Here is a 72,089-nt window from a genome sequence, read left to right as displayed (position 1 = left end):
ATTCAAGTATGACCTCTTTTGAAAATCCCACAAATGTGAAAAGGGTTCACTGGTCCCTGTTATAATGATATGTTTCTCCTATCAAGAGCCACCTGTAAGATTCCCACTACTATAAGATCCTGGGTCAAAAAATTGGTGTCCAGCATCGGAAGTGTGTTATGTTCCCTGTGTCATGTCTGGACTTTAATGTTAAAGTGTTTCCTGTGTCATGTTTGTAGTTTTCCCCTTGGTGTGTCTTGTTAGCTCAATTCATGCTACTCATATTCTCCTCTTTAGATTACCCTTTTACAGCACAACCTTACTGTAGCTCCAGCCTCTGAAGTCTTCCCCGCTGCTGAAGAACACCTGGAGCAGGAAGTCCTCCAGCCTCAGGATGTCAACACTCCAGTTGGTTCCACTAAAGATGACAATACAGAAGATTTGGACAAGCGTACATTCACTACCATAATCCAAAACATAAAGCACACATCCTTACATTCCCAGTTGTTAAGGATGTTTTTATTTGGTGTTACCAAACTGGTCAGTATGTACAAATTTTTATTTCATAAACAAAGCGATGTACATTATTTAGATTTAGAAGTGCCCCTAAATGAAGAAACTGTTTGCAATATTTTATAAACATCATTTATTTTATATATTAATGGTATTCCCCCTTTTGATCAGACATCTCTACAGCAAATTGTAGAGATTTTTTTATGTGAATTCACGAGTTCACCCTTACATATAATCTGATTAAGCAAATAGTAAGCATATGTTGGCACGCTGTCCTGGGGGAGGTCTCTGAGCCTGGAATATAGCCCAAACCCAGAGAACTCCCCCTGTCCCTTGTTTGGGATTAGAATAGACTAAGAGTGAGGAGTTGGGGTGGAGGAGGGATGCCAGAAAGGCTGTGTATATACATAGTGCTAGTTAGGATGATTAGCTAAATGGGTTACACCTGTGCCAAACCCGTCTGCAGCCGGAGGTAGAAGGAAGGGAGTGGGAAGGATAGGAGGTTGGAAAGCCATGCCAATGGGCTATGCTGCATGTGGCGCGGTAGCTGAAGTCGCCACAGTGATTGGTTGAGAAGAGGAGGGAGGCAGTGCAGTGTGGAGAGCGGCCGAGTCTGGGGCATAGCCCCTGCTGCGTCTTGACGCTCAAGGGGAGCCGTAACTTGATCTGGAAGAAGACGACCTTAGAGAGACATGTTAACTTTTAGTCTTGCGGGATTTAGTGACCTTTTTGGAGTTGGGTGAATTAGTATTTTCCAGAGAGATGTAAAGGTCATAAAGTTGAGCTTTGCTCATTTTCAAGAAAACTTACCTTCAGAGTTTGACTCGGTGGTGAAACCAGGCCGAGGAGGAAGCGCCTTTGAGCTGGTGGCTTGAGAAGAAGGTGCCTTTGAGCTGGTGGCTTGCGGTGGAGCATCCAGTTCGTTAGCTGCGTCCCAATTCATGGGCTACGTCCTTTGAAGGCTTCATTTGAAAGCCGATTGTATCACAGCAGTGCGACGAAGGCTGTCCAAATTCAAAGACTGCGTCCTACAAAGGCTGCATTTGAAGGCGGATTGCATCACGGCAGTGCGACAAAGACCATCCTAAATCAGGATGCATTCTCCGAAGACTGCATTTGAAGGCCGATTGCGTCACCGCAGAGTGACGAAGGCTGCCGCAATTTGAACGCGACTTCAAATGTGCCCTCCGTTTCTCCGGCAAATGATGGATACATCCTTCGAAGGATCCTTCGCAGCCTATCCTATCCCAGAATTCATAGCACACCGGTGGCGACGGGACTTTTATTCAAACAAAATAGTGGGTAATGGTTCTGTGGAGGCCAACGAATACACTTAGAAATTTAAGTATTGTGTTTTAATTTACTCAAATAGCTAGTTAAACAAATGTTAAAGGTTCAGGGTCTTAAAAATGTGATTCTGATTCAAAAGTTCTTGTATTTTTTAAATTGAGGGCTGAATTTGATAATTCCCACAAAAAGTCAGCCATTGTGGATCGGAGGTAAGGCATTACCCATCTGTAATACATAATGCCCACAACAAAAAGACAAGTAGGCCTATAAGGCTACTTTATAATCAGACAAGTCTTTCAATTGTATTTTTTTTTTTTTTTAATTTTTTTTTTATTATTTATTTATTTATTTATTTTGTTGCAAGACATGTCCACAAATGTTTTAGGCAAACTTGATGATCCAGGAATGTGATTTCTGTGCATTGATTTAGTTGAAACTTGTAAATAAAAGACAATATGTATAGTTCTGGCAATTGTTAATTTTTGCAAAGCAAGTTATAATTTGTAAATGACAAAAATTCCTCTATACAATATATATATATATTTTTTTGCCACTGAATAACATTTGCAAATGGAAATAAATTGTTCTATACTAAAAGTACTTTTTACAACTAATTACAAAATAGCAAATTCAACATCAGAAAAACATCAAAAATTTAATTAGCAATACATAAAACAGATTGGAAAATCAAAAAAAAATTGTATGTACACTTTCATTGAGCTGAGCAGTGAGACCCTGGTGGTGCTGCTGGACCTGGACGGGCTGCCATAGAGAGCCTGGTATGGCCTCTGGCAGCGGGACATCATCTGGGATAGTCTCCAGAGTGTTTGAGTGCATATTTCCACTGTCCAGCAGTGGAGGTTCAGGTTTATCCTGCAGTAGAGGGGTCTGATCTGATTTAAGGAAATGAGTAAGGGACTGATTGTATAGAGCTGACAAAGTAATCGGTGGAAGAAATATGAGTTACTTTAGTAAAGTACTTTCAGTAACTACTATTAGCACATTGGGGAAAAAATGCATGCATTTAAAACCTTAAGTAAAAGTGTTATCCTTCATACTGTAATGTACTTAAGGTATGAAGAGTAAAAGTAGCCTATGTTTACTGCAGGAAAAACTTCATATATGATGGTCTTGCATTATGTATGTTGCATTTTACTTCTGAATATGTTCAAGGTTGTTACATTTAAAATACTTTATATAGGTCTACTGTTGGGCAGTTTAATGTACAACACTGCATGTTTTTGTATAGTGTTGTGTTTTTGTATTGTAGCTGTCCTGTGGAGAAAAAGAAAAAAACCTGGCCTACTTCTCATTTGTATGTGAATACTTAAAGAATGTATTGTGTTACACTCCACAACTTTATTTTGCAGATGAAACAAACAAAGTTTATTGCTAGAATATTAACAAACATTTGCTACAACTGCACACCATATCAAGGCTGCTTCCAAAGCACTCAAACCAGTCTAGCCTACTGAGGACTCTTCTTGTTGCCTAGCAACTGCGACAGCTGCCGTAAACGAGTTAGTAAGTGAACTTTTTATATTCAGCTGCATAAAACAAAACAGGGTTGAAAACCTGTTTAAATATGTTCACCATGGTCCATTTATGTACATAATAATAACCAATAATACAATAAGCAACATAAAATTACATTTTGTTAAGATATAAGTCATTTAATCGCTTTGTGTTTTTTATGTTTTCATTTCATTACAATATTCAAGTCGAAATCCAAAACTTACATTTAAAGTGTAATTCGGTAATTAACAGTCAAAAACTAACAATTCGGGCTCCAGTTATTTTCATTTTCATTAACAAAAAACATCTATGGCAGTTTTCGCACTGCTGATACGCGACAGGAGCTGCAATCGGGAATTCCTGCAAAGGCTAGACTGGGAGCATCCTTCGAAGGACCCGTCCTCCGAAGGATGCAGTTTTTGAATTGGGACACAACTCTTCTCTTTTTTTGGCAGTTGAATGAAGCTGGGTGCTGGAAAACTGTCACAGAATAGAGGTAAGCATGCTACTGTATGTATATGTATTGTGCTAGGTGATGATTAGCTAAAGGGGTTATACCTGTGCCAAATTGGCTGATTATCTGATCCTCCCGAAACTTGTTAATAAAACATCATTTAAATTTTTTTATTTTTATTATTAATTTTTTTTATTCCTTGAAAAAAAGCTTGCAGAAAATACAGTTTTGTTAGAATCATCATCCTCTTAATCCAGAACAGGGTAAAACAGGTATATTACGCTTTTTTTTCCTTCTTCTTCTTCAACTTAAAGTCGGCATGAAACGGAAGTAGTGATTGTCTTTTTTTTCTCTAATGTGACATCTATCCGATTGAATTTGAAATGAGAGGGCGGGACTTGATTTCATCCTTTGGGAATTGATTGGATCATTGGAAATTGGGGCGTACGTTGATAACAAAATTGAGGCAGATCTGAATGCCAGTTTGCAGTTAGTTGTGAGGGGATTTCTCTCCACTGGATTAAAATGAAAAAAATGAATAAAAAATAAATAATAATGAAGTGCACGGTTAATGGTTGACTTTAAAATTAAAACGTTTGGTATTAAATCATAATGGAATGTTTGCTGAAACAAGTTGGATGTGGTACAGCCCTACCTAAAGTACATAATTTTTCTACCAGCCACCACTGATTCTCATTATAAAAAAAAAAAACTTTTTTTTTTTCAAAAACTAAAAAAGGGAAAACTAACAGTATACCTAAAAGTTTACTCATAGTAAAATTATATAGTTGTAATTCAAGAGAAAAGCGCAGATAAACTAAGTAAACTAGCTGCATACTCACAGTTTACTAATGTTATACTTCAAATGTGTTTTATAAGCGAAACCATGGAACTTAAATTTAGTCCAAAGAAGTACTGAAATAGACACTTGTAAGTATATTACTGCATTGATTTTAAGCATTACAAGCAGAAACTTAAATCTGCTAATCCTGTAGTCAGGACTGTGAAGAGATGGACCAGTGAAACAGAGCAGGATTTACAGGCTTGTTTTGACCTCACCGATTGGAGTGTTTTTGAAGCTGCTACCACCGATCTGGACGAAATCACAGAGACTGTGACATCCTATATTAGTTTTTGTGAGGATATATGCATTCCTACCAGGACTTATTTAACATTCAACAATGATAAGCCATGGTTTACAGCAAAACTCAGACATCTTCGTCAGACCAAAGAGGATGCCTACAGAAATGGGGACAGAGTTTTGTACAACCAGGCCAGGAACAAACTAAACAAAGAGATTAGAGCGGCTAAACCAGCTGGCTCCCATCTTTTCACAGATCCTCAGCAGATCTCTGGAGTTGTGTGAAGTGTCTTCCTGCTTCAAACGCTCCACCATCATCCCCGTTCCAAAGAAACCCAAGATTAAAGGACTTAACGACTACAGACCTGTGGCTCTAACATCTGTCGTCATGAAGTCGTTTGAAAAACTGGTTCTGGTTTATCTGAAGGACATCACTGGACCCTTACTGGACCCCCTGCAGTTTGCTTACCGAGCAAACAGATCCGTGGATGATGCAGTCAACATGGGATTCCACTTCATCCTGCAACATCTGGACAAAACAGGGACTTATGTGAGGATCCTGTTTGTGGACTTCAGTTCGGCTTTCAACACCATCATCCCAACAGTCCTCCAGACCAAACTGACCCAGCTCTCGGTTCCTAGCTCTATCTGTCAGTGGATCACCAGCTTTCTGACAGATAGGCAACAGCTAGTGAGACTGGGGAAATTCATGTCAAACAGCCACTCCACCAACACGGGTGCCCCTCAGGGATGTGTTCTCTCTCCACTGCTCGTCTCGCTGTACACCAACGACTGCACCTCTAAAGACCTCTCTGTCAAGCTCCTAAAGTTTGCAGATGACACTACAGTCATCAGCCTCATCCAGGACGGTGACGAGTCTGCTTACAGACAAGAGGTTGAGCAGCTGGCTGTCTGGTGCAGTCTTAACAATCTGGAGCTAAACATGCTCAAAACAGTGGAGATGATAGTGCACTTCAGGAGAAACCCCACTGCTTTCCCCCCACTCACCATCAGCACTGTGGCTGCAGTGGCGTCATTCAGATTCCTGGGAACCACCATCTCTCAGGACCTGAAGTGGGACAATCACATTGACTCCATTATGAAAAAGGCCCAACAAAGGTTGTACTTCCTTCGCCAGCTGAGGAAGTTTAACCTGCCACAGGAGCTGCTGAAACAGTTCTACTCAGCCTTCAATACTCAGTATTCACTTCAATAACTGTCTGGTTTGGTTCAGCTACAAAATCAGACATCAGAAGACTACAGAGAACAGTTCGGACTGCTGAAAGGATTATTGGTACTCCTCTGCCCACCCTTCAAAACTGTATACATCCAGACTGAGGAAAAGGGCTCAGAAAATCACTCTGGATCCCTCACATCCAAATTACCCCATCTTTGAACTTTTGCCATCTGGCTAGGGCTTCAGAGCCCCAAATACCAGGACAGCCAGGCACAAGAACAGTTTCTTCCCCCAGGCAATCTACCTCATGAACAGTTCCCCACTTATGCAATAAAAATGTGAAATATCCTTATATTTATTTGTTACCCCTTCATCCTAGTACATCCCTGCATCTTACTCAATCCTATTCCATTATCATTTATAGCACAATTGTTTATACACTTATTTATCTGCAAAGGGTTTTTTTACTTATTTTTTTATTTTCTTATTTTTTTGACTGTGTGTTGTTGTCTCTGTGTACTGGAAGCTTATGTAACTAAAACAAATTCCTTGTATGCGCAAGCATACTTGGCAATAAAGCTCTTTCTGATTCTGATATACTTACTACATAAAATTTACTTGGAAAATGTACTTATAAATTAAAAAAATACATTACATTAATTACATACTTTACATACACTTAATATGTTACTTAATAAAACATTACTTAAATTTACGTAATAAAAGAACCTTGAAGTATACTTCTGAATCCTCAAAATTATATTAATAAGGTAACTTTCTAAATTGGTGACTTGCCATTTGTTGACAACAGCAATCTAATATTTAAAGTAAATGTCAATGTAATGGATATTTAGGTCAACTTGAATACAAATTTTACCTATTCACATGCACGGGAGAGTCTGGACTACAAATGCATATAAACGTGCCAAGGTTGTTGTTTAGTATCCTTTGGAAATTCTAGCATTGGTGTCAGTTCTAATATTGTACATTCTCCATATTGGCAGATGTTTTGCAGTCATTACTTGGAGGACAATGGTGATGTTGACGAGGAAATTCCACCTAATTTGTAGGGTGCATTCATCCCATTCACTGCTCTGTTTCATGGTATGTTAAAAAAATGCTGAAAATCTTGGCTGAGCTGGAATGAATCACTGTATAGGCAGCTGAGAATTAGTTAAGGTTTTTTTTCCCTCATCTCTATTCCAGTCCAAGATAAGCTCCCCAGATCCTAGTCTTATTTATAGAGTAAATATCTTATTTTATTAGAGTAAAAGCTGTGTAACATATCAAATCAGACGGCCTGCTGCCAACACCTTAAGATCCACAATGAAGTATTCTAGGCTTTACCTCTGGGTAGGTTTCTTTTAGACTAATGTGAGTGAACTCCTTTAACCTACAACAATGACAAACCATGGTTCACTGCAAAACTCAGACAGCTCTATCAGGCCAAATAAGATGCTTGCAGGAATGGGGAAAAATTCTTGTATAAACAGGCCAAATACACACTGGAAAAGAAGATCAGAATTGGAAAGAGGAATTATTCTGGAAAGCTAAGGAACCAGTTCTCTTCCAGTGACCCTGCTTCAGTGTGGAAAGGTCTGAAAGACATCACCAATTACAAGACACCATCCCCCAGCCCTGTGAAGAATTAACAATTTGCAGATAATCTGAACGAGTTTTATTGCAGGTTTGAAAGAACACCATTCACACCTCCTGCAACCCCCCTCTCCCCCACACCTGCACTTCAGATCAGTGAAGCTGATGTGCGTCAGGTCTTCAGAGAGAACAAGAGAAGAAAGGTTCAGGTTCCTGGGCACCACAATCTCTTAGGACCTGAAGTGGGACAATCACATTGAGTCCATTGTTAAAAAGGCCCAGCAGATGTTGTACCTCCTTCGCCAGCTGAAGAAGTTCAACCTGCCACAGGAGCTGCTGAAATAGTTCTACTCCGCCATCATTGAATCCGTCCTCTGCACTTCAATAACTGTCTGGTTCAGCTCAGCCACCAAATCTGAACTCAGAAGAGTTCAGAGGATAGTCAGGACTGCTGAGCGAATCACTGGTACAACCCTCCCTACCCTCCAAGAACTGTACTCATCCAGAGTAAGCAAAAGGGCTGGCAAAATCACTCTGGACCCCTCACATCCAGCACACTCCCTCTTTGAACTGTTGCCATCTGGTCGGCGCTACAGAACACTGAGCACCAGAATGGCCAGGCACAGAAACAGTTTGTCCCTCAGGCACTCCATCTCATGAACATTTAACAATAAATGTGGAACACACAATACTCTTATACATTATTTATTTAACACGCATACTTATTTACATTTCAAATTTGCACATATCATTCCTGTACCTTCATAATTGTCTATATTATATATTGTTTTTGCTATTTTGTACATTGTCTATTTTGTATATTTGTATATTATTCTTTTTATTATACAGTATGCCCTGTCTTGTCACTATCATTCTGTTGCACTGTGGAGCTTCTGTCACTAAAACAAATTCCTTGTATGTGTAAACATACCTGGCAATAAAGCTCATTCTGGTTCTTCATTCTGATTCTGAAAAGATTATGGTGAAAGAGATTTCTCAATATATTCTTGTTGGGTTGAGAGATAAGGAGTGTGAACACATAAAAAGAAAGTTTAAAGTAGTGTCCTTATGTGAAGAATCATACATATTTGTGTTCGTGTATGTGTGAGTCTCCAGGTAATGAGGTCTCTCGGTCTTATCAGGACTGAGGGAGAGCAGCTAGGTCATGCTGTAAAAGATCAGGTAGAGTGGACCTATAGTACATATGCCCGGCTCATACTTTACCTACTTTCCCCTATATGATCCACTCAACCAGGAGACCAGGCAGATGGGGCTTCCCACAACCTGTGCTTACCGCTCTGAGAGTTTTATTTAAAAAGAGACAGAGAGAAAATAATCAAATAGCTGCAGAGATGAAAAGATAAAAAAAAGAGAATAGAATATTTTACAGTAATAGAGAAAAACTAGTTTTGATGGTTTTGTATGTAAGGTGCCATGTGTATGTCTATGAATTTCTCAAGGCCTTGGCCTTTGGTTATGAATTCAGATTCTTTGAAACATTATGAAAGTACAGATTCTTTGGATTTGTATAGTGTACTTTCAGATAACATTACCTAAAATAAGATACATCAGTTTAAATCTAAAATCTTAATGGTGTTAAAAATAATCCCTGTGCACTGTTCAGAAATGAATTGAGAATGCTTTTTTTAAATTCCAGTTTAGCTCCTGAATTTGAATTTAATTTAAATTGTGGTGGAACTAGAAGTAATATTTATATATAAGTTTCATTTAAAGAAGTCAAATTAGAAAGAAATAATTAAAATACAGAGAAATTAATATTACCCCAGCATGTGTAATTTTTAATAAACAACAGTCATCTTTGAATGGCAGTCTTGTTTATAAGAATAAAGAATTGTATTATTATTAATAGGCCTTATAGAAAGATAGTCAGATTTATAAATCATTGTGGAAAAACACTTCATTTCCTACAATGAGCAAAATTATTAATTCAACACTTTTGTTTTTGCGCCCATTTTTCATGAGCTGAACTCAAAGATCTAAGACTTATTCTATGTACACAAAAAGCCTATTTCTCTCAAATATTGTTCACAAATCTGTCTAAATCTGTGTTGGTGAGCACTTCTCCTTTGCCGAGATAATCCATCCACCTCACAGGTGTGGCATATCAAGATGCTGATTAGACAGCATGATTATTGCACAGGTGTGCCTTAGGCTGGGCACAATAAAAGGCCACTCTAAAATGTGCAGTTTTACTGTATTGGGGGGTCTGGGGGGTCCGAAAACCAGTCAGTATCTGGTGTGATCACAATTTGGCTCACGCAGTGCAACACATCTCCTTTGCATAGAGTTGATCAGGTTCTTGATTGTGGCCTGTGAAATGTTGGTCCACTCCTCTTGAATGGAGTGAATGAAGTTGCTGGATATTGGCAGGAACTGGAACACACTGTCGTATACTCCGATCCAGAGCATCCCAAACACGTCCGGTGAGTATGCTGGCCATGCAAGAACTGGAATGTTTTCAGCTTCCAGGAATTGTGTACAGATCCTTGCAACATGGGGTCGTGCATTATCATGCTGCATCATGAGGTGATGGTCATGGATGAATGGCACAACAATGGGCCTCAGGATCTTGTCACGGTATCTCTGTGCATTCAAAATGCCATCAATAAAATGCACCTGTGTTCGTTGTCCATAACATATGCCTGCCCATACCTTAACCCCACCGCCACCATAGGCCACTCAATCCACAACGTTGACATCAGCAAATCGCTCGCCTACACGAAGCCATACACGCTGTCTGCCATCTGCCCTGTACTGTGAAAACCAGGATTCATCCATGAAGAGAACACCTCTCCAAAGTGCCAGACGCCATCAAATGTGAGCATATACCCACTCAAGTCAGTTACAACGACGAACTTCAGTCAGGTCGAGACCCAGATGAGGACAACGAGCATCCAGATGAGCTTCCCTAAAATTGTTTCTGACAGTTTGTACAGAAATTCTTTGGTTATGCAAACAGATTGTTGCAGCAGCTATCCGGGTGGCTGGTCTCAGACGATCTTGGAGGTGAAAATGCTGGATGTAGAGGTCCTGGGCTGGTGTGGTTACACGTGGTCTGCGGTTGTGAGGCCGGTTGGATATACTGCCAAATTCTCTGAAACGCCTTTGGAAACAGCTTATGGTAGAGAAATGAACATTCAATTCATGGGCAACAGCTCTGGTGGACATTCCTGCAGTCAGCCCCTACTTCTTATCAGTCTGATTCAAATGCACTTCAGCTTCCTATGAGATGTGATGAATTCAGTATCATCTCATGAACTGAAAGGGAGCCGGTTCTTAAAGCAATAGTTCACCCAAAAATGAAAATTCTGTTATTAATTACTCACCCTCATGACGTTTTAAACCCCGTAAGACCTTTACTCATCTTTGGAAGACAAAAAAAATATATATTTTTGATGAAATCTGAGCGCTTTCTGACCCTACATAGACAGCAATGCAACTGACATGTTCAAGGCCCTGAAAGATAGTAAGGACAAAAATAGTCCATGTGACATCAGTGGTTTAACCTTAGTTAAATGAAGCTACAAGAATACTTTTTGAGCACAAAGAAAACAAAAACACAGACTTTATTCAACAATTTCTTCTCTTCTGTGTCAGAATTTAATGTGTGTTAATGACAGTAAAGCAACGCATGCATGTGGTGCTTCTATTTTATCGATTTCCTTACTACTATATATAGGCCTTGAACATGTCAGTTGTGTTGCTGTCTATGCAAGGTCAGATAGCTCTTGGATTTCATCAAAAATATCCTTGTTCTGAAGATGAACGAAGGTCTTACAGGTTTGGAATGACACGAGGGTGAGTAATTAATGACAGAATTTTCATTTTTGGGTGAACTATAGCTTTAAAAGTTTCTTACCTTCAGTGAACACATTATGTGTCTACTGATGTGCAAGGGTGATGTGTGTCATTTCACCGCCACTAGCATCACCAAATGAAATAGAAAAAAACGCTGAAACCTTTATACTCTTCCCCTCCCTTTAAGTGTTTTCAGTATGAGCTGAGCTCAGGTTGCAAAAGCGTTTCTGATGGCAGCAGAACAGCAGTAACATCAGTAAATGAGCCACTCAGTGCAGCAACAGATGAGAGTAGTGTGATCGGTAACAGGTTAGACCATCATAGCCAGTTCATTGCAAATACTTTACAGCTATTAACAGGAAAATGTTCGCCAATCTCAGAATTGGGTTTCCTCAGCCTCTTTCCTCAATCTATATTGCTTTCTCACGATCTCATCTTTCCCTGCCCTCTCCATCACTTCCTCCACTCACAGTCAGAATCCACTCTATTTTTCTTCATCTATATCTCACACAGGGTTATCCACCTTCTTCACTGCAACATTCAATCTTCAGAGCATCCAAAAAAAAAAAAAAAAATGACATCGCTGCGGAAACCTAAAAGCCTCATTGAGAGAACAGAGAGCTATGATGTTTTCTTCATGTTCCTGCGTTGACCTCCCTCTGGGGACTGCAGGCTGCTTGTGTTAAATGATGTGTTTGCAGGCCTGCTTGGCCTCTTTTAAAGCTCATACTTCTCTCTCTTTCTGTAAATGCATATAAGAGCCAGTGTAACCTGTCATGTCACTAATAGTCCGTTTTTTTTGTTTGTTTGTTTGTTTTTTTTACCAGGGTACGAGCCTCAGTGAAATACTTCTGTGCCCTAGAAAAATCTTACTGATAAACTATTATCTGACAACAGAGGTTACCATATACCAATCTGAGAATCATTTTGTCTGATAATATTTTAGCAATCATGTTGCTTGCTTTTCTACCTGCTGTTCAGAACTAATGATGCCAGATTCATAAATAAATTACTCTCTTCATCAAATCTGATTAACTGGGTCACAAAAAGGTCTGAATTTGTTTGTAATTCAGTTTGATACATTATGACAGTTCACTCACGCATTTCATTGCTTGCAGCAATCTCGCACACCGAAAACGAGGCAACTGAGATATTTTATATAACAGAAAACAAAAAGAGTGCTGGATAAGGTAGATATCTATCTACAATCTATTGCAGGAAACAGAATTCATTGTAGAAATTTTAAATCCAATGTAGAAATGTCCCTTTAATAGTCACTTAATATCACATTTATCATAGATAAGACTAAGTGTTTTATTGATTAGTTTACTGTCATGAACATTATCCAGTATTTTTAATGAGGTCCAGTTTGGTTCCAAATGCTTGCGGTCACACTGGAATGTGGGATTTAAATTTAATTGTAAACCTGGAAATTACAGGATTGTAAAAATGTAATACAGATAGATATTACATCTAAATAATTGTCATTTTGTGTCAAATTATTGTGAAAAAAAAAGTATATTAATTTGTGAACAGTAATCGACCATGTGAACTTTGTACAATAAAAATTACAAGATGCTTTCAAGATACTTTGTTCATCCAAGATGAATTCTTAAAAAGCCCATTTTGTGCCAATAATGATTTTTCAATTCAGAGTATTTAGTACTTCTTTGAATCAATGAGTATGCAGCTCAGCTTAAGAAAACCTCTCATGTTTGAATGTCAGTGGAGAATGAAACTAGCCTCCTCTATTTTACTGGACAAATAGGATTACTCCTCACAAAGACATTGTACATGTAGTGTATTCATTCGCTATCCACTTCGTTCATGCAGTTGAAATGCGGTCCATATGGCTCTAAGTAGAGACGTAAACTTGTACTGCCTCTTTTTAAACTTTCATTTCACTTTTTGGAGTTGTTTAGTGAAATGAATGACGTGAATTGTTCAGTGCTGTGATATGAATATGTGTCTTCTGATGGTGTGTGTGTGTAGTACGAGTGCTGTGCTGGTCTGCACTGATAGTTCCACTCTACTGCTTTCAGCTCTTGCAGACCAAAGCTGTAGCGCTGCTGTTGTGCAGAGATCCACTACAGAAGAGCTCAGGCAACATAATGCAGTTATCACAGCCACTCTGAAAGCAAAGGAAAAACAAATCGGTCTCCAGGTACGAATCTGTCTTCCTCACTGTTCCTGCTCTGCGCTGTTGCTTGAAGACTTTGATCTCCTTGTGGGGATCGTTCGATATCTGTTTTCATGATTTTTCATGATGTTTCTGAAGTACTTGTAAAGCATTAATGCGTGCTTTGTTGTTTCTTTATTTATTTTACAGGGTTAGATTGTAATCTTTATAAATCCTTAATCTGTATGGCAACTGTTGTGTGTATGCGTGGCAAATGACAGACATTTGTAATATACTGTATGAAACTTTTTCTGAACGTTCATAGAAAAATCCAAGTACCTTCTATATATTCATAAATCCCAGGATTTGTTTATTGTTTCCTAGAACTTGGTTACTGTTGCTTGCACAGATAAGATTATGTTCCCTACAAATGAAATGATTTCTCTGAACAGTGCAATTTACAGTAAAATGTGATTTTTAAGTAGTCAAACTTGATTAGATTTTATTTTTAGGTGGGTTTGAATGAAGTGTGACATTCTTATTTATAGAAATTAAATTATGTGGTATTGTGATTAAAGCCTTGTATTTATAATGCCTTATAAAAGTAGTTTTAATGCATTAATTATGCCTTTAATGCACTTATAATGCACTGTACAATTTCATGAATAATTGTAACCACAGTTAATGCATTATAACACTTAATTCATTGTTACACTATGCAATTTAAATTTAGTTATAATTATTTACGACAAGATATAATGTATTACAGCGCACATTGTGAATAATTATAATGAATTATACCATCTAATAATCCTTTGTAATGCATTATACGTAAAGGCTTTAAGTAAAGTGTTACTGAAAAGTCAATCTTAAGGCCTGTTCACACCAAGGACAATATCTATAAAGATAACGATAAAGATATAGTTCTAAAAATCGTTCTTAATATTAAAGAATAGCAGAGTCCACACTGCAGCTATAACAATAAAGGCACAGAGAAACAATATTGTTGGAATTACTATCAGAATGATGTTTTCCCGCTAATGTACAATAAAAACATGGACACCCAATCAGAATCAATCCTGCTATAATGAGCTTGAGAATTTATAGTAGTAGACAAGCATGTGCTTAGAATAAACAGACGATATTGTCCACTATACAGGTATCTTTATAGCTATCATTTTTGGTGTGAACAGGCCTTAAGGCAAGTTACAGTAGTTCACTCTGGTGCCATCATGTTTTCTAAGTAGGTAACACATGCTCCTAACTGGATAGGGATTTTTTTTTTTTTCAAAATTATGTTTTATTAATATATTTAAAATCATCAATTAAATTTTAGAATAAAGAAACAGACATTTCCTCTGCTAAAAAGACAATTGGCTAATTTAGCTTAATGGTAAGACTTACTGTGTGTTATGATTTCTCTCATTCATTTTCTATTAAGTGGTACATCTCCTCCCCTTATGTAAAAGAGTTAAAGATTGTCTAATAATATTGGTGATGTCAAAAGTTGCTATGTAGGTTAAAGGCTATGCTCAGAAAAGGGTCAATTGTATGGGGTTGGGGACAGGGTGGCATTAAAAAGGCAATACACTATCTCCAAAATCATGTGCTGTTTTCCATGTGCTGCATATGGCTATGTGTCTCTGACCACATCTTTTTGCATGTATTATTTAGCATATTAAAAATGTCTCAGCTGTATGGCCTGACAGATTTTTCTCTGTAGTGGTTTATTAGATGTCAGAATGGAGACTGGGGCTGGATATGGGGATACAACTGCAGGAACAGACATCAAAATAACCTGCACAGAGGACTTATTCACTGTAGATAACATCTGCTACAAAAACCTCAAACTGTCCTGATTTTTTTAGTTGTGATGCAATTTATCCATTTGACCTGAAGCAATTAGATTCAATAAGTCCAGGTAATAGGATGGTTTGTTTTGCCTTCTGCAATAACCATCTTAGGGCAACACAGCGGTTTTCAATTCCAGTCCTCGCGCCCCCCAGCTCTGCATATTTTTCATGTTTCTCTTTGGTAACACACCTGATTCAGATAATCAGCTCGTTAGAAGTGAGCTCCGTGCACGAACTGTGTTTCACTGACATGGTCCTTACATAGTGTTCACTGCTCCCTACTCCCTGAGTAGGGTGAAATCTGTTGAAGTTTACCTCACTTTGGAACATTCATTCACGGATTTTTGCTGCGCAATGTCTTCACACACAGACAAGTGTGACATCATATATCTCTGTAAATAAATACAATTTAAATTCATGTCTTGCATACTTCAATGCACTTTGAATGGAACATATACATTCGCTTTGAATTGGAATCATGGCGGAATATCCTGCGATGTCCACTTTGCAGGGCACTTACATTCTAATAAAACAAACGTCTGAAGCCATAAGAGAAACATACAAAATGTGCAGAGCAGGGGGGCCCAAGGACTGGAATTGAGAACCGCTGGGTCAACATGAACTTCATTGCTGCTCCAGGCTGGTTTATCCTGGTTTGGTGCTGGTTTAGTTGGTTGGCCAGCAATAAGGATGGGGATTGTAAGGAATTGAACAATTTCAGTCCCTTAACGGTTCCATTAACATTTTTTTTATTAGCCTAATTATAAAGAAAAAATATTTTATAGTGGTCGACCGATATATTGGCCGATAAGTTTTTCTGTTTGGCCGATGCTTCGAGCTGGGACTTTTATTTTGATGGCGGTTAGAGCGGCAGCGCCTGAGCACACAGTGCTCACATTCTCCTCCTTGTTCGCCGTTGTCGTTGACAGTTCTGTCCAATACGGATAGAAGTGTGTCTAATAATCCGATTTAAACAAAAGAACTGTTAAACAAAGGAATTAAAATGTATACAAAAAGTAGTATAACGATTGCTTTATATTATTAGTAATAGGAAGGCAAACATTATAATACTTTATCGTTTGCCGTCAGCATTCAGCAAATATGCATTTACATAATTTAAACAAATCTCTGAATGGCTAATGAAAATTTAATTTCACAAACTTTGCAAACTTAGTCATATCGAGTTGTGAGATCTTGTGAAGTGTGCATGTGACCTGCATGATCGCGTGTTCTCTGCGTGACTTTCAGTCCATGCAAATTGAATTCTTTAAACATTAAATTCGTGATTTCAAATTATGCTGCACTTTATGCATTTGCCCACTGTCATATTAATGTCATTTTCACTGTGTGCTGTATGTAAAATGAGTGTTACCTTGGCTTTATTTGAAAAAATATGATTTCCAATGCACACAAACTTCCCAGAATACTGAGTGTTCTGTTGGTTACAGTTTACTTCCTTTTTAATTATATTTTTATTAAATATTTATTTATTTATTTGTGGAAAGTACTTTGTCATCTAAAGTTTATTTTACAAATGTATTTTTTTAATCCATTTTCAAATGTTTTCAAATTTCTTAAATATTAATTAAAATAAATACAATTATATCGGCTTTATATCCGCCATCGGTCACCCTGCTTTCCAAGATATCGGCATCGTCCGTCAAAAAAACAATATCGGTCGACCACTAATATTTTAATAATGCAATGTCATCAAATACCTTTAGTATTTTTTAATAAATAAATAAATAATATATATATATATATATATATATATATATATATATATATATATATAAATATATAATCACAAACTTGACTTGATTTCTGCTCCTAGCTTCGCTACTGATCGGACGCTCTTGCTTACTGCTCCAAGCTTTGCTCCCTGTTTATGTACTTTTCTCAGATTTTATGTACTTTTTCTAAGATTTTAACTTCAGCAGATCAGCACAGTGCTGAAACAACACATTTTTGGCACAGACACTAAACTTTTAAACACTAAAAGCTTTTCAGGACTGGAATAATACTACAAAAAAGAAGACTCTTTGCCTCCCACTGCCAGCAGCTTACATTCTGGAGACACGAAAACACAGCTGCCTACATTCAAACAGACAAGAAAGAAAATGCCTCTTGTGGAATCTACTTGCTGCATGAACTGCCACAGACTTCTACAAAGGATTGCGGTTCTTGAAACAAAGTTACATGCTGGACTTCCAAAACAGGTGGAACACGGACCAAGCAGATTGTCAACATGGACCCCCTCAGCATACAGCTGGTGAGTCCTGTGAATCTAGTGAATCCCAACAGGAGCGAGACCCAAAGCCACTCAAGACATCAGATTGTCACGAGTATCTCATATTGCTGCAGTAGTATCCTCTACCCCAGATACGGCTATGACAAGGCTTGCAAACACTGGTATTCTACCACCCCCTGTACACCTTGAGAACAGATTTGAAGCATTAATGAATGTGGGTGAGGAATCCCCAAGTGTGACTGAACATAGATCGTATCAGCCAGCACCTAACATCGCTACTAACAGGCACTCAAGTTCGAGCAGACAGCGGCATTCAATTCAGAGCACAGCCGAGCCCAGGATTCTGAGAGTGGGTGACTCTATTATCAGAAACATCAATAGCAGGACTACAACTACATGCTGCTTTCCTCAAGCAACCATCTCTGATATGAACAAGGAACTTTGGAACATTCTAATGAAGCACAAGACTGCAAATCGAATCATCATCCATGTGCGGAAGATTGATATTCAGAAAGACCAGTCAGAACTTCTTAAGAAGGATTTTAGTGAACTCTTTGAAACACTTCGAAGACTTGAAGTTCAGTCGTTCATCAGTGGACCACTCCCAGCAACAGGAACTAACATTTTTTCATGGCTTCTTGGGCTGAATACATGGCTACAAAGAACCTGAAGCATAAAAGGAGTCAACTTCATCAACTTCAATCTTTTCTGGTGCCATAGACAACTATTTAAACTGGCTGGCCTCCACCCAAACAAACTTGGTGCAAGAGTGCTAAAGGACAATATCTATTTCTCCCTCCTTCATCCTTCAGTAGTGTGTGCCAATCCACTCAGCCTGAATGGCACACACACACCTGGACAAAGTTAAGTGATGACAGGACTTCATATCAGTTTCCGAGTCATGTGGCTGACACATCCCACAAGGACACTGATAACCCCACGCAGCCACAACAAGCACTGCTCATGGACAACATCCCAGCTGAGCCCTGCCCACAGAGCTCATCACAGACAGACTGTGACGTATCAGAACAGCTCCAAGAATCAGCACCCAAGGACAACTTTCTGGAAAACAGCCAGGACAACATATCACAGCCACCAGAAACACCAGAGCCAGAGCCCATCTCACCAGACACATTATCTCTCTCTCCAGCATTAATAAGGAAGCTCAAGTTACTCAGCACCATCTTCCTTATCCTCCACTTCTAAGCTTCTCACAGAAAACGGAGGAACTGGTATATGCTGGGACCAAAATCTCCCACTCTTTTGCTGCAAGGCCAAAGATACAGTATCAACTAAAAAATGGCAGGCTCCCCAACCACCAAAGCCTGTGAGCCCAGCTCATCCTCCTCCTCCTGTGAGAGCACCAGGGCCAAAACCTGCTGCTCTAGGTGAACCAAAAACAACTGATAACAGCTCTTAGTGATATGTGTCATGTCCCCACTATGATAGCAGCAACATTCACAAATGTTTACAGAACAAGCTGGAACCCAGTGTGCCTGTAGCTTTCTCTATTTCTGTTTTATCACAAGATCTAAGAGTCTAAGGCCTTCTCAAGCCATACGGCTGACCCATCTCATCTGCGGCCTGTTATGCATCAAACTAAGATTGCTGTAAAGACACAAAGTAGTGCCATCAAGTTAGCATTTTTAAGCATTTGCTCACTAAAAAAAATAAATCATTTCTGATCAATGACTTAATAACCACAAACAACCTGGATTTTATGTTTCTAAATGAAACATGGCTAGAAGACAGCTACAGTGCAACAGTCCTCATTGAAACTGCCCCTCATAACTTTTACGTCATTTGGACAGTACTTGTCTTTTGAATATCTAGGTATTGTGCTGAAAGGTGCTCCACGCACTCTGTTTATAATTATTTACAGGCCTTCAAAATACTCTCCAGCCTTTGTTGAAGAGTTCACAGAACTGTTATCAATGATTTCCTCAGGGTTTGTCTGTTTTGCTATTGCAGGGGATTTTAATATTCACATAGATAATTCAGAAATCAAAACTACAAAAGAAATTGTAACTGTTTTAAACCCTTTTGACCTGATTCAGCATATGCATGGACCCACACACCATTGTGGACACACTATAGATTTACTTATCAGCAGAGGTCTAAAAATTTCATCCATTTGATAACTTCTGTATTTTCTTTGATATATTGATCTCTGCTACCACTGAATCTAGATCTGTCTCTGTCAGAAAGAGATGCATTAACGAGAACAGTAGTTTGCTATTTATGGAGGCTATATCTTTAACACCAAGCATTTCTGCAGACTCTGTGCTTCTCCTTGATTCCTTTAACTTAAAAGTTAAGAATGTTATTGATGATATTGCTCCTGTAAAATTCGGTAAGAAGATTGGCAGACAAAAATCACCTTGGAGAAAATCAACAGCAGTTCAGAGTATGAAAAAACAATGCAGAAAAGCTGAGCGGATGTGGCGGAAGACGAAACTTGAAATTCACTATAGCATCAATAAAGACAGCCTTCATGCTTTCGATGTGAAACTAGCCACAGCTAGACAGACCATCTTCTCAAACCTTATAAACAGTAACTTAAATGGCACTCGCATTCTTTTTGCTACTGTTAAAAGTCTGACAAACCCCCCAAGTCAGATTCCCAGTGATATGCTCTCCAACAGCAAATGCAATGAGTTTGCTTCTTTCTTTTCTGAGAAGATCAATAATATCAGAATGGCAATTAGCACTGCCTTAAGTTATGCAGATGATAGACAGATTTGACCGCAATTTCAAAAAGAAGTTACTATGTCTGTTTTTGAAGCAATTGACTGCTATCTTGACACAATTCCCACGTCTTTTTTTCAAAAGTGTGCTTAACTGTTTAGAAGCAGATCTCTTAGAAGTGGTGAACACCTCACTTCTTTCTGGGACTTTTCCAAAATCCCTGAAAACTGCAGTTGTTAAGACCCTTCTGACAAAGAGCAATCTTGATAACACCATATTGAGCAACTATAGACCAATATCAAATCTTCCTTTTATAGGTAAGATTACTGAAAAGGTAGTTTTTTAATCAGCTAAACAATTACTTAAACTACTAGATCTTAGTGCTGCGTTTCACACTGTCAATCATAACATATTTCCAGAGAGACTGAAAAACTGGGTCGAGCTTTCTGGCATGGTACTCAAATGGTTCAGGTCATACTTAGAAGGGAGAGGTTATCATGCGAGTATAGGAGAGCATAAGTCTAAGTGAACGTCAGTGACATGCGGAATCCAACAAGGCTCAATTCTTGCACCACTCTTGTTTAGCCTGTACATATATGCTCCCACAAAGTCAAATAATGAGAAAGAACCAAATTGCTTATCACAGCTATGCTAATGATACCCAGATTTACCTAGCCTTATCGCCAAACGACTACAGCCGCATTGACTCCCTCTGTCAATGCATTGATAAAATGGTAACACTTTATAATAACTGCACACTATTAATCATTAATTAAGCATTAGTAAACGGATAATTCATCATTTATAAAGCATTAATAGACATTAATAAGCAGTTTATAAATACAGATATAAATGCTTTATTCTTGATTTAAAAGCATATCTATAATGTGTTTAATAATTTTATTGTCATACTTTATTCATGATCAATTTATAATTTCTCAATGAAGTATAGCATTATTTACAAACCAGTTATTTAGGAGTTGCCAGTGATTCATAAGATCACAAGAAATTGTAAGTAAATGTAGTAAATTCAGGTAGTAATAAAGCATTTAGTAGTGGTCAGTTAACTATTTATGTGAGCTCATCTAAAGTGAGGACTAGTTATGCCTTGTAAAGCATTTATAAAGGATATTCAAAGGCATCTTCTAAACAGAAAAAGGAAACAAACTCAACACAGTGATACAGAACATAGAAATATTAACAGCCTTTAAATATCATTTGTAAAAGCTTTACAAGGCATAAATAGTCCTCACTTTAGATGAGCTCACAAAAATAGTTAACTAACAACTACATATGTTTTATAACTACCTGAATTAACCCTGAATTACAGTAGAAATACATGTTAATAAACCATTTATTAACACTCTAAGTAACTATTACTATATGTCTGAATAATAAGATGTATGCATGCACATTTAAATAGTTTATTAATCATTTACTTACAATTTCTAAGTGATCTTATGAACCACTGACAACTCCTTAATAACTGGTGTGTAAATAATGTTATGCTTCATTTAGAAATGATAAATTGATCATTAATAAAGTATGAAAAAACAATTATTAAATACATTATAGATATGCTTTCAAATCAAGTATAAAGCATTTATATCTGTATTTATAAACTGCTTATTAATGTCTATTAATGCTTTATAAATGATGAATTAACTGTTTCCTAATGCTTAACTAATGATTAATAGCGTGCAGTTATTATAAAGTGTTACCGATAAAATTAACAGTTGGATGTGCAAAAACGTTCTTCAGTTAACAAAAAGAAAACAGAAGTCATTGCATTTTTTGAACAAAGATGAAGTTCTCAAGGTGAATGCATACCTTGACTCTAGGGGTCAAACTAAAAATCAAGTCAAGAATCTTGGTGTGATTCTGGAGACAGACCTTAGTTTCAGTAGGCATGTCAAAGCAGTAACTAAATCAGAATACTATAATCTCAAAAACATTGCTAGAATTAGATGTTTTGTTTCCAGTCAAGACTTGGAGAAACTTGTTCATGCCTTTATTACCAGCAGGGTGGACTATTGTAATAGTCTCTTCACCGGCCTTCCCAAGAAGACTATTAGACAGCTGCAGCTCATACAGAATGCTGCTGCCAGGATTCTGACAAGAACCAGAAAATCTGAGCATATTACACCAGTCCTCAGGTCCTTACACTGGCTTCCAGTTATATTTAGGATTGATTTTAAAGTACTTTTACTTGTTTATAAATCATTAAATGGCCTAGGACCTAAATACATTGCAGATATGCTCACTGAATGTAAACCTAACAGACCACTCAGATCATTAAGATTGAGTCAGTTAGAAATACCAAGGGTTCACACAAAACAAGGGTAGTCTGTTTAGTAGTTATTATGCCGCCCGCAGTTGGAATCAGCTTCCAGAAAAGATCAGATGTGCTAAAACATTAGCCACAATTGTATCTAGACTTAAAACTCATCTGTTTAGCTGTGCATTTATTGAAAGAGCACTGTGCTATGTCCAAACTGATTGCACTGTATTTTATATATAATTATTTCCTATTTCTAACTGTTTTAAATTCAGTTTCAATAAATTTTTAAATCATTTTAAAAGTTTTGTTTTATTGTTGTGATTATTTCTGATTATTTTACTTCCTTTTATGTAAAAGGCACTTTCAATTACCGTTGTGTATGAAATGTGCTATATAAATAAACTTGCCTTGCCTTTTAATGATGTTTTAATTTTTTGAGAAATGCCAAAAATAAATTCAATGAAATAACTAACCTTAAATATATGTTAACTATCGAAACGTATATTAATGCTAATCAAACAGAGAACATCATAATTATTTTTATTTCGTTAATTTTTTTATTAAATAATACTGACAAAATTAATAATGTACGGCTTTACAGGTCAGTCAGTTATTTGGGGCCACTGATTTAAGTCTCATAGTTGTATGACTACACCGGTCTGTTTTTTAATCACTAAAAGAGTCATTTATTTGGGAGTTGATCGCTGTTCGCGCTGTCTGTTTTTGATTCACTGAAAGGAAATGTCTCAGAGTCATTCATTTACAAACTGGACTACACTGGTTGTGCTGTCTGTTTTTGATTCAGTCATTAGTTTGTGAATCAGACTACAATGGTCTTGAGGTCTTTTTTTTCCACTAAAAACCAGCTCAAAAGAGTAATTTGTTCAGGAGCCAGATTTAAAAATGTGAGATATAATACAAATGAATATAGATGGCAAGGTCGCTCAATGCATAAAAAAAAAAAAAAAAAAAAAAAAAAAAATTAGATGCATTTTAGGAGCCAGACATTTGTTGCACTGTCTATTTTTGATTCACTAAAAAGAAATGTCTCAGAGTCATTCATTTGTGAATCAGACTATATTGGTCTTGAGGTCTCTTTTTGGATTTACTAAAAAACAGTTTAAAAGAATAATTCCTTCGGTAGTCAGATTACACTAGTTGCGCACTCTGCTTTTGATTTACTAAAAAGAACCTTTACGAGAGAGTCGTTCATTTGTGAATCAGGCTACCCTGAGTTTTTTGGTTCTGAGCCATACCCAACCAAAATATGGTTAAAAAGTTTAGGCTGGGTTAAAAGTTGTCTTTTTTTCTTGTTAGATTTCATTCATCACAACACATATATTTATGAATTATGTTTTGGGAGAGTTTTCTTTTCTGACATCTAGCAGATTCACAAGATTTCTAAGTAAATTTCTCTTTTGAGTCCTTAAACCCAATATCCCATATGACATTCACACATTGGAGATATAATTTCCTGTGCAGATGATCAACTCTGTGGAGAGCTGAGACATAATGAAATTAAGGTGGCCTTTATAAGGAAAATGATTACTAAGCTTTAGAAAATCCACATTCAATATGTTTTTACAGCAGGACTATAGCTAGAGCCTTACAGGGGTTTACACCCTCAGGGATGCAGTCATCAATCTTTTGTGTTAACATTGAATTTTCCCATCTAATGGGAACAGGCTTTAGCTTATTGTTCTTGTGTTTTCATGGCTCTAGGCCAGAGCTCTGGGAGTAAACCTGTTCATTTTGATCCCCACTGCCTATCCTTCATATACTGAGATCTGGCCCCTAATGTCCACTTATCGACCGCAAGAAGTGGCCAAGCCCCTTACACTCTTATGAGTGATGGTGAAGAAAATAGACGGCTTCTTCCAAGTTTCAGATGGACATTCCTCAGTGTCTGTGCTCCAGAGCGGAATCTACTGCTGAATGTTTATTACGACTAAACATTGAACCAGTTTAATTACTTTGTTCATTAGCCACCAATCCTTACTTCCAAGTTATTTCCAGCATACAATATTCTAAAAATCATAAAGTAAACACATTGATTTCACATTGCAGCTGTTTTATTGCATTTTTCTGTCTGCTTTCTAAAAATGGTCTAAATAAGCTTACATAGCTGTCCATATTCACAGTATGGTGGCATTTTTAAACCATGGCCATAACTAACTATATTGTTAATGCTTCTAGTGATGGAGCACTTGGTTAACACCTGGTTAGTGCACCTGTCTCGATCTGAGACTCAGGTGGTTGGATGCAACATAATATCCATCCACCTGAGTCCAAAATGATGATTTCTGGGTTAGCGTATGCTGAGAGGAGGCTGATACTGTGGCTCTGCTCTGGAGGTCTTTTTGGATGAGTTTTGCAGCTGCTAGATAGCAGGACTGGAAACCTCCATTCCACTGAGCAGAGAGAGGACAATATCCAAGGAGCTGTGCTTTTCCCCCTGCAGATCAGTGCCATGCATTATTCATGCTTTATCTTTCAGGCTTAGAACTGCGCCCTGGGCCTTTAGACCAGTATGAGCCCTCCATGAAGTACAGCTACAAAGTTTAGGTTGTTTCTTCTGTCAGTTTTTGTGGGACCGATTCTAAAGCTCTAAATCAAACTGAAGTGTCCTGACCCCTGCCTTCTAGCAGTTGTGGGGCATGGCGGCGTGAAATTGTACAGGCTTTAATGTCTACAGAGACTTTAAGAGGCTATTACAGCTTTGAAAGCAAAAACCAAGCTGTTAGTGGCTTACTGTAAATAAACACAGTTAGGGTCAGATGGGAGAACGGATGGCAGTATAAACATCAGTATTATGTTCCTCGCATTCTCACATGACCTTAACCTGTCATTTATTTCTAATTCTCTTCCACTGTGGCACAAGATAATAGAAGCACTGTGGTGTTATAGTCTGAGACCAATATGACCACATTCTCCTCCTGACACAGCAGGGTAGGTCTCATATGTGAGAACTGAGTAATTAGAAAGACTCAGCTCCTCTGATTCAACATTTTAGCCCATTAGTCGCTAGTGTCCTATTTTGTCTCTCACACCCACAGTTTAATTCTCTCAGTGAATAACTCCCCTTACAAAGCAAGATATTCAAAACTATTGTACTCTGTTGCACTCTTTTTGAAGATATGCACAGGGTGTTATTAAAAAGAGAGATTTTAATTCATTTGTTTGCTCTGCATTTCAATCAAAATCTGATATACCAGTGAAATCACTTACTCGGAAGAAAAAAATGATTGCTCTGAGTTTGCTCTATGGAGAACTTGCTGTAATGTTTCCTTTAAAAGCCAGTTTGACTCTGCCGTTCACACAGAAAGCATTTATTTTTTATTTTTTTCATTCCACTGCACTGCTTTTTCATTGTTTTTCTATGTAAACGCACTGGGCTGATGTGGTGCTCTCTTTCAGAATTCTGTGCAAGACACAGTATTCTACAAATGTGGTGCTCTAGTTAAAATAAGTATATATATATATGTGTGTGTTTTTCATTAAATTTATATTTTATAAAATAACTTTTGTAAGTCTTTGTGTGTTTTTCTATTCCACTACATTTTTAATGTGTAAGTACACATTAGTACATGGTATCTACAGCTGTAACATTTCTGTAACTACACACATATAACAACCCTCCAAATGGTTTGTGTAAGTACAAATGTGTAACAGGACATATATAACTACATTTTGTACATTTTATGAGACACTGTTGTTGGTACAGCTGCTTGAGGGCGGAGAAAACAGCAGACAGTTTACAGCTGACTAAGGGTGGAAATATGCTAATATGGGACAGTCCATCAGCAGTTGTGGGTGGGGCCTAAGTCCTGTATTACATAAAATCAAAATGGTTTGATAATTGAGACGGTTTCCTTTTTTTTGAGGATTTTTATCAATGTAGGGTGGTTGTGTAAACACACTTCTAAGACCTTGTATATGTGCAAACCATGTAAAAGTGAATTTTGCATCCAATGTCCTCTTTAACCATTGTGTATCGTTTCTTTTTCTTGCACGCAAATGTGCTCACTGTATGCCATCTATAATTTTTTTTTTTAAATGCATTGTGCGACCCTGCCATCTGAATTCCTTTGTATTATATCTCACATTTTTAAGAATGTGTACTAGCATTTAAATATGCAAGAGTTATCACTGAGGAATAGTAAAAAGCACAGTGCAGAATGCAGTCTCACGCTTTTGAAAAAAAAGTGCTGCTGCAATACAGCGTAATGGAAATTAAACGAGGTGAATTCCCATGACCAACTTGAACACGAGTCTGCATGGGGAAATCTTTCACACTCACACAAAACTCCTGATCGCAAGGATGTATAACTTGATTTCGTCTGTGAAAATTCACGAAACAAACGTAATTGTGACTATAGCTTAAGACTTAATTTTGAGACTTGATTAATGTCTTATTACCATTTGCAACATTGATGAGTGGGATCTGGGGTTACTGAGGTATTTTTTTATCAGGAGACAAATCTAAGAAGCAGAAAAAGTCTGTTTGCTCTCCATGTCTCTATGTCTAGGTTATGCCTACCCTTTCAAATCTCTAGGCAAATCAAAGTAAGTAAGTTGCACTTTGCTGAGTAAACCATCTTTTACAGCTGCTAACCTGTTCAATAATCACTCCAATAATGTCACTGATGGCAGTTCCTCATATCTGCTCAGTAAAACAGGAGAAAACAGGTTATCCGCATTTAGAATATTCACAAAAAGCACCATACATATACTGAAGGGATAATGCCATATTTTCATAGCTCTGATGGTGCATATGGAGATCCGGACAGGCCCACATGACACTGATGCAGAGTAAGCATTTTACAAGTGGCTCTAGTTCATGCACACATTAACCTTAGGCTGTAATTTCCATTAAAGCTCCTAAGCCTTTAAGTTCAAGTTCTACAGGCCTCGCTAAGTCCACTGCTGAGTGTCCTCATAAACATTTGAAGGGTTGGGGGCGCGAGCCCCGGCTACTTACTTTTAAAGCCCACTAAGCTCAAGTCGTCTATCATTTATTAATGAGCTCTTAGGAAACCTTGAATTTTTAAAGCAATGAGGGATGGAGATTAAAATTTATCCCAAACCGGTTGTCGACAAGCCCATCCGGCTTTTGCTGACTCTCTCTCTCTCTCCTCTCTCTTGCAGTTGTAATTACTCCTAATGCAAAGCTTAATTTATTAACGGAAGGTGCTTTGAGCCATTCGGTGTATAAATGCTCAACCTGTTCATGCTGTGTGCGAGACTGTGCTTATGGTGCATTTCATTTATGCTGTTCCCTCTCGCTCCCCTGTTTTAATGTTGTTTTCTGTTTGCCGATGTAGGGAAAATCTCTGAGGCTGACCTTGGCTACACCTCATATACTGTAAGTGTTTTACCTCGGTATTGCAGACAGTCTGGGTCTCAAGAGCCATTGCAAATGTTGTGAGGAATTTTAAAATTTAACACCTTTTCTTTACAATTGCCCTTAACATGCCCATAGTCACTTCTTATAAAAAAAAAGAAGAAAAAAACTGACTGTTCAGAGTAAAATATTAAGATGTTAATGTTAAAATGCAGCTGCAATTTAATGTTAAATTTAATGTATGTTGAATTTATAATATAAATTTAATTAATATGCATATTATAAAGACAACATGTTGTTTCCTAATTTAAATAATTGTTTTTTTATATTTTCTCTGTTCTAACGCCAAAACAAATTATTAAAGTATTATCTAGAGATTATTTCCTTTAGAGATTTTTTTTTTTTTTTACTGTTTACTGTTAAAACTAGGGCTGTCAATAGAATAAAATGTGATTAGTTTAATGATTTCCAACCTTTTTTATAAAGCAAAATGAAATAGAAAAATTATTTTAAAATGTTTTTAAACTTATTTAATTAGTATCTTAAATTATCTTTGACAATACACACACACACACACACACACACACACACACACACACACACACACACAAAAAGTCCCTGGTTTATATTATAGTGAGATGTTATTCTATGGTTTACAATTATTCGACAGTCTACAGTTATTATTCTGAGGTCATGGGAGCAAAGTTATACAACTTTTCACAGATAAATCTTTCTTTTTAAAGGCCAGTGGCGAAATACGGATTTTGTCGGACACAGGAGACGCTCAAAGCATGAGCAACTATTGGGAAGATTACAGTCACTCCATATGCTATATAAGATTTATCCTCAACACAAACCTCTTTGAAATGAGATCCAGTTATCTGCTCACTGGTAAAATAGTTTTCTGCCACCATCACAGTCCTCTACATCCTTAGCATTGTAGTTTTGGTAGGAAAGCATAAGAATATTTTCATGAAAATGTGTCTGTACCCCTCAATTAAAGAAACAGATCACCCAAAAATGAAAATTTGGAGAAAAATTAGTCACACTCATCCAATACGCAGATGAGTTTGTTTCTTTATCAGAACAGATTTGGATATTTAAAATTATATCACTTGCTCACAACTGGATCTTCTGCAGTGAATAGGTGCCATCAGAATGAGAGTCCAAATAACTGACCATAGAATAACATTCCAATATTGTTATTTCTTTTTTTTTTTTTTTCATTACAAACTCGCAACTTTTCATGAACTATTGTTTTTTTTTTTTTTTAAAAAAACAAAAAAAAAAAACAATCAAACTGAATATTTAGTCCAAGAAAATGAAAGTTTCTGTTATTTTTAACATAAAATCATCTCAATGTAAGGATCAGTTAGTTGTTGTTGTTGTTATTTTTTTTGTTTGTTTGTTCTTGTAAAAAAAAAATGGCACTTCTGCAAATCCTTTTTTTGTGTTACCCTGCACTTAAAAATATATATTTAAAAAAAAAAAAAATTATCAAGACTCCTCTATCAGTCTGTTTGGAAAGATTGCAAGGACACAAAACTGCAGTCAGTTTTCAGTGTCACTTTGGTCACCACATTCATGTGCTCATCAGCTTAAGTAGCAACTGTTATCAATATTAAAATAAGGCTTTTTGATCAGAGAATAAGTGCAGACAAAGTCTGGAGAGATTCGTTTCTAGTCATATCCCTACGATGGGTCAGCAGAATTACATTGGCCATGTATACATTAGTTATGTTTGCAGAAAGAGTTCAGAGGAATATTTCATCCCTTGGTTCAAAGTGACTGACAGTATCTTGGCAGCAGGTGTTCTACTGGAGGCCGTCCAATCACAGAGCACGTCTGTGGAGTGTGCACCAAAGCTGAAGCCAATCAATTTTAGAGAGAAGTGTTGCAACCATCTCATCCTCCAGCTGAGTCCTGTTCAAAGCACTATTCAATCATCTTCATGAATTGAGTATCACCACCGCAATGCACTTTGCAAGAATCCCAAAGCAACCCACACTCCTTTGGTCTGACACTAAAGAACGTTCACGGGAACAGGACAGTCGAGTCATAATATTTTGCATTGGTTTCTTTATTGTAAATGCACTGTGGGTAGAAATTGTAAAAAATGTAATATTGCACAATATAAATCAATTGCACTTTCTCAAGGTATAATGATGCATTTGTGTTATGCTACAAGAATTTGCAGGTACTGTGCTCCAATTAAACAATAAGATACTGTGACCAAGATTTATTTTTTTTGAACATATTGTTACTTTTAAATATATATTCTACAGTTATCAAAAACGCCCTCCAAGTATGAAGGTTCTTGGGCTACCAGCTAAATACAGTGTTTGGCACTGCAGTGAAGACATTAGACTTGTGAATATCTAACACAAAGACTCTTTGAAGCTAATAAAATGCTAAGCACAGTATGTATATACATAGCCCTCTATGTTACCTGCATTATTATACTCCCCAATTTGTGTGTTGTGATCGTCTCATTACTTTGCTTTAGGTGGGTAAACATGCACAAGATTTCTGTGATTGACTGCCATCAAATTAAAATTTCATTGAGCAAATGACACGTCAGCTTGAACAGAGTGGTATGTTTTATAGGATAGAGCCTATATCTATTGTTTTGTGTTCTGTATTTGTGCACTGTCCAACCTATAACAAAAAACAATGATCATCTAAACAGATTTGAGGTGTTCTCATATTTTTTTTCCACCATTGAACATATTGTCTGTAATCTCCAGCCAATTCTCAAGCATCTTTATGAGTCTGAAAAATATATTTACTGAAAAATTGACCTAGGTTTACAGTATGTTGTAAATACAGCATCATATTCCCAAGAAAATAGTTTCAGACCTGAACATCTGCACATCGAAAAAGTTTTTCTTATTCCAGAAAAATTGATGGCCCATTATTTGAAGCAGAAATCTATATAATTAGAAGACAAATCACCATATTTTCATAAATTATTATTATTTACTTTTTTGAGAACACCAGTGTGTAAACCCTTTTTACAATCTAACCATTTCTAATTGTGCATTCTCAACATTTTCCAGAAAAATATCTCTACAAAGTTATTGATTATTAGTGCATGCAGTCAGCTGATTCTGCATTAACCCACTAATTTCATTTCATTCATTTCATTTATTCTGTCATAAAATGGTAATCAATTTTCATTTAAAATTGAAGAGGTGAGAGACATATAAAAAGAAAGAAAGAAAGAAAGAAAGAAAGAAAGAAAGAAAGAAAGAAACTATTCCTTTAAGAAAGAAAGAAAGAAAGAAAAAGAGACAGAGGTATATCTCAGCTATCAAAGCTACTTTATAATTCTCAAAAGTTTGTGCTTTGCTGATTAGGTGACTTTGATATACAGCTCCAAAGTAGTTTTGTGGCAAACGAGTGTTTAGCTTTGAAGTTTCTTGTCGCCTCTGCAGGGTCCCTAAAGTAAAATGGGATAAGTGTAGAAAGAAGAGAGAGATCTCAGTTAGACACTGGAAAACACAAACACACACAGCACACCAACAATCATCCCTGCTCTCTTACCTTGCTAACTTGACTAAACCTAAGGATCATTGTGTAATCCCATTAAAAAATGTGAGATCAGGTGAATTCAGCAGTTCCCAAACTCAGAGGGTTCATCAGAGGGTCATGATTAGAAAACAACTGTTATTCCTTACTAAAATCCAGTCGCTCAGTGGATCCCATGATGCGTGTTACAAAATGGTGGCTAGTAGTGAACATTTCTCAATTTTTATCCAATTCCACTGGAATTTGCTTGTTTGTGATGGTTTCAGGGATCCTGAATCCATATGTTAGAGGAACCAGAGTTTCCATCTCGCATGCTTCTTGGTCTCAGTCTTGGACTTGCGTTTGGGTGTGGAGGTGAACACCTCGTGAGTATAAGGCAGAGAGGGGTAGGACGGCTCTTCTAATGGACACAGTCTCTTCATTAAGGGCTGAAGTTTGTCCTCTTGAAGTTTAAAATCTAGCTCCACACTAAAAGAGAGAAAGAGAACATTTTAGGTGAGGATAATGTATAGTAGAGATCATATCAAAACAGATTACACAGAATTGTCTGGATGATGACCTAAATTAGTCCAATTAAGGTCAACAACAAATAAAATTTTACTCCATGCACTTTTTTTCAAATTAATTCTCCTTATCTTATTGTGCCTGTTTCATCATCAACATCCCAAAACTCTATTTCAAAGTGCATCAATATATTTTTTTTATCATTTTTCATCATACAATAAAACCTCTGAAACTAATTTCCCTTTCCGCTGACAACACTTTGTCTGTTTGAATTTTATTTATATAATAAAATATTATTTAAAAATGTAATAAGTTTTAAAAAATTAAAAAAGTGTTTTTTAAAGAAAATATTTTTTTATTTGCCAAGGATTCATTTAATAAATTAAGTGACATAAAATAATATATTTAAAACTATTTTAAATAAATGCTGTTCTTTTGAACGTTCTACTCAAAGAATCCTGAAAAATATTATGAATATTATGTTTCCACAAAAATATGAAGCGGCACAACTGTTTTCAACATTAATAGTAATAACAAATATTTATTAAGCAGCAAACCACCATATTATAATGATTTCTGAAGGATCATGGGACACTGAAGACTGGAGTTATGACTGCTGAAAATTCAGCTTTGAATCACAGGAACAAATACTCAAATGGAAAACAGTTATTTTAAATTGTAATCATATTTAACTATAACTTCTTCTTTTTTACTGTATTTTTGATCAAATAAGAGACTGAGCATAAGATACTTTTTTCAGAAAAAGTCTGACCCTAAATTTTTCAATTTGTTATTTTATTATAATAATATTAAAATATTATTTTGAAATATTACTTTATTTAGCCATTGTTTTGCACAATTTTAATATCAGTTCCAAATGAATGTAATACATTTTTTCTATTTCCTGTTGCAATCCTCTTTCACTTAGTAATAATTTGACAGTAAAATGAGTTGCAAATGCCGTTTCATGTTCGAGTTTTGTCTGCCTTAGAAAATGTCATGAGGGTTCACCACCTTATTCCTGACCTCTAACATCATGACTAAGCTGTTTAGCTCAGTCTCAGTGTTTGTGTGTATGTGTTTGTTTCATTGTCCTCGCACAGCCACAGTCTGACCTAGTCTTCCCTCTAAAGTCATAATCCCATGACAATCAGATGATTTCTGATTATAGCAGTGGCTAAACTCCCAGATTAAACATCGGAGACAGCTTTAATCCGATCTAAATGAAATCATTCACAAAGCAGCGTCTGACTCATCAGTGCAAAGAACAGAGACAGACAGACCAATCACACACAACCCATCAGTACCACTCACTTTCAATTCCTGAATCGCTCCCCTTCTTTTCACTTTCCCGCACTGCAAATGAGCGTATTGGAAATCAATGCTGTTTGACTCATCAATTACATCCATTTATAAAAGATTTGTGCATAAAAAGAGAGCTCTCTAACCAAATTGCAGCATGAGAGTCAATTATGTTTATCTCTGACTTTACACTGAGGGTTTGTTTGGTTTGTGTTAAGGAGCGCTTTATATATATGACAGTCGAGCCCTTTGGCTTTCATTTAAAGTTTTGTATTGAATAACGCACACATTTCGTTTAATTAAAAGCTGCTATGGTGAAACGCAGACGTTAATCGTTCAGTTCATTATGGAATTTTGCACTGAATTTCAAAGCCTTTGAAAATATGATAGCGTTTTATCACAATTCCACACAAACAAACCTTAAACCAAGGACTTTTTCCCACTACTTGTGTATCGAGACAACAGAACGCACCAAAAACAGACTAAACCCCTTGGAGACAAAGCGATCTGCATCTCATTTTCAAGTCTGTCCTGGATTTTCACAAATGATCAGAAAAACTTCTCTGGCATGATATATTTAGAAGCAGCAGACAGTGTTTGGTTTGTCTATTTACAGAACTTGTGAAAGCTCAGCGATTCTCGGCAGACTCTCTGAGGGTGAAAGAGAATGGAACAGCAGCGTGGTTCTGCTCCAGGTTGGGCTAAACTACACTTAGCAATTAATCACTGGAAAAACCTGAGCAGTTAACTTGTGCACACTACCAACAGGGGGTGTGAAACATATGGGTGGCTGGTGAACAATGCACAGCAAACAATTGCAGGATCTGCAAACCTGGTTCAGAATGGAGATGATGTATTTAAGGTTATTCTAAGAAAAGGATTCTCTTCTGCTATATGGTGTTTTGCATCAAATGCAATCAATCTGTAACAGCCGCATTCAATTCAAACATCCTTTTTACTGTTGAAAAAGGAAAAATCCTACTACACAAATAAAAAAATAAATGTACAAGCTATGATATGAATACAAGTTTAAACTTGTTGGACAGCTTTAAATGGAATTATAAACATTTATAATAATATACGTATTATAAGATTTGGCATTATATAATGGCTGTTTCTACAAAACATGTTTGTTAAAAAAAAATTAAAAAAGAAGAAGCATATATATATATATATATATATATATATATCAAAACGTTTGTTAAAAAAAAATTAAAAAAGAAGAAGGATATATATAATTTATTTTAAGGCCATTATTTAAATTTAAATTGTATGATGTTTGAACTTGAACTTTTATTCATCAATGAATCCTGAAAAATTGTAGCATGGTTTCCACAAAATTAATTAAGCAGTACTCTTTTTTTCAACATTAATAATTAGTAATGTCTTTGGGCTCCAAATCAACATATTGTATTGTACCAAAAAACCAGTCATAAGTAGCACGGGTATATTTGTTGCAATAACCAAAAATGCATTGCATGAGTCAAAATGATAAATTTTTCTTTTATGCCAAAAATCATTAGGATATTAAATAAAGATCATGTTCCATGAAGATATCTTGTAAATTTCCTACTGTAAATATATCAAAATATTTATCTAAATCTAAATAATATAAATATTCTAAATATTCCTTACCCAAAAACTATTTGGAAATGAGCAGTTTAGACATTGTGCAAAACATCTCTTTATGTTCTATGGAAGAAAGTCATATGGTTTGAAAGTGCTGCGGGTATAAATAGGGGATTGTTGAAATAACTCCCCGTTGTTAACATCAAATATAAGTGACCCAGGTTCTTGCTCAATTATTTGCTTGACTGCTTTGCTGTAAAGCAGAAACATACACATACAAAAATACATACGGTCAAACTCAGGGGGGTTGTAGACATGGAGCTAAATATTTAATCACAGTAACACAGAACATCATCCTTTATTCAGGTATACAAACATACAGCCATGAGCTTCGGTCAATGACAGGGTACAAACCTGGCCTGTCAGACGCCACAGATGTTATGTTCTAGCACTTTACCGCAGGGACAAAAATGTAATAGGTTCAGTCAATGAGAGGCTGTATTAAAAGAAGAGCTCAATCTTGGACACAACAATGTCAAATATTATGTTCTAGTATCGATAGTCAAGATAGCAATTGATTTTAGAAGCAGGCCTAAAGGTTTTTATCCGAGTGAGAGGAGGTTGGTGCGAGAAATCAGCTGGATCATTTCTGAGGGTTTTACTGAAGTGAGTGGATTATTATCAAGCTCCGTCTGTAATTTATGCTCAAGAGGCACCGCTGTCCATCCCTGCTGTGCACATTGCTGGGTATCTCTGCCACCTCTCATTTAAACGAACCACTAGTCCTCCACCAACCTGACACATGACCCGCTTGTGTCCATTTGTCTGGATTCATGAGGTACTGTGTGGACAGGACAGACTGAGGTGGTGCTGAAGGATGGGGCCCGTCAGGTGACGAATGGCCACATTGTGCTTGCCTTGAGATGGCTGCTGCAGAGTGAACTTGTCCAGTCCACTATATGCCAACAACAGGCATCACAATCAGCACTTCCTCACTGGCTGCTCTGCCAGCTCAGAGCAGGAAATGAGATTTTTGGCAATCAGACTTTGTTTTGTCTTCTGTTTCCTCTCCTCTGTTTGGTAGTGAAGTACTGGTCTGCTTATTAGTGCTGAGTGCAGCACAGTGTTCAGCACAGGTGAGCGCCGCCATGCAAATGAATGTTCACTCTCTGGGTCAGTCCATTTTTGTATATTTTCCAAACAAATTGCTTTAAAAGTATTTAAACTTTTTTTAATTGTTAAATCAATCAATCAATCAATCAGTATTGGTCCAAGACTTTTGGAACCCACTGTACAGATTCATATTTTAGATATGTATACTGTAGTTAATATAGTTAATATTTTGGAATGATTTGATTACAGATTAATTAAGATTTAACTACAGTATCACAAGAAGATGAACATAAAGATATCTCCAAAAAAACGGAACTTCTTTTATGAAATATTCAAATTGTTTTTCCTTTTCCCAATCTCTCAGATTAATAGTTCAAACAGAACATGTTATTTTAGGAATACTGTTTTAACTAGCAATTAAATTATAACGTTTTTCAAAAAAAAAAAAAAAAAATTAATTCTCAATGTGTTGACCCCCATTGTCCAACAAAATTTTTGAATGCCCTCTCCCATATAGGATATAATATATACATTATTTCTGCTGTCATTATGACAAAGCTGCTTGTTTTCAACCTATTTTACAATTTATTTATTTTTTCAATTTTTTTTTCAATTTTTTTTTTTTTTTTTACAGAGGCTAAATATTGCTAATAAAGTCATTCATTTGGTGATTCTTGGCGTTTCTAGCACTGAACTAATTTTAGATTATTTTATTAAAAATTAATTATTAATTATGATATAATAAACCTTCTGCAGGCCTTTGGAAGTTTGCTGAGGCCCCCTAGTAGACCCCGGTCCCATGGTTGAGAAATACTATCAGTTTCCATTCATTTTTAACTACAAAAAGTCTCCAGGAAGACATAATGCTCAGGGAAGTGTCATAATCATGTTGAGGAAACAACAGCAATAACATTAATTAGTATTATTGAAAAATCTGTGATGTTTTCTGTGATTAGTTGATTTGTCTATCATTTTTAAACATTCCATCATGTTGGATTAAAATACATAAATTAGTATGGTTTTATAAAAATGCATGGTTAAAAATATAAAAATGTCTTTATTAACGCAAGTTTATATAAAATGCATTTGTGAGCCCTAAAAATTGAAGTTAGCCAGTTTGAATATAAAATGCAATTGTCGCTTTCGCTACTAACCAAACTTTGTGTGAACGCAGCCATATTTATCACTCTAAAACAAGACTGACAATTGTATTCTGCTTCTGTGTGAGCACAGCCATTGTGATTAAGCTGCATTTCTCTGAGCTGCAAGGGTGTTAGGCTGAGAAAAAAGAGAGAACGGGGACACTTTCCTACATTTTGAGAAATCATCTGGAGCCTGCACAAAGCACACGATTTACCCAGTTTATTCCTGGGTCATAAATACTTAATTGAAACTTGCTGCTTATAATGAGAAATATTGCAGCATTTGAAAGTGAGAGGATATCTGCATCACACCATCTCAACAATTGATGCAAGCAAGACACTTACAGTAATCCACTTGAAAAAAAACAAAGACATTTAAAATACCATATACAGATCCAACTGGAACAAACCGCAACTGTATTTGGCACCATTAATGGGCCTTTTTCATAAGCTTCTAGCAGGAAGGATATTGCCAAGCGTCTGTAGATACCCACTGGGCCGCCGTGAGACGTGACACAAAATAAATGAAGTTGGAAGGAAAAAGGTGCTAAATGCAAACTGTAGGAATACCATAGGGAGTTATCTTGGACACCGTGCAAGACAAACTGATGGTTGCCACTATTTCAAAACTTCAATGGTTATTTTTTTCCCTACTTCTGATGAATGAGTCATGCCTGTCTCCCGTCAGCATACCCCGAGGACAAAGGCTGCGGCAGGACGGTCTCAGGTCGGGCTGTTTGTTCTGTCGCTATCTGTCTCCCAGTATGTGTCCAACTACAGAGACATCGCAGCAAAATCACACCATGCTGGCTGCAATATTTTGACATATGAGAATATAAAAGTACACACAGAAATCCACAGAAAAAAGAAAGGTTTCATTCAGGTTTGGAATAACATGAGTGTGAGTAAATGATGACAGAATGTTTCCTATGATATTCCTATTAATGCTTTAACAGTAACACCATTAACTGTCAATGCAAGGTCTCATCCTGCAAAGTAGGCTTATTTTTTAACCAATTTGTGCACACGCTCAGCTTTGAGAACATTCTTAAATACACATGCCAAACAAGAGCACAAAGAATTTGAGCTTAGTTGAACTGATGCAAATGTGAAATGAGAATCAAGCATCAAGACACAAAAGCGCACTTAAGGTTCAGAAAAAAAGAAATACCCACAATATATAGTTTGGAACTTGCTTATTATACTCACTATACACACAGCTAAAGAAAAGCAGGCTCATTTTTTTAATTGGCCCTTTTTTACATTTTACACAAGACTGCAAACAGCAGAGCTGACCTTTTTTTTCCTAGAATACCTTTTTAATCTGCTATTTGATTCATTATTTTTAATTTTCTTAACAAGGTTGCATGGTTGGACTCTCCGTAAATCCATATTAGCCGAAAGGTGCTTAGCTGTTCATGAATATTTCTAATGCCATTTTCAATACATTTAACAGTGTATAAATTCACAGATTAAGGCCAGTTGTCAGCACATAAAACATTTTTGTAATTTAAAATTGGGTGAATAAAGTAAAAAAAATATAATATAATATAATATAATATAATATAATATAATATAATATAATATAATATAATATAATATAATATAATATAATATAATATAATATAATATAATATAATATAAAAATGATATATACACTGTAAAATAGCATTTTACAAAAAAACAGTTCCAATGTAGTATTCAAAGTACTCAGTACTCAGTGTCTTTGTCCTCAAAAGCTCACTCAAAGCTTTCACTGTTGCCAATGTTTTGGAAGAGAAATACACATTAAATACTTTGGGTTGAAAGAAGGATGTGCCATTGTTTAAAACAACAATGTGGCACAGCATGCTGCAGCCAGCTAGTTGGTTTTTGCTGGGAGCATGCTACTCTCTTACAGTGCCTTATGTGTTCCTTTGAGAAAGTTGTGATGGAGGAACAGCGAGAGGTATCTTACACCATGCTCGCGTCCATTTTAAACCCTGTATGGGTCATGTGGAGTACACTGAATGAACAATGAACTTTGACCTTGTAGGCCTTCTTCTCTTGTCCATTGGGATTTTAGAGCAGTTGGATAGTGTTCTGGAATGTCAAAAAGTACTAAGTTAAAAGTTAGTGTTAGAAGTTAGGTTCTTTGAGAAAAGAGCTGTCGAGGGCCTCAGGTAAGGCTTTTGCTGTAATTCCATTAGTGCTGATCTTACACTAACACCTTATTCCTCTTTATTTGTCAGAACTGCCAGATGTTGGATGCCAATGCGCAGTATGAACGGGGAGCTTAATGTATTTGGTCTTGGCGGAACAGATTTGCTATGCTGCTGCTGCTGGTTATTGCTGTAGTTGTAGATTATTGCTGTTCCTGCATGCAATACAGGAACTTGCTACTGCCAATGCATACAGTGATACGGTGCTGTGAGTATTTAAGACATACTGCTGCTGCACAAATAGCATATAAAATAACCCCCCCAACAAAGCCGTAAAAGAAGATAAACAAAACCGATAAAATATGTACGCTGCTATAAGCATACTGCTTCTATACCATAACATGCTTGAAATCATCCCTATAAGGCAGAAGAGAGATGAAAAGATAAAACCCCCCAGAACAAGCAGGTCTGTTGCCAATACATATGTACTGATGCTCCAGAGAGCCATGAGACTGTGTGTTTGCTATCTATGTGAGCCTGGGCCTGATTTGCAGAATGGCTTAACGCTAGTGGACTATTGTTTTGTGTACCTGATCAGTTGACCAGATAGTTTAAACTAGTGGCTTAGCAATGAGAACCTGGGTGCTGTACCCTTAGGTTTATTTAACTAATGACCTAAATAACTATGTGTGTCTGAGCCAATAGCTCAAACTTACCTAGATAGAAATGCACACTATAGCCCTATTAGCACGGGATTAGTATTATCTGGGGACCTTGTGTGATTTTGAAATTATGCCCACAACAACCCCCCAAACCTCGTCAGTGCCGTAATGCGATGCAGAAGTGTGCAGTGTGTGTGCTTGCTGTGCATCTACATTTGAAATAACGAACCTGAGCGTGCAAAAGATGCGGTGTGAATGACTTTTTTTCCCTGCATGTCGTGTGCAGGGCTCCATTTTTATGATGAGAGGAGAGGAAAGGTTGAGAAAGCACTCCAGGTAAATTTTGAAATGTACCAGGTGTATTTAAAGGCTATATGTAAAGTTGATAAGCAGTTAAATGTGTTAGTTTACACACAAAGAAAAGTGTAAGCTTTTAATAACTCCAAGAATAAAATGATTAATTTCTTTAGCATGTTAAATTTGATTTACAGAACTTTTGTGCTGTTTTCTAACCGTTTGGACTTGCACTTAACCTTTTCACAGGCATTTTGTTTTCATAGTTAGACAGATATCGTGATGTACAGTATCATTATACGATTGTCTAACAATATACTGATTACCGCAGAATCGCTGTATTGTGATATTAGCGTATCGTGAGCCATGTATCGTGATTAATATCGTATCGTGAGGTACCCTGCAATGCCCACCCCTAGTTCTATGGTCCGGTAAGATGGATTTAAAAAAAAGAAAATAATATAGTTTTGTGCCCTGTGTCATTACATTTCACCAGGTTAAAATAATATCTCAAGCTTTATGCTTGATTTATTTTTAACACATTAACCTCAAAACCTTTTCATCTTTCTTTTTCTGCAAATTGTATGGTGTAGCGATATGATAGCACCCAAAATACTATCAAACACTCCAACGCAGCTCCATTCTTCGTGAAAGATGGATAAAAAGGTGCACAGGAAACAAAAACCTCAAAGAAAAAAAGATATGACCTGCCAAATGCTGGCCAAATCACAGAGATGCCAATTCACATGGGACTAATATCATCACAGGACCTCAGTGTTTGGCGAAAAAAAAAATCTAACACAGTGTCTATTTATCACTATTTTCATTTCAGTCGATATTGATAATTATCACGATAAATGACAAATTTGTATTTCTTTCAAGTTTAAAGGCAGATTTTTGCTCCAAAGTTAAAGTTGTAGAAACCAGACAGTTAATTGTGGTTAAACTCTTTATGGTCAGAACACGACAAACACTTCATGTTTTTGAATTCTTTATATGTTTCCAGCCATTTTTCCTTAAAAAAAAAAAATATCTTAAGAGAAAAATGTATTTCTTAGTTTCTGCGTGTTCTAACGAGTAAAACTGTTTCAAATTAAGAAACAGGTTTGTGTTCCCTGATAATATTAATACCAATGTTAATTTTTTTTTTTTATCTGTTAGAAATGCACATTTGATTGTAGTAGTAGCTTGAGTTAGAATGCAGATGTAATATATGTAAAAATTGTAGCAACCTAATTTTTATTTGTTAAAATTTTATTATTCTGACTGTTTGTTTGTTTTTGTTTTTTTTATTAACCATAGTAGCATACATTTAGATCATGATAAAAGTTTAAACCACATATTTAGTACCTCAATAAAAAAAAATGACGTGACATGTGGAAGTGTGTGAGGACCCATACTCAGAATTCGTGCTCTGCTTTTAACCCATCCAAAGTGCACACACACACACCATGAACACTCACCCGGAGCAGTGGGCAGCCATTTATGTTGCGGTACCTGGGGAGCAGTTGGGGGTTGCGGTACCCGGGGAGCAGAATTGAAAATCGAATGCCAACCCACAGAACGAATATTCAAATAATCAAATATTCTGGTCCAGCCCTAAGCGGCACAGAGTCATATCAGCGTGTAAATACACCTGCTCTGGTAAACTCACGCTGCGCGGACGTTTTTTAACTTTGGGCTGAGAGGATAAACAGTCCAAGTGTCACAGTTCAAATGAGTAGCGCTCTTTCATTCCGCTTTTGGCGCATAAACATTATATTGAACATTTATCGAACTCTTAACATCGCTTTACCGAGAAAAATTATATTGCAATAATTATCGTTAACGATTTATCTCCCACCCCTAACTATAAGCGTCTTTATTAAACTATTATACTTGCTAAGTATGCTGCTGCTAATATTATTTCAAACATTGCATCTGAATTTGCTATACGCATGCATGATTTTTTTTTTTTTTAAATAACTCATATTTTATTCGTCTGAAAGAAGAAAGTCATATACATTTAGAATAAATTAAGTGTGAGTAAATCATAGGATAATGTTCATATTTGGGTGAACTGTCCCTTTAAATGCTGTTGTTTTATGCCTGGAAAACCTCAAGCACTGTTTACTTTATTTAGAAATACGTAAAAGCGGAATGTCATTATTTTAATATAATATGTATTAGTTGAAATATTACTATTAAATACAATTTTATTTTTTTACTGTGAATTCACAATTGGTACAGAAACTGGTGAAATTTCACTGGTATTGGTATCAGCTACTGAAAGTGGTTCATGATAACCCTATAGTGTAGAATGAAGTGTTTTGTCTGACCATACACACACATACTGTATATTCATAGACAGACTGCTCTGATTCACTAACCCCAACCAAAGCTAGAAGCACCTTTCCCTTCTTCACCACCTCATCACTTTGGTAACTAGGACAACCACATCATCCTCACCAATACATGTCTCTCTCTGTTTCTGCTCAGTATTCTTCTCATACTAATGTCACAGTGTCCTCTTCTGTAAGAACCTTCCAGTAGTAGGTTATAGGGGATCTCGGGAAAAGGCATTGAACTGCAATTTAACACCACTTTATTGCTCACCCAAACCCAGTCTTTCCACCACGAACTGTTCCTGAGAACCAAAACCAATTATAGCTTTTACAAATCAGTTCCTTCAATTTCATGGTTTACTTAACAAACGGAAGCACCCCTAAGCAGAACGGATGAATATTCATGATAAACACACTAACAATCAAATAAACAGTCCTTTAATATAGATGTAAGCAATAATATCATATCTCACTAGTCCAAATTTTAGATTTAAATTGACTTTTTATTTGTACCTTCCATTAAGTCTCTTTAAGGAATAGTTTAACTACAAATGAAAATTCTGGCAATATTTACTTATGTTGTTTAATTATGTTGTTCCAAATCTGTAAAATAAAATATCATATCATATCATATAATTACATATAGTAATAATATTTTTTATTTAAAAATAACATTCACAGATTTCATTATTGATTTAAAATTCCTTAATTTACCAATTACACCTAAATAATCAACCATACCCATTACTATGTGTACTGTGCATTAGAGTGTACTGTAGTTTTTGTAAATGTGTTTTAGCTCTTCTCTATAATGTAAATCCAGTCCTCTGGGCCGGTGTTCAAAGAGTGCTGACATGCTGATACAGTATGCATATCTGTGTGTATTTGACTTCCCTCACTGTGCAAACTGAATTGCATATTTTTGATTTCTTTTCTGACCCAAGTAATGTATTCCAGGGTCGTCTGGTAGGCGGTGAAATGCTGCATTTGTCTGATGATAGATGGCATGCCTTTATGTACATGTCACTGCATTTGATTTCAATGTGTAAATGAATTAATACAAAAATGCTTGAGAGGCAAATGTTTGTGTTTTGCTCCCACGTGCAAGCATATCACTGCAAAACAAACATTAATGAATACATAGCTGTGTGTGTGTGTGTGTGTGTGTGTAATATAGTTCTGATGCATTCTGGGTTTAAAAGCCATATGAGTTTGAAATGACATGGGGTAATTATTGCTTTTATAACAAAATTAACAGCAAAACCATTCATTTGAAAGAAATGGTTATGTTTCTAAGAATCATACAATTACACTTAACTTGCATTGAAGAAAAAATGGTCTAGTTTTACAGTGTCTGAGTGGATTTTTCAATCGGTCTGGTAAAAATGTATGAAGTCCATATGCAGGATGCATCAAAGGAACTCAGTGATGATATTTTTCATTTTACACTTGATTTCTTATTGGTAGAAGAGCTCAGGCTAACAGCACAGATTTTATACTTTTTAGTTCTTCAAAGCTTTACTGCAACAGAGACAAATTTGACAATATGATTGGACACTGCAGCTGCACTTGTACAAATGTGTGCCTTAGTATGCAAATAATCTCTGAATCAAGGATTCAGATGAAACTTCAAAATGTAAAATGAAAAACCAATAATAATTCAACAAGTATAAAAATGTTGGCCAAGCTGAAAGATTCAGATATAATATCAGAGACTCACCTGTATATGATGCAGGCACTGTTGCGACATGTGTCACAGTTGGCTGTATCCTGCCCAGTTCGATAAGACAGTCTGTGGAAAAACAGTGTGTGATAATTGTAACATCTGGAAACAGTAGAGTTCATTAAATATAAAGGGATAGTTCAAACAAAAATAAAAATTCTATCATAATTTCATTCCAAACTATTCTATTGCAAATAAATGCAGTTCCTTGGACTTTCAGTTAATCAAATATTAATCAATACAATGGTCTTCAACATTGGTTATTATAAGAAATGTTTCTTGAGTACCAAATACTAATATTTCACAATGCTGGTTTTATTGTCATTTTGATTCAAAATAATGCAGCTATGCTAAGCATGAGATATGTAATTATATTTAATTCAATAAAATGTTTTCATTGATTTACAGCCTTAATTATTTCTTCTGCATTGGTGTCTTTTATTAACACAGGGCCTCTTGCGGATTATTGTTTCATTCTGCCCTGCGCCCAGGATTTCTATACATTATTTCATGATGGAAGACACCAGGATTGAATTCCCTGTATCTATCCACAGTTCATTTGTGGCCCTTGGGCTTCAGCAGCATTAATGTATGTACAAGGGGATGATGGATCATGCACTAGTCTGGCATACTTGAAGTGGTTTTGATATATTATTTGTGTGCTAATGTGACACTGTGACACACGCCTAGCATTTCTCCAGAGACAATAACAGGGCTGCACCCAGCAGCCATGCAGTTATGCATTTTCATTAAAGCTAAATGAAAGCCTAATTGGATCACTTTATCCTTCTGAGTGCTCAAGTGTCAGGATGGCCATTGATATTCTGCAGTCAGTTCAATCTGATGTTGCTGAGAAGTTCACGGCGACAGTGGTTACACACATTATGTCCAAACGTAGAAGAGTGATGTTTTGCTGCAGCAATGTAGTCAGCACGAACAACACCTGAACTGAGCTTTTACTTTACTTGCTTTTAGACTAAAATAATATCTTTCCCTGTCTGCTCAGTATTAGGGCACTACGTCATGGTAGGAGAGAGCTGTACTTAAAAGGAAAAAAATCAATGTGTTCAATATGATCTGGAATAAATAGGAATGAGATGAGATTGAACCCTTCCTCGTGGCAGAAGCACTGGAGAAGAAATATCCTAAAGGTCAAGAAAGGCAAAGAATTATTGGCAGTCAGGGTGACCCAAACAACAGCCAATGTGATGATGAGGTCTGTTGGAGGTGTGTGCTAGTTCGTGTGTGTTTAGGAATGTACATGAAAAATCTGTCATCATTTACTCACACTCACATCATTTCAAACCTGAATAATTTTCTTTTCTCTGTGGAACACTATATATATATATATATATATATATATATATATATATATATATATATATATATATATATATATATATATATATATTATAAAAAGTGGGGTCCACTGTAAAGATGTGTGATATTTGTTGTCTACGATAAAATTGCAATTGATGTGTGAGCTGACAGCATGTTACTCACATTGTGAAATTCAGTGTTTCAGAACTGAATGAATCTGCATTTTTTAACAAAATCATTTGAGTGAATGATTCAATAATTTATTAATAAAACTTTGTTTCTGAATGAATCAGTGATTTTGAACAAATTGCTTGAATAAATGATTCAGTGACTTATTAAGACAGTGACTTGGCTCCACTTGCGGTTTTGGTTTTATATTTTAAAGGGTTAGTTCACCCAAACTCTCATGTTGTTCCAAACCCGTAAGACCTTCGTTCATCTTTGGAACACAAATTAAGATATTTTTGATGAAATCCGAGAGCTGACCCTCCATAGACAGCAAGGGTACTACCACGATCAAGGCACCGAAATATAGAAGGACATTATTAAAATGGTTCATGTGACATCAGTGGTTCAACCCTCATTTTATGAAGCTACAAGAATACTTTTTGTGCAAAAAGTGCTAAAATAACAATTGCATTCTACAATTCTTCTCCTCCGTGTCACCCTAGAGCACCATTTTGGAGAGTATCACAATGCAAATATATATATATTTATATATATATATATATATATATATATATATATATATATATATATATATATATATATATATATATATATATATATATATATATATATACATTTTAATATAAAACTAAAACTGCATTTAGAGTAACTGCAAGTAAGAGTTTGACATAAAACTGATACATATACCTACATCCAATAAGGTAAAAATTGCCACTGGAAATCAATTTAGAGGGGCAAATAGCAGCCCTTAATGAAAAAGCAGATTTCTGTCATTGCTGTGCACTAACCACTCCACATAATTTGAAGAATACAAAAAGCTTTAGTAATCAGCTGCCCACAAAAGGCCAAAACGAGCACAAAAACACACTCAGCAAAATACTGTCTATTTATCATTAACAACAAAATCTAATTTTTGTTAATAGTGTACAGTCCTAATACAATGTTGTTTTAGACCCAGCTAACATTCACTGTATGTGCAAAAACAACTGAAATATCCTTCAAAATATCTTCTTTTCTGTTTTGCAACAGAAAGAAAGTCAACCGGGGTGCATTTCTAAAAAGCAATTATGGTCGCAAGTTCTGTCATTTCCAATAGAGTTCATTGGAACTAACGACCATAGTTAGCTAACAATGCTTTTGGGAAATGCAACCCCAGGTTTGGAACAACATGAGGATAAGTAAATAATGACAGACTTATCATTTTTGTGTAAACTATCCCTTAAAGCTAGTATCACCAGTTGGTAGCTGGTTTGTTACTTACTGTATCTGTCTTACCAGCTACCAGCTTAGATGTTCTACCAGCTTACACCAATTAATAACCAGCTTAGACCAGCTAGAAACCATACTCCAAAACAGCTATGCCTCTCTCATCTGTGAAAGTGTGAATGTGTGGAGCATCCAGTAATATTATGTATATATTTCAGTTGTTTTAAAATAAGTATTGATCATTCTGTGTGTGTGTGTCACTGAATCACACAAGCGCTTTGGGTTTTTTTCGCTGCAAGCTGGCTCTCAGTTATTGCAGACATCAGCTCTGTTGAGAGACACGCTCTGCCCTCTCTCGCTGGAGGTGTGCCCTGAGTGTGCAGGGAGGTGGCACACTGCTACGTTCCTGGAATAACCTGTGAAAATCTGACACTGGCAGCAGAAGCACATCTACACACTGTGTAATAGCACGCTAATGTTTCTTTCTAACGTGAATACAGTACACAATGGTTCGTATGTCATTGAAATTCAGCTAATTCTATTAGGACATACTCATGTTTGCACATGCTAATGAAAAATACGTGACACTGTCAGCAAGAGCGGTATCTGATGATACTCATTGAAGTCCCTTGACTTGCGCTGGAAGCTGCTCATGGATAATTCATTTGTTGATCATCAAAGACAAAATGTAGAGTGAAGAACTAGATTTTTATGTTATCTAAAAAAAATGTGAATGATGCTTGCCTAGGTTAGGGAACCGGGAATCATTTGATGTTTGATTCCCAGTAACATACTGAAATTCTTGAACAGTTTACAGCAATATTTATTCAACAGTGCTGCAACAGATACAGGAACTCCTAGTGGAAAGCACACAACGTGACCTGTTTTGTACTCTGCAAATATTATTTACTCTTATGTTATTTTTGTTTGATTACTGAACGAATTACTGTGTAATTGGTTTTTGGTTAGTAAAATACTATGAGTTGGTTCCTTTTTGGTGAATCATAAACATGTGGTGCGACCAGTGTAGTCTGTTTACAAAATGAATGACTCTTATGAGCCGGTTATTTATAGTAAATAAAAACATACAGTATGTAATCCATTTACATAATAAATGAATCTTAGGATTTGGATCTCTTTAGTGAATCAAAAGCACAATATGAAACAAGTATTGTCCACTTACTGAAAAACTGACTCTATTGTGAATCAAACACATTTTAGCTTACATGAAATGTGTAGTTTTTATTTGTGATTGCTTACTGGTTGTTTGTTTAAATTGTGTTTAGTTTTAGTTTTATTTAAATTTATTAATACAATAATCCCAGTATTTAACAATAAGTTCTTAGTTTATTTTAGCAGCACTAATAAGCATCAATGACTGATACTTAATTGCATTGTCGTGTATTGTGAATGCTTGGAAATGCATCATAAGTGTAAAGGAATCCAAATGCCTTCAAACCACAGCAGAGCATGACTTGTGAAATCCCATTTTCATCCAGACACTGACAATCTGTTGCCGTCTGGATATGCTGTGGAAGTCATTGGCACACTAATGAGCCAGTCGTGATAATGATTAAAAAGCAGTTCAGGCGGCTGGATCTCCATTTGGATACATCACCCAGTGACTGTCCTTGCAAAGTATTGCATTTTAAAAAAGCATCTATTGTCTAATATAATGGTGAAATGAGCCTCGGCGAGCAGAACAAAATGTGTTAAAGCACTTGTGGAGAAAATTATATATTGTTGCTTATTTGAGGCATCAGCAAAGTAGAAGCTACACAAAATCTTCATTTATTCCTCTTCTACGATTATCTTGCAATTGCCTCCCAAAAAAAAAAAAAATGTACATATGTAGTTTTCATAAAGTTGCATTTATAAATATATACTGTTGTCATATATGGTTGCTACCTCTACATGCAGTAGTACCATATAAAAATCATCATATATAGGATGTATATGAATCACTTGTGTTCATCTAACCAGAGAATGTATGAATGTGAAAATGATATAGTTAACATACATGGCAATATCACTCTTCAATATAGGTCAATGTATGTCATATAAACATATGGGTATATATCAATATGCTGTTTTATTTATTTATTTATAAACAATTAATTCATTTTCAGGTTTTAAATTTTTCCAATAATATTTCCCAAATTCCATCTTTCTTTGATTCTAACTGCGTGGTGTGTTCTGTGATTTTACATACTTTGGTCCATATGGGGCAAAAGCACCAAAGAATAGTCTAAATTCTGTTAGACTGATGACTCCTGCAGTACTGTCCTACTGCAAATTATCAGTGAAAACTAACTGGCTAAATTTCCAGGCGCAGCACAACTCTATCAGCACTAAAAGCTGGCTTAACACCTAAAGGCTCTACCCCGGTGTTCCAGAGGCATCCTTGCCAGGGCTCCCGAGTGCTTGGCATTTTAAGCTCTGCCCACCCTGGCTGTCAGCAGCATGTAGACGCTTTGTTTGCTCTAAAAGCGCTGCACTCAGACAGAGAGGAACATCAAACCCTTGGCTCTGGCTGGTTTAACCCAGGGAGACTGGCCGGGCTTTCATTTGCCCACACTGAGCCACTCATCGGTTCTGAGCTCAGCTGCTCTGATGACACCTAGCATGTGGGAGTGTGGGCACGGAGGTCCTGCCTCTAATAATAGGCCAATTGTGAAAGTTATGAGCTAATTGTGAAAGATAGGAGCTAAAAAAAAACAGACACACTTTCTCCTTCTGAAGATGAAAGGGCTGCCTGATGAGGCACTGCTAATTGAGGCTGTTTGAGTAGTGGTTTTGTGCTCTGAAAATACACCCTGCTTTTCTTACTCCTGGCTGGGATTAGAAAAAAGTCCGGCGCTCCTTAGACAGTGAGTTAGGTTTGAGGGCCATTACCTGCCCAAAGCAATGCCTGAAGGCCATTAAGTGCTGAGACTGTGGGTTTTAGACCAGTTCTGAGTGCCCAATTTGACTCATTTCAGGGGATGTTTAGGGTGAGATACAGTATACACAAATTCAGCCATCTGCTGTTTAAAAGATCTCTGCCATACTAAATGGGAAATAATATGGTAGACGTAAAGTGGCTATAACCGACACCTTGCTGAGCCTAGCAATACAAATATTATGGACCTATTTTACCTTAGAAAATGTTGGCATTTTCAAGAGCTTTTGGTTTTCAGTCTACAGAAGACTAGTTTCAAAGAGTCATTTCAGAGAAATTTTCTAGAACCATGGTCAAATGTTGTTGTCGGATCACTCATAATAGACTGGAGAGGATACAAGTCTTTTTTTAGTTGGAATTGCTTTTGAGGATTGAGATGGATTTGACTGTGAGAAGCATTTGCCTTGATTTTGATTTTTTAATCAAAATGGCCTAATTTACCATTTAAAAAAAAGCAATGTATCAAATAAAAATGTCAATTTATTCAAGTCCATATAAAAATAATATCCAATCCAATTAGTAGCACTTTATTACGCTTCATGATATTTTCAATGTATTTATTTTTAAAAAAATGGAGCAGAAATCTCTAGTTTATTCCTGGGATGTTCTGTAAAGGTTTTCTGTGAGTGAATGGTTTATTAGTCTAGGGTTTAATGACACTTTACAAGAAAAAAACATGAGTGCTGAATGGGTTTTACATTTCAAAATCTATCAATTGTTAATTAAAATTCAATATTTTTTTTATAAATATGTTTGTGGTATCAGAATACTATTAAGTTACCTTAATACATCTTAATAGTTTCTTTTGCTCACCAAAACTGAATTTATTTAATCAAAAACACAGTAAAACAGTAATATTGTGAAGTATTATTAACATAATAACTGATATAATACTGTTACTTTATTGCAATTTAATACATCTTTGCTGGATAAAAGAATCCGTTTCTATCAACAAAAAAAAGATTAAAAAATAAATATCTTACTGACCTCAAATTTTTAAATGGTAGTGAACATGTATTAAAAAAACATATGCCTAACACTCCTTTTGGATGTCTTCCAGGGATTAAGAGCTGCTAATATCTCCAGAACCCACTCTCATCGACCTTCACTAAATAAACTGTCACGTCCCGTCCAGCCAACAGCTGAGGCAGGCACTTCTAAGCTTCCAGCATCCCAACCAGAAGAGACGTCCACTTAATGGAGGGGCATTATTAAACATGAGGAGCACTGATTGTATCGAGTTCTTTCCTCTCATCAGGCAGGCCAGCAGAGAGAAAGTGAGGTTGGCTCTGTGCCTGTGTATTCGCATCAGGTATTAGAGAATGCAGGATGACATCTGACATTGAAGTGTCCCCGTGTTGCTGTGCAATTGGCTTTCAACAGGCACCGAAGCATCTTTTCACCTCATTTACTTCCTAGGTTCCAATTTCAACAGTCACCACAACCCATAACCCTGAATTTTTGCCACTCACTATAGATGCTGACATGGAAATGGAGCTGAAGTGCATTTAAAAGCTTTAAACAGTTGTTATAAATGGATGTTCATGTTGTTCACAGTGCCGGTTTAAACCTGTGTGGCACTAACACCACAAATGCAGTGAAATTAAAATATTTGAGCTGCCGAGTTGAATACATATTCCCTGCTGACTTCACACCTGGCTTTTATTCATAAATCAGGTATGACGGATCGTTTTAGAAATGCTTTGTTGTTTACGAGTGACCTTGTCTGTTAAATGAAGTATGGTGTAACAGAAGAGTAGCTCCAGCACATTTTCCAAACAAAACATTATTCTTCTATCTTTGAAGAGTGACTACTACAGGCGATTGATTGACAGTTCGCTAAGCCCCGCCCCCTTGTTTACTGTTGCAGAAAGATACATTTACAAACATCTCATAGGACTGAACTGAAGATTTATGCAAACATATGATTGTCAGTTAAATGTGTTCGTAAAGTGGTAACAAATGATTGGATATCATACTTCAGTGGGTTGAAATGAATTGTTACATTGCATTTTCCTTTAAAAGTGTTAAACACCACAGTAATGTGATTAAAAACTGCAGAGACTGCAAATCAGAATGGAGGCAAATGCTTCACAATCAACTGAAAACCGTCATTTGAAAGCGATTACAAGTGATAACATTACAGTAAGTGAACAGAACTGTTACTAATGTTTCTACGACACATTCACCATATGCTACTTTAGTTATTATCAGCACTGTACAGTGAACTGAAACGATATGTAAAATTGTGTAACATTTAATTAATGTAAGAGAAAATGGCAGTGTTCCTCCAGATGTTCCACAAGTTCATTCAGGAAAGCAGGTGACAGTTTAATTTACATCAAACACTTGTCAAGGTTTATTTAGTGATTTGGGTAAGGAAAAACACTGCTTGTACTCTCTCTGGGTATCTTGTGTCACTATTATAATTGACTCATTTTTGGATAATTTTTCAATAGCATACTATTCAAAAGCTCACAATGAAAAGCAATCTTTTTGATCTTACTGTGAACAATTCATATATGCACATATTCCTTTTTTTCATCATAATGTTAAAATCAAAATGATAATCAAAAAGCTTGATCTGGTAAAACGTCAGACTTCTCTCTGGTGAAATTTGTAGGACTTCTCCAATAATTTAAACTGCTTAAACCCGCCCCTTTATTACAAACAACTGCAAGCTTGCATTCAGATCTCCAATCAACAACTGATAGAAAAACCAAAGCCGCCATCTACAGTAATTTTTTCCCTTTTTCAGTAATCTGTTCAGTTAGCATGTAGGTCACAAAAAGGAAGAAAAGATCCTACTGATACCTCTGTTTTTTACTGAACTTGAGTTGTCACTTTGTTGCACTATATATCGGTACCATAGATGTTATGGGGCAATATTAGAATTGTTACATTTATTGGATATAAGTAAATATTGCATATTTTTACATTTAAATGACATTTGCCTAAATGTAATATTTATTGCTAAATGAATATCCATTTTTTAAATTGTACATACTGTTGTGATAACTAAATTCACTTGAAGCATTTAAAATGATTGCTGTTAGTTTTTAGCATTTTATTTTTATTTTACAGAAAATAGTATACAATATTTATAAATCGATATTGGCCAAAATGTTCAAGCTGGTGCATCCCTATACAGTGTGATAGATGTAGATTGTTAAGTGTGAACAGATACATGTGGCGCTACCAACTTTTTTGCAAGGCTTCCTTTATACTGTACGGAATTTCCCGTTTGTGTTTACAAATGGAAATCAAAACTTTTCTTAAATTTTTGATTAGCGAGTGGCAGATTCTCCAAACTGATGAAAAACAGGTTCAATAGCCTTAGAACTCTGGTATTTTTAGTATTATCTTTTCTTTCTCACACTGAGAAAACAAGCCTGAAACACAAAACCTGCACATATACAGTTGATGAATACTAAATGCGTTACATAAAGACTATGACTCACCCCTCTCGCTGTGCTTCTCCTCTTTCCAGCTCCTGAATGACCCCCAGCAGCACTTTGATGGTTTCTTGACTGGAGTTAATCAGAGCCTCCATGGCTTGAAGCCTGGCTTTCACATTCCCATCGGCCCCGGGGAGAGCAATTAGCTGCCCCTGCATTCCCTGCAAGGTCTCTGCGGCGCCCGAGTTTTGGCTACTGTGACAGTGGGCCCGGGAAGCGCAACTCGCCGAATGAGGCAAAGTCTGAGACTGCGCCTGCAATCCGTTCAGCTGCGCTGTGTCTTTTTTGCGTTTGCAGCTCCCTGAGGGACTCTCCGGGCATTCCACTTGTGTCAAAGATGTCCATGCAATAGGGCCAGAAATCTTTGAACAGTCACCCCTGACCTGCAGAGGTTGAGTCGGCGTGGTCGAGGAGCCACAGTTGGGCTGCTGGCCTGCCCCTGCCTCACTTTCACTGGGTAATCCTTTGTGCTTGGCCCCACTCCCCGGGACATTGGTGTCCCTCCTTGAGTCCGACTGATCCAAAACTGAGTCTGACAGATCAGGGCAGAGTTTCCCATCTGAACAGTCCGGCCCAGCACACAAGTCCTTAGCATCGCTGCACTGCGGCGTAGTGTGGAGCAACACCCGAGTCTGCTGCACCCGTCCTTCGCTCCTTGCCCCCCGTTCCCCACCCTTCACATCACTCAAAAAGCCATTGTTTTGATCTGGGTAATTTTCCACTAAAGCAGTGTGTTTGATGACATTTCCCTTCTTGCGCTCGAAGGGGAAAGTCTGGTAGCGCTTTTTCAAATCGGGTGAGGTTTGCACTCCCGTGCTCTTGGTGACGTTCGGAATGGAGCGGCGAGCCGGCATGGTCATGTACCTCCGGTGGATGACCTTGCAGGAAACGGAGTGGTCGCTGGCACCTCGGTGTGCAGCCTCATTCTGCGCCTCACAGATGTCTTTAAAACGCACCTGAAGGGCTTTGTTTCGCTTGCCCACTGCGTCTGCCCCGCCCCGCTCCAGAGAAGGACCACCGGACTCCGAGTCAGACTCTGAACTTGACAGAGTGCAGCGGCCTGCCTCCTTACTGACCATAACTCCTGCGAGAGAGAGAGAGAGAGAGAGAGAGAGAGAGAGAGGGAGAGAGAGGAGGAAGAATGAGGGACAGCGAGAGCGTTTACAGTTAATAAAATGCCAGTGATTGCGGCTCAAGCACAGATGGCCTAGTTTTGTCTTTTCCTCAGCACACAACATCCTGGCAGTCAAAGCTTGGGTTTTTTTTTTTGTGGGTGCGTGTGTTTTGTTTAGCAGTGGAAGTTAAAGCTGACACAGAGCGACCTGTATTCATGCTCTCTCATTACACTAAGGCTTCATCTCTCTAATGAGGCTGCCAGTACATGGGAGATGGGGGCTGAAGCACAGACTGCCAGCGAGACGGAACAGGGCCTTTGAGTCGTCAGATATGAAATACAACTCAACACTTGATGGCAAATACAGACACACAAGATAACGCAACACCTGAATTAAGAGGAACAAAATGGTTTAAACAACAATCAATAAAGTGTGTATAGGAATGATTAATTTGAGTTTCTGCTGTTGTCACTTTTTCACAGTTTGGATCAGAATAAATTGTTCATGTACAGAAAAATCTAATGGATGGGGGGGGGGGGGTAATATGTGCTGCGTGTGTGTGTGTTTTAAAAAATAATGCTGCTTTACCATTTGGTGGAACGTGAATAATTTGTCAATTTGCTTTCCATTTCAACTATTCTATGGCTGTGCAAAACTCACTGACAGTGCTTGGGTGGGCGGTTGCCAGGGTAATGCTATATGGTTGCAAAGGTGTTCTAAGTGGTTTTGATGCATTGGTTGCTATAGTGGTTCCAGAGGCATTGCTAGTCGGTTGCTAAGGTGTTATATTTGGTTGCTTGCCAGCCCAACCACCAGTGCACGTTACTTAACACTAGGTTACAGCTTGTTCACTACTAAATATTTGAAAGCCGTGCCATTAAACTTTGAAAGGAAAAGGTTGAAACGTAAGCCTACATATACAATAAATACTAAAGCCTACAACCAGGAGTTATATTTGAAACAGTCTCATCCTCTGACGTCACGTCACGCCCACGGACTGTTGGCTGAACGTCTGATGCATATGGCACACAAAATTGGAAACACTTCAGGAGTTTCAAAGTTGTCATCTGATTTGTTGAACTCTGCAGGATTTCTGGGAGATGTATGCATCACATTGGTATTATCTTTGCTGAAGATAATAAGTTTGCTGAATGTCTAGCTATGTGAGACTACATTTGGAATAAAATGGCAGACCAATTGGATCATCAATATACATCAACAAATAAGCTAATGTTTTCCATGAAAGATTTCAAAGTTTTTGATATATATGATGTTTTTGATATTTTAACTCTGTAACTGCTGTTACAGAATATGTTGACATGCTTTAATGTTCAAAAAACATTATTTTTCAAATACTGTACATTATATACATTCAAATACTCTCAAATGCGTATTTTTCTACAAAGTCCCTCCTTCTGACAAGCGCAGTCTGCTCTGATTGGCCAACTGACCCAGTGCATTGTGATTGGCCGAACACCGCAAGCACTCGTTGGAAATGTAACCTCCCTTTCCATAATCATGAGCTTCATCTTTCAAAATAAATGTAAAGGCAGTTAATAATGTCCTTAGTTCTACCATCAGTTCAAGCCCGAAAGGGAACAGAGTCGGGTGACAGACACAGTGATTAAGCTTCTATGTGTTTGCAGTTCACAAGCCATGGACGGTTAAGACAGCTGACTCCACTGTGATGTGACCCTGTGTCTCTCTCTCTTTCTCTCTCTCATCTCTCATCTCTCTCTCTCGTCTCTCTCTCTCTCTCTCTCTCTCTCTCTCTCTCTCTCTCTCTCTCTCTCTCTCTCTCTCTCTCTCTTGCACGTGCGCGTGCGCACACACATACACACACACACACACAACACAAGCAAAACTCTGCATTTGAAGAGTCAATATCAAATACTTAAACTAATAACAGAAGCGCCAGATTGTCATTGCAAAGTCTGAATTACCTCCTCTCCTAGGTTCATGAAACGGTCGTCCATAAAATGCATTGCTGTTCTGTTGTAAGTAATCTTAAAGATTCCTAAATGCATCTACTTTCGAAAGGCCAAATAAAGTGCTTTTGCATTTGCCTAAATACACTCAGCAATTCCCTGACATGGCTGCTTTAACACCAACTGCAGTTACTGAAACCACGCCTTCTTTCTTTGCATGAACATTTGGGCGGCATTACGCAAATATTTTCACATCGTGACATAAACATGTGGGGGCGTGTTTGAATGAGCCGTTTTAGGTTGGCGTAGTAGAGTGTTAACTTTGATAAAGAATATCTTTAATCTTTGCATCTTCAGGGATCTTATCTATGCACAATCAGCTTGTAACACTCCAAAGAGAGAGGAAACTTGAAATCGCATCATATGACCCCTTTAAATTTTCAGAGAGAAGACATTATTTAAATAAATGATATTTGAGTGGCTCTGCAGCATGAAACTGATCTAAAAAAAGTTAAATATATAAATTTCATATTTATTTATTCCCTCTGCATAGAAATGTAATTAAACTGTAATTATTTCAATGGAAACGTACTGTTGACTGTTTGCCATGAGGATATGATTACGATTAAAACATCAACTATTACAGGATACATCGAATGCAAAGTGAAAAATGAGCACCACAACTTTTTACTAAATTGGGGGCTTCAAACTTAATAGATCAATAAAGTCAGACGTCACTTTATGCAACTAAATACTACTTTACAGAGGGATTACAGCCTGCTAGCTTAGTCTTGCTTAGAACAGTAATATTACTCCTTGTTCCTTGATAAACTGCACAATTTGAAATATGATTCATGTCCTTAGCTCAATATTAAAGATTGTGAACTATACTCATATGAGCAATACTAATAGCAAAGCACCACTAATTATGGTTTAATTTACAGGTCAACACCATGACTCTGTTTAAGATCACTAATTTCATATCAGCAAGCACTAGCCTAATATTGTTTGGCAAACAAATGCCATGTTCACACAATTTTTAACATGCCATGGACAGGCTATACAATGTAAAATAAATATTTCAGCCTGTAGATAAATATAGTGGCAAGACAGTTTTCATTCTGTATCATATTCATTTCACTCAGCTGTGGTCCATCATTTACTATTAGTCATTGCAATGTCTAGCAGGCTCAGTAACAGGGAAGAATACAAATGGACACCTTGTCATCTGACATGCAGCAGCAGTGTCTTTCGGTGTCTGATTTTCACTCTGTAAGCTTATCTGACTCGACAGTGATAACACTCATCCTCCTTGAGTCATTGAACTGCCCCCTCTAACGATTCAATCAGCATCTCAAAATAATGAGCCCAGTGCTCTGTCAATTTTTGGAGCTAATATGGCAGGTACTTTTAGCCAGGCTGCAGAATACGCAGTTTATGATGGCAGTGATTCCGCAACTAGGGTTAAATGAACCTCAGTCTGCTTCAGTTTGAGAGGAAGTCTGTTTTTTGTTGTTGTTTTTTTTATCCACAGTATTGAATTTTGAACGTTTAAAAGTTTAGTGTTATATACAGGGCAGGGTTAGTGACATTAATTAAAACTATTACAAACGATAAAAAGACTACATAAAAAAATAAAAATATATATTTTTAAAATACATTATAAAAATAAATTCAACCTAAATAGTAATATTTAAAAGAACTAATAAAAATGACAAAAAATAAATGAAAGATATTTTAAAATATAAATACAAATTTTATGGCAATATTTAAAATTACCAAAATAAGACTGTTACCCTATAATGTGCACTTTAAAATATGAATGATAATGCTAAATGAGATCCAGTGAATTCATAAAGCAAACATTCCTGGTTTGGCGTCAGTAGTTTTGTGCATGTCAGTGAAGCCATTTGTCATTTTAGGGGTCACATGCTCCTCGATGTGGACTTTTGTAGAGAAGTAGTGGACTTCATGGCAGACTATTACCCAGCAGGCCATGTGCCAAGCCGAGAGAAGTTATGCGGGTGTCATTTGGTACAGGGCCAAAAAAGGTTTTGTAACACTATGTATTTTGTGCTTTTTCAGATGAATGCTTTCTACAATCACTTGTCAGAATTCTACTGCCTTGCACATGCCAAAATCTTGAGATCCCTCATAGCATTTGCTCTCCCACCAATCTCGGATTTATAGCACCATCTGTCCTTAAACAGATGGCGATGGCTGATTGATTCATTGATTCTGTAATTTAATTAAGTCCACATGGTAGTGGCTCACCTGCGTGTCTCGTAAGTGCCAACGGAATCACGACTATGATTAGGATTGAAAACAATCTTTGGGTCATTTGTGAGTACTCGCTGTGGTATTCAGGAAAATGTTTTGGCTATGTCCTGGGAACGCATTCAAAGCCGCGTAAAGGCAATTATTAAAACTGTAATGGTGGACACTTGTGCAACTGATTCTGTTGATTCTTGTGAAAGGTAATAATGGTCAGTACCAGAAGCCCCAGCAACACTGCTATGCTGTAATGGTGTTTCTTGATGAAAGCAATTACTGTCATCATTACTGTCATCATCAATAATTTGCAGTGAATAATTCTCCTCCCAAAGGGCACTCTGCAAAAAAACCTTCAGATTATACAGATGGAGACTAGACATTTAAAGAGCTAGTTCACCTAAAAATGTCTTAATCTCATAATTTACTCACCCTCACCCTGGTTGTACTTTTGAAGGCAATTACAATGAATGAAAAAGAACCAAAAGCACCACCAAATTATCATAAAAGTAGTCCATATAGACATGAGTGAAGTTGAGTTCATGAGTAATGATATCCAATTTAGAAAAGAATTATTCTTTAAATATATTTGGTTGAATTAGATCAAAAAAAGCAGTCTAAATGATTCATCATACTGAGTTGATTGTCAAGTTCATCTTTTCAACAGTTTTTGCAACACTAAAATACTTTAATATCAGTCTATTCATCACGCAAAGCTTCATAAGACTTTATATATATTGTAAAAGTTGTGTAGAGCATTTTTATGGTGTTTTTACATTCTTTTTGAAGGTTAAATCTTTAGTTTCCATTTGCTTTTGTAATTTTAAAAGAGCGACCATTACAATTCTTCAAAATAACTTCAACATTTTCTTTTTTGGGTTATCTGTTCTGCAAACTAAATCTCTCTTTCTTACTCTCTCTCTCTCTTTCAGGCACACACACAGAGGTCCCCCCTTCGACCCTGACAATTTGGCCACCATCAACCCCAGGATTATGAGTAATGCATTGAATCTAAAATTGCAAAAGTAATCCTCTTAACTCTCCTCATGCACTTTAGCAGCATGTCAGTTCAAACAGGCCCACTGCTCCTATTGAAAATGGCTGTGAAAAAGAAACAGATTTAAACTCTATAGCTATCTTATCTAAGCTTACTAACCCATTTTTCTTTTTTTTTCAAAACATTTATTTATTAATTTAACCCACACTCTCATCCAGCTGTCTCAGTATATGGTTTTCGCCAGTAGCAGGAACTGTAAAACTTCTATTGCTCTTCCTCTGGCAAACAATGTGTAGCTCAAAACATCATCTTACATCCTTATTCAATGCTATCTTATTCTCAGATATTTCTTTATGTTTCAGATTTAATTTATACCAGCTTCGGTTTTTTAAATCCTATCAACTTGGAGCACAACCTGACATTCTACACTGAAGGAGACCTCAGCTTTAGGGGTCAGTTCCACCAGGGACTTCATATCAAAAATCTGTCCTAATCTCATGATTTTGGGGGATAATAAGATTGACTGTGGATATGAGAGCTGATATGACTTTTATACCACAGAGATGTAATTAGTATTCATTTTACATAGCAGTGATATAACAGCACTAGCTGGTTTTATTGTTGTCCGTGCATCGGGAGCTTTATTGCATGCTATTGTTCTCAGCTCTTGTGTAAATCCTACAAATATTATTCATGTTTTGTGATGCAAATGAAGCATGATGTGTGAATGAAGCATTGTAACATTTAGCAGGGAAATGGTGTTAATGCTTAGAGACAACATGGAGCGATTGCCTATAAAATATGCATCAAATATTTTATAAAATCAAGTGTGGAGTTTGTAGGCTCGACCTTTAAAATACAATGTTATGTATTAAAATTGAATGCATATTATACAATGGTTGTGTTTTGTTATAATGTTTCTTTCTAGCCACGATTCATTCTATCTGACTGCTAAATGTGTTGTAAATGTATAATGGTGGAGAATGCGGGCATCTTTTAGCCATGGTATTCCTAATATCACGTCTGGCTCAGTTTGAAACCTTCAGTTTGAACTGAGCTGATTTGATGGCTTGATTTTCTGTCTTCCTTTTTATTTTTATGATGGTGCCTTTGAAAAAAAACTGTGAGTGAAGCAATCAGCCAACTACCAGCAAGCTTTCAACCCCACCAAGAAGTCTATGCAAGATTCAAGAGAGAGAGAGAGAGAGAGAGAGGATAGGTGCAATACTGCCTCAGATTAAACAGCACCTGACTGGCTGTCCTTGTACATCACGCTGAGGTCTTGAGCCATCCCTGTCTGTTGCTCTTTTGATAACACACTAAACTGAAATATTTCATTACTTCCCTTTGAAAAAGTGCTGACCACTTTGTAATACAATATTGTTCAAAATGTCACAGACGTCACAATTTGACGTATTTATTTGTGACGCATGACCATTAATTAGCATTGGGGTTTCACAGTAAAAATGAAGGCTGAACTGTCTCTGTACTGGTTTGTCAGATCTTACCTTTGACATTATTCACCAAACAATTCAGCATTAAAAATAACATGAAAATGAATCGCTAACTTCAGTCCCTGGAAAAAATAACCTGTAAATTGACTTCCAGCAAATTGTCTCCTTTTGGAAAACATTGGCACTTGCAATTTATAAACGCATCGCTTGTTCCAAAAGCACACAGTATAACACAATATCCTCAGCCAGTCCAATGTTTCCCTTTTTTTATCCTCTCCCCCTCCTCCCTTTATCACAACCATATCCCAAGCTGCATGTGGTGCAACAGTCATTAATATTGGGAGAGCTGTAATCTCTGTCTTTTATTCTGTAAAGGGCTTTGAGCCCTGCTTGTAGCACCAAACCTTAACGTGAAAAACAATCTAATGATTTTCTCGAGCTGCCGTTGCCTTCCGTTGTCACCCCATGACTGCACAGTCTGAAACCCGAAAGCACTGACACTGCGGTACAGTGAAAAGTTATGAGTCACTGGAAGGTTGCTCGCTGGGAGGCCAAAAGTCGTCAAACTGCTGTCTAGTATGTATTCTACTTTCCACAAACAGGTTACAAATTAGGCCTGACACTTCAGTGAAAAAGAGAGATGTTTAACCTTCATAAATGTTGACTGTCAGGCTCAGGAGGGCAGCATAAATGTTAAATAATAAATGAAAATTCAATTCTGAATAAAAACTACTTGAGCAGCAACGTTGCAAGTAACAAGTTGGCAAACCAGCCTAAATTAAGCTGTCACTCTATATGGGCTAATTAGCCTGGGACCAAATGTAGGTTTGTAGTTATCCAATATTTGTATATTGCTTGAAAATATACTAGGTTAATACATATATTATGAATTTTACACAATTTTATTATTTGTACCAGCAACTGTATTTTTACTTTTTTACAAAATCACCATTTTAAAGGGGGTCACTGTCTTTCTGTGTTGGGTCAGGCTTCATTAAACATCATATTACCTTTGGCGACTGGCTGGTACAGAGAAGGTGCACTAGTTCGTACCACTGGATTTACAGACTTATCAGCAAGCCATGTAAGGAGTACAGTGGGATCAAATGACTGCTATTACCAGAGCTCTGTGCGAGGGGCTGTGAATGAGAAATGTGCTGCTAATCCTACTAACAAGCTAAAGTATTAAAGTGACTAAAAATTGAGGAATCCCCTTTTGGATTTGTGATGTACACTGGGGTGTCATTAAACCACTGTAAGTGGGTGTATGAAAGGAAGAAAAATTTAACCCTTTGGTGCATGAATCACAGTCACTAAGTAAACATTTTTTAATCATTCACTTGTTTATTCAACATCCTACAGTGGGATTTTAAAAAAAATCACAAATGCTTCTATTTAGTGTTTTTCTAATTTAATACTTTTTACAGAGTACAGAGTCACATGATCAGTCACAAATGTGCTCATTTGATCAGTGACCTAGAAATAGTGTAGAATCTGAAATATTTTTCAACCCCTTTGTATTTTGACATATATGTCCTCTACAATGGACATCATGTAATGACTGAAAGGGTTAAAAGGAAGAAAGCAAAAGAAAGGTGAGTGTTTAATATGTTCTACATGTTGCTGTGAAAATCATAATGAAGTGTGCTGAACAAAACAAGTGAAATACTGTAATATATCATTTAAATGATCTTTCCTTTATTCACACATTTCCCGAATCTAAACACAAAAGCTTATTTCAATGGCCCATCATCAGTCATGACTTACAGAGGTGAACAAAAACTGAAGGAGGAGCAAAAAATAAGGGAAGAGGGTAAAGACGCTTTGGAGCGTGACTAAACACATTCATCCTCTGTTCAAATAGAGGCCTAAGGCCCCGTCCACACGGAGACGCGTTAAGCTGTATACGCATAAATTTTGTATCCTATAGGCATTTCGTCCACACAGTGACACGGATCTGCCGTTTTAGGAGAGTGAAACCGATATTTTTTGAAACCGGGTCCCAGAGTGGATATCTGAAAATGCCTCCCTTGCGTTTTCGTGTGGACAGCGAATCCGTATATTTTCTGAACCGATGACATCATCAGCCCAGGTCTCGCCCCTAGTCAGTTACCGCTATGTCACGTAAAAGAAATAAAAACATGAACTGAACGATTGTCTTTTTATTAACTAACATTAACACAGATTAATAAATGCATTGTTCTATGTTAGTTTGATTACTGCGCACAAGGTTTATGCGCATAGTCCAAGTCTTCTTCTCCATTTTTATTGTATCGCTGTGGCAGAATTACAGCGCCACATACTGGTCTGGAATGTATACTACATCGTTTTGTGTCGGTTTTGTGTGGACGCAGATATTTCTTGAGATGAGGAAAAAAAAAGATTGGATAGGGAAAGCCTAGTATGACTTCGTGAAGACATAGCCTAAGACTGCAGGACTGAGGTATAAGGTGGACAAAAATGGTCCTAAAATAAAACGGAAGGATGTGATGCCTCACTCAGCCTGGTTTTCTGGAATCAAAAGGTAAATCTGTAAAAAACAGAGCATCTAATCTTCCCCCAAGGACAAGGTAATGAAAGAATGATGGAAACATTTCACTCAAAATGGGTGAAAAATATCATGGAGATTTTTCCATTCTGGCATGTGTACAAATGACAAAGAGTTCATATCTGAAGAAAATGAGATTCTGAATCACAGTGAAGATAGAAAGTGTCATTCCATCATACAGGGTGGTCCGTGACAGAGTGGAAATTTCTCACACACACACACACACACACACACACGATGTAGCACAATATCATATGGCAGGGATGCCATCATTCAAACGCACATCCTCTCATGTTTTCCTGACAGGTTTATACCTTACATAAAAGTTCTCTAAATGATTTCTTGTCACGTCTACAATACAGCTTCCAATAAATGCTTATTTAACTCCCCATTATAATGACTAATTGGTTTTAAACAAGTCTGCACCATTAAAATACATAACTTTAACTGAAAATACACCTTATGCATATGAAAAAAATATCACAGCATCCAATTGCAAACGCATTGTGCCGAGCCTGCTGAGGCGTGGGAGAAAAAGCCCTCATCCACGAAGGACATAATCCCACGTTCATCAAATTGCCTTTACACCTACAAATATTGTTTTTGCAGCTTTCACAGGAAGCATTTTGACTTGGCTTTCAAAATTTCAGGTTGTAGAAAGACTGGACTAAAACATCAGAATGTTGAATGACAGAACCAACTATAGGCTATAAAATAGCTCCAACACACCACGTCAATCACAAACCTCACAAGCCCCAGCGTTCCCAAAGGACAGGGAAAAAAAGTGAAATGAATTATCATATTCCAGTCTGTGACACAGACAAAGATGAAGTGTAATTGAAACCAAGCTCACTCACTCATTCAGTACAGTAAGTAACCGTCAGCCAGCCAACGAATAAGCACATTGCGATGCACAAACAGACCTTCCTGCTCCAGCACTTGATGTGAAAACGGGGCTGGACGGAGAGCACACTCACCCCGAGAGGACCATTAGCGGAGGAGAGGAAGACAGTGAAGGCGTCAGTCTCCCGTGGCACTGGGGCATATCCGCTTCTTTAGGAGCCATACGAGGCGGCTGGCTGCAGACGAGATGTTCCACATTGGATGAAGTGCAGCAGTGAGAGGGTTTGCCCGACGCCGGAGCTGCAGCGAGCGGACACACATGCAGGGAGAGTGTGTGAGAGCGAAGACGCGCGCTACGTTTAGTGCGTCAAATTGAAATCCCACCACAAGGAGGCTTAAGAGATGTGTCCCTCTCGATTTCTCACATTACCGTGAGAGGCACGTGTGCGTGCTTTATACACACACTTAAGCGCACAGATAGTTGGCACGAGCGCGCGCGAGCGCGCAGATGATGTTCTTCACCCGCCGCTGCAAGACCCTGTGTGTTTGATAAGAAAAGAGAGAGAGAGAGAGATAAAGGAGAAAGGAGGGGAGGGAGAGTTTGGGAAGCAAGAGAGAGAGAGAGCGGATGAGAAATGAGGTGAGGGAAGTCCTGTTTTAGTTCAGTTTAGTTGGTCATTTCACACAGGCTATCTTATCTAAGCTTACTAACCCACAAAGCTTATGTAATCGGAGGAGTGGGTGGGTGGATGGGTGTTAGTGGGGTTTCGGAAGCTGAGAAGTAATAATACTGATGCGTTTTAATTGGCTACCCCGTGTATTATCACACTGATTACACCTCGTTACAAGATGACATGATTTAAATGTGAAAGAGATGGAGAGATTGGAAGATTACAATGTGGGTGAGAAAAAAAAATCAAATGTAAGGAAGCGTAATTGGATTGTTAATTAACGCGAGTCATCTCTGTGTTTTATAATTACCAGAATTCCTCTGGGTATAAGTTTGCTGCTCCAAACACACTGTCCTGATCATCCATGCTCACTAATAATGCTACGCTGTCAAAAATGAATCTTAGATCACGTAAGTCATGTTGAAAGAACAGCAAATGTTTATTTGATTGATTTAGTGTTTTGTTTACTTGCTGTTCTGAAGCTCTAACAAAGTAGGCCTTCAGCTTTCAGGAACACAAGAAATGCATCTTGCTTTGCCATTAGGATAAGTCAAACCAAAAAGCATAGCATATGATTTGGATGAATGCATTTTTGTTAGTTCTATACACTGAAGGAATGATTTGTGGTTCAGTCCCATCCACTGTTCCTAGCATGCACTGGGGCATGAATAATTAATATGGTTGTTTTATTTGACCAAGGACTTACAGTGCTGTTTTTGTTGTCATGTTTAGTAAATTGTGATGTCAGCACGTGTTTGTTCTTCTACTCAAAATTATCAGTTTTTTTATTATTTCATGAGTGTTTTCAGTCATTAGTGTCTAACACATGTTCGTATGATACATGCACTTTGCTTTCCATTGTATAAATTTTTTTATGCATAAGGCAAATATTCAATTCAATTTAAAACTATGCAAATTATGGGAACATTTTTATGCAACTTTATGCAAAAAAGATTTAAATGAAAACATTGCTTAATCTAAATAATTTCTAAAATTATGGCAGATTTTAAGTGCAACTTGACATTTTAAATTCAGTTAAGACATTTTCTTAAAAAAGGCCATGAAAATGGTAGCCTTCATTTTTCATGCCATGAATAAAGGTCATCTCCTCACCCAAAAGTGAAACTGAATCTTTGTTCACTCACTGCCACTGAGATGCACATGAAAAACAAGCTATAACACATCATAAACCTGCCTCAGACCAATTCCTTGGGGCATTAACTGAGTGTCAGAACCCTTTTACTGTACCTGCAACTGGAATACAGCACAGCCACTATAACTGCTGATGATGATCATAATAAATGAAATCACAGTCAAGGATGTGACCTTGATGGTCAGTATTCTCAAAATTAGTATGAATTGCTGATTGAAATCCATTTGAATTCCACATTATGATATATTTTCATGTAAAACAAAAATACTTCAAGGTTTCCACAAAAAGCAAAATGATTGTTTTTAACATTGATAATAAGAAGAAATGTTTCTTGAGCACCAAATCAGCATATTAGAATGATTTCTGAAGGATCATGTGACACTGAAGACTGGAGTAATGACTGCTTTAATTACTGCATTTACTGTATTTTTGATCAAATAAAGGCAACCTTGGTAAGCATAAGAAACATCTTTTAAAAACAATAAAAACACTATAGCAACAAGTAGAAGAGAATTATATTTTGTGAAACCCTTGTTTTTTTTTTGTTGTTGTTGTTGTTGTTGTTTTTGGAATTGAATTTTTTATTTACTTTTAAATTTGCATTTAACTAATAGTCTGATGTACTTGCCAGACCATTTGGCGTTTCATTTACACCAATATTTTTCTCCAAAAAATGCTTGATTGCGTTACAAATTCAGCTTACTCCGCAGCAGCTAGAAGTGTTCCTACATCAGTAAATGTGCTCATATCATATTCATGAACTTCAGAAAAAATATTCTGCAATTAAAACAGCAAAAAAAGGCTGTTCTCATTAGAGGGTGAGTAGGGAGTTCATACACAGTGTCTCTCTTAGCCACAAATTGTTAGTCTCTGCAGGTGTCTGTGAAATGGAACTTCTCTCCCCTGTGCCTCAGGACATTGGCTGTCATTAAGCAGAAAGTGAAATAAAACTGTTCCCTCCACCAATTACTGAAGGAGAAAAACCTTCATAATTTAGCAGGAATACAGACTCCATCTGCTAGCACAGCTTAAACAGTTTGAAGACACAAAAAAAGATTTGTAAAACATACTTTCAGGGAGGCTCCATTCACAAGATGTTCAGAACAGGAAGTATGTTGAGCTGACATTTCCCAGAATGCCCTGAGTGGTAATATGTGCAAATTATACAGTGACTTTCAGTGAGGTCAAATCTTTTAAATGGAATTTCTTCCATTTTCAGGACGCACTCTGTTGAGGTTTGTCTAGTGCAATTCAAATTGTCTTTCGGTGCCGCCAGCACAGAGAGCTACATATCAGCTCTTTTAAAGTGACAATGAAATCAGAGTCGGCCCACTGGGATACAGGACACCCTCATGGTGCGAGGGGGGGTGCAGATCCCATGTGAGGCCTTCCTCATAGCACTATGAGCTAGATATATTATGGTTCAATTTTGTCTGTCAAGAACGATTTTTCTCTGCATAGAAGCCAAAATCAAATTCAAAGGTGTCAACAACTGGCAATAGAACAACATAAGGAAGTCATTTTCTCTTCTGAGTGAGAGAGACAGCTGAGATGTTTGCTGAGATTCACCACTGAGCTCTAGCCTATATTACTGAGCAGGGCTAATCAGAGGAATGAAAGGAGAGAGGAGAAAATCCTCTTTCTGTGCTCCCGTCTTGATGCTCTGAGCACTTTCTTCTCGTGCCGCAGTCAAGAGTTATTTTTGCTGCTTGATCACCATTGGCTCAGCTCTCGCTGAAGGCCGCTGGGCTTCCTCTTATTGTTACAGGAACAGATCACCTTCTGCTCATTAATTTCATAATGTTCATGCATATTCCCTCAAGACTTCAACTATTTATACTGTATGAGCCACTGCATATATATTCTGACTGAATAATAACCAAACAATCTCCAAGAATTTTCTCACCATCCTTTAGGTCACCTCATTTCCATACATCTAGTACAAATAAGTATGAAAAGTAATGAGCATTATAATTCAAATCACACCCTGGAATATCTCTTCTTTTATATTATCTACAGATGGAGCCACAATGTAAGTGCTATAAGGAAAATGCTTCTATTTCCTTTTTTTTGGAACAAATTAATTGCAAATGTATTTCTCAAATGCAACTGAGTCATTTCATTCATTTGTTTGTGAATTGGACTACACTGACCGTGCTGTAAGTTTTTGGTTCACTAAAAATAATTGGTTTAAAAGAATCATTTATTTGTGAATAAAACTACACTGTTAATGCTGTATGGTTTTGATTAACTAAAAACAATTGTTTAAAAGTCATTTGTTCATCAATCTGATTCTGCAGGTTGTTTTCTGTTGTCTTTTGAGGACAGTTTAATAAAAAGTTGTGCTTCCTGGCCAATATTTTTTATCTTGTCACATTCATAATGCAAACAGGTTAAAATGTAACTTTTGCTGTGTTGCTGTAGATTTTCAGCATTAGAATCTGGTGAAAAACTTGGATTTACATATGTATATTTGTATTTGTATTTGGTATTTTCTCCTTTTGCTAAAAAAGCAAAATATTTGTTTATTTTGAGGTTTAAATTATAACCTGAGTAAATACAAAAGGCAGTTTTGAATTAATGATTTCATTTATTAAGGGAAAAAACTGTCCAAACCTGGTCACTCCAAAACCTTAATTTTGTTTTTCTTGAGCCATTCAGAGGTGGACTTGCTGGTGTGTTTGGGATCTTTGTCCTGCTGCATAACCCAAGTCCGCTTGAGCTTGAGGTCACAAACTGATGGCCGGACATTCTCCAAATTTTACCGGAGGAATCCCCCTCAAAACGCTATTGTGCTAGTTTTGAGTACCAATTGGGCGGGTTTTGTTGCGAAAACCCAGCAACCCTGCATCACCTACACAGACACACACACACACAAGTCCGGTGAGCGAGAACAAAGTCAATAGTTGTGGAACTCGACTGTCAAGACTATTTTATTCACTTAAACATCAGATGAAGTGATTAATTTCTCTTTAATACAGATGATGCCAATGTATTTTTTGGTGAGTCCGCTATGTTAGCAATAATAATGTTACCTGCTTGACAGATAGTAATGTCTACAACGGACAGGACTGCTGTCATGGCGTGACCACAACAGCTTGAATTTGTCTAAGTTGGCAAAGTCTCCCTGCTGCACTAATAATAGTAAGGCTGTGTATACTTGTCTTTACAAGTACAATTTTAGCTGTATTATTTGTGCCCCCTTCAAAAATTGCTATTGAGAATTTTTTTTTGTTTACTGTGCCCCAACTGTTAGAGGAAATTTACGCCCCTGGACGAGCCTTTGAGTTTTGGTCAGAAAATGCCGATGCCGATTTTGTCCAATCTCTTTCTTATTGTTGAATCATGAACACTGACCTTAATTGCATGCAAGTAAGGCATGCAGTTCTTTAGTTCTGGGTTCTTTTATGACCTCCTGGATGAGTCATCATTGTACTCTTGGAGTAATTTTGGTAGGTCACTCCTGGGAAGGTTCACCACTGTTCCAAGTTTTCTCCATTTGTGGATAATGGCTCTGATCGTGGTTCGCTGGAGTCCCAAAGCCTTATGCCTGTTTCACAAATACTCCGTCTGGCAGTGTGTATGCGTTGAATATTTCTTTGCACCATGTTAACGGATTAGAGCGTTCACACTGCACGTGGTTGCGATCCGTCAGTGCATTCCAGGAGCGGCGCATCTGCATCAGTGCAGCGATCGTTTACGCATTAAGTCTGTCTCTTTTTGCTGTGCTGCACGCACTGAATTAAAGTGACAGTGCATTGTTCGCTGTAAAAGTGAACATGGATTGACACAGAAGTGTAGTAATATCTCAATAAATTTATACAATTAAAGTCAACATGTGGCTTTTTGGCTAGGTTTTAAAAAAGGAAAATTGCACTATTAGAAAAAAAAGGCAACATGCACTTGTGGAGGTAGAAAAACAAAGTTCTTTAAGGCACGCAGGATTGGTTGTAATAAAGATTTAAATGCAAAAGGCACGAGAGTCAACTGTTTCTGTCAGTGGTGAGTTTTAATTTTAAATGTTTGTGATAGCCTAACAAGAAAACTAGGCTAAATGCTGTGTTTAAATGTGTTGCTGCCTGCTTGAGCAACTTAATATACAAACCTAGAAGTCAAATGCATGAATAATAGTTTAAACCATAGACTGTAGGTGCGTTCCGATTGACAGGGTCCCTACGCAGTGTTCACTACTCCCTAAGCACTGGATATCCGTTGAAGTGGACTTCAATGACAATAATCGCTCATTTGGAACGCCCTGGAACGTCATCAAAGAAAGGCATACATTTTATTTATTTATTTACATAAAATTAAATTTATTTCAAATTTAAATACATATAAAAGGCATTTACAAGTATGTATCTAATAAATATAGTCAAAATATATATGTTAAGACTGTTAACAGGTCTCATCTCGGCTTTCTTTCCCACGCGCAGCCTCAAAGTTAACTCTCCTGAAGTAAATAAAGTAAAATAAAAAATTACAGAGCCTCAGCTCTTTCTCCCTGGTTTTACCTAGTTTCACCTATTCATACAATACAATATGCAAATGTAACATTTATCGCCATAACCATTCATAAATACTCTAATTTGTATAATAACAACATTTATTGCAACCCCTCCATTGAAGAGCCTTTAAAAAACCCTTCTAACGGCTCTACTTTATCGTTAATTCTGACTGGTGACGCGGTGCGCAATGACAGTTGACTGATTTTCCCTCTCCACTTCCTGTGAAGTGATGTATCGATGTTCCCTTATTCACTATGCCGTTCGTAGTGCCCTTCGAACTGAACATGTTCGCTCCCTTCGGAATGGAATCTCACTTAAAATGGCGATATACCCTGTGAAGTCCACTTCGCAGTCCACTTACGGTCAAATGAAACGCACCTTGTATAAAAACAGGATGAATTTCTATGAATGACTGTTCCTGTACTGTGATGAAAGATTATCACAATGCTGAAAAAGCATTTTCAGTAACAACGTTTGTATTTGAAGTCAAAATAATGGATAAATGTTGTGTTTGTGGCTTAAACAGCTGCGGATCAGTAGCGGAATGCAAACGCATCCTGTGTGAAAGCACAATGAGTCTGTGCTGCTTCTGCACCACATACAGTACATAAGGCACACAGACTGCATACACACTGCAGACAGAGTATGTGTGAAACAGGCGTCAGAAATGGCTTTATAACCCTTTCTGATACGTCAAGTATTTTGTTTCTCATCTGTTCTTGAATGTCTTTAGATCTTGGCATGATGTGTTGCTCTTTAAGCATGCTTCACTTTGTCAGATTTTAAGTGAAATAATGTCGTTAATCAGTTCTTTCATGATTTAACGGGGCCGGGGGGGCAATTAATTTTTCACGTAGGGCCAGGTATGTTGGGACAACCTTTTTCCCTTAATAATTTTATTTTTTATTTTATTTTGTATGTGGTTTCACACTTCAGGGCTCTTTATTTACACAAATACTGGGTATGACTGCACCTACATGATGGAAATAAAAGATTTCTCTAGAGCACACTGTCAAGATTAGTCAACCTCAGCTGAAAGGATGTTTCCACAAATTGTTTAGTAAGTCAACATTTTAAGAAAGAAGGGACAAAGGTTGCTATTATGGAGTAGGGTGAGAACTGAGGAGTATGTACTGTGTTCATCTCATGAATGCTGTAGAGGGGTGTAGGCAGATGTTACGAGTGCCAAGGGACTGAGGACGCTGGATGTTCTTCAGGCTTTGTG

General features: G+C 37.0%; 1 protein-coding gene across 2 annotated transcripts; it reads right to left on the bottom strand.

The window, feature by feature from the left end:
* Positions 1 to 31,232: 31,232 nt before the first annotated feature.
* insyn2ab (inhibitory synaptic factor 2Ab) lies at positions 31,233 to 65,222 on the bottom strand. Of its 2 annotated transcripts, none has more exons than XM_042742549.1 (5): positions 64,670 to 65,222; positions 53,383 to 54,463; positions 44,263 to 44,334; positions 31,507 to 31,959; positions 31,233 to 31,402 (listed from the first exon to the last, which is right to left on the bottom strand). In XM_042742549.1, the coding sequence occupies exons 2-4, from the start codon at positions 54,456 to 54,458 to the stop codon at positions 31,776 to 31,778; spliced, it is 1,332 nt and encodes a 443-aa protein (XP_042598483.1). In that variant the 5' UTR covers positions 54,459 to 54,463; positions 64,670 to 65,222; the 3' UTR covers positions 31,233 to 31,402; positions 31,507 to 31,775. The 2 variants fall into 2 exon arrangements, with proteins under 2 accessions (XP_042598483.1, XP_042598482.1); XM_042742548.1 differs by lacking the exon at positions 64,670 to 65,222 and adding an exon at positions 64,550 to 64,632.
* Positions 65,223 to 72,089: the final 6,867 nt, after the last annotated feature.

This window comes from Cyprinus carpio, chromosome B17, assembly GCF_018340385.1.
Source record: "Cyprinus carpio isolate SPL01 chromosome B17, ASM1834038v1, whole genome shotgun sequence".
Lineage (NCBI taxonomy): Eukaryota > Metazoa > Chordata > Actinopteri > Cypriniformes > Cyprinidae > Cyprinus > Cyprinus carpio.
This window is presented reverse-complemented; position numbering and strand designations above follow the sequence as displayed.

Excerpts from the sequence above, each read along its gene's own strand:
- insyn2ab (XM_042742548.1), bottom strand. Across the intron at positions 44,335-53,382 it reads GGAGAAGCACAGCGAGAGGG|ACTGTCTTATCGAACTGGGC; the intron begins GTGAGTCATAGT and ends GTTTTTCCACAG. Across the intron at positions 31,960-44,262 it reads AGTGCCTGCATCATATACAG|TGTGGAGCTAGATTTTAAAC; the intron begins GTGAGTCTCTGA and ends TCTCTCTTTTAG.